At 34.6% G+C, this 72,089-nt stretch overlaps 1 protein-coding gene across 1 annotated transcript; it reads left to right on the forward strand.

Annotated features, from left to right (window-relative positions):
* The first annotated feature begins 2,739 nt into the window (after window positions 1–2,739).
* LOC148947214 (uncharacterized) lies at window positions 2,740–48,674 on the forward strand. The gene is made up of 6 exons (XM_089096932.1): window positions 2,740–2,839; window positions 18,241–18,438; window positions 28,658–29,732; window positions 32,728–32,831; window positions 37,578–37,733; window positions 48,317–48,674. The coding sequence occupies exons 1-6, from the start codon at window positions 2,807–2,809 to the stop codon at window positions 48,596–48,598; spliced, it is 1,848 nt and encodes a 615-aa protein (XP_088953058.1). The 5' UTR covers window positions 2,740–2,806; the 3' UTR covers window positions 48,599–48,674.
* Window positions 48,675–72,089: the final 23,415 nt, after the last annotated feature.

Below are 72,089 nucleotides of genomic sequence, written 5' to 3' on the forward strand. Positions count from 1 at the left end.
GTAAATCTGAATGTTGAGAGAATTTTTCAAACTGGAAAAGTGACTTTTGTGTATTTGATTGTGCTATCTCAAAGGTGTTGCCAGATAACCATAGTACCAGATCGTCAGGATATTGTAGATTCGTATGGGGTAGGTTCATGTCCCAGAGATATAGGGCACATAGGAGGCAACTGAGTACTGCTCCCGAAGGCAGGCCTTTGGTTATTGTCTTTTGGGGTGAAGAGGCTGAAGCGACACAAACAATGAAACTTCACACTTCTATGAAGGATTTAATAAAAGATACCAGCTTATTACACTTCTTCTTCTTCTTCTTAACAGCAGGCGGGCTTTTCAGTAACACTATTTAGCCCTTTTCCTTTTGCTTCACTCTGTGGGCTACAGAGCTACTGGCTTGATTGCCTCATATTTATTAGATATATTCAGATATCTTTCAGCAGATCTTTCGACTCTAGGAGTTCAAATATAAGATGATAGATGTCGATTTCTATACTCTGTGTGCAGGTATAGTTGGCTAGGCTCTTGGCTGATAGTGGGATTTTGTGGTGTTTGAAGTATTTTAACAGTTTAGAAAGCAAGGTATGTTGTGCAGACGTCAGCATATTACATTCAAATAGGCAATGGTCAATTGTTTCATTATTCATATTACAATGCCTGCAAAGAGGGGACAGGGGAATTGAACCACTTGAATTAGAAAGCTTATATGAGAATGAAAGGAAATTTAGTCCATTTGTTCCAGAACGAATTCTATGATAAATTTTAGAAAGATACTTATTGGGAAAGGGGGAAAGGATAGGATTAATCTTATTAAAATTCATATCTGATAGCCTCCATTGGTAAATATCTCTAATTGGGATTGGTCTCCCACTTGGCTGGTCAATATTTATAGCATTTTTTGCTATTTCATCAACCTGATGATTACCACTTATGCCAGAGTGGCTAGGAATGTACTGAAAATAAGTTTTTATGCCACTTGAAGCAAGATTATCAATAATACTGAGACAATGATAAGTGTCAATGTCCAACTTATATTGAGGAGCTGAGGCCAGCAACTCAAGGCTTGATAAAGAGTCAGAATAGATGATAATATTATTCGAATTTTCAATCAAAGGTTGGTTTTGCTTAAGGTGTTCTAATGCCATGATTATGGCATTTAACTCAGCAGACATTATAAGTAAATTATTAAATAATCTCTCGCCCATTGCAATTTTCAGGTGAGGAAGGAAAACACCACTTGCAACCTTCTCTTTCATTTTTGACCCATCAACAAATATTTGAAAGTGATTTTTATAGGTAATTGTATTAAGTTCTGCAAATTTTTTCTGAACAAAAGCAATGGGGGTTAAATCTTTATTCCATTTTGAAAATTCAGTATTTATTATGGGAAATGACTAATTCCATGGAGGGGATCGGGGGAAAGTAGGTGCAATAGACTTTGCTGGTACAGGGAACTTCTTTTGAATATTGGCATACTCATCTGCAATACCTCTATACATGGCTGGATTTCTTAACCAATTATGTAATGTGTGTGAGCTATTTGATTCAATTTTTGTAAGATGTTTTATCAAGAGAAAGCTACGTCTCTCCCTTATTGTTGTTAATCCACTCTCCATAAGCAGAAACTTGGTGCTTGTGGGTTTCCCAAAACCAAATATGAGACGTATTATATCATTTTGTGTTGTTTCAATTTTTTGCATCTGGGTCTTTGCACATGCACCATAGACGATGAGCCCATAGTCAATATGGGGTCTTATATGTGATTTATAAAACTGAGTAAGGTTTTCTCTTTACAACCCCAGGGTGTGGAAAGAAGTCTTTTAGTATATTTACTTTTCTATAGCATTTTTTTATTGTGTTTGAAATGTGAAGGTGGAAATTAAGTTTTGGTCAAGCATGAGACCTAGGTAATTAATATTATTATCTTCTGGAATAGTCATTTTATTTAGAGTTAGTTTTGCATTAACATGGTTTCGCTTCCGGTGAAATTGGATTATTTTTGACTTGTGTGCAATGGGTAAATCTGAATGTTTAGAGAATTTTTCAAACTGGAAAAGTGACTTTGCAGATTTGACTGTGCTATCTGAAAGGTGTTGCCAGATAACCATAGCACCAGATCATCAGCATATTGTAGATTTGTGTGGGGTAGGTTCATGTCCCAGAGATATAGGGCAAATAGGAGGCAACTGAGGACTGCTCTGAGGTAGGCCTTTGGATATTGTCTTTTGGGGTGAAGAGGCTGAACCAACACAAACAATGAAACTTCGCACTTCTATGAAGGATTTAATAAAAGATACCAGCTTGTTACACTTTTTGTTTCAAGAAAAATTTCTTCTGCTTCTTCCTACGAACCGATATACATGACGAGCCCAAGATGAAAGTATGTATATTTAAGAAACAGATTAGCCGGTATTGCGGTTGAAGGCCAGAAGTCGATATCAATAAGTAAAAAATAGGGGAATTAAACAAAATAACGGCGGCGTATTAGTGACGCCGCCGCCAATAGAATCAGCGGCGGCGTCAGCGCGCTGATGCTAGCTCGGCGGCGGGCCCCCGTTTTTTTTTTCGGCGGCGCGCCGCCTACTTTTCGGCGTGGCTACGGGGTCTACTGTGGACATTTTATCCACAAAATATGGACATAATTTGGCTAGAAATGACAAAGTTTTAGATGCTCCCGGGACATTTCATTCGTCAAAAGCTAGGCAACCCTGCTTGGTGATAAATTTCTTCTTGACCACTGGGATTAAAAATTAGTCAATAATAAATACTCTTTTTTTATATATTCTGGAACTCTTTTCTCAGAAGCTCAAGAATGGAAGGACTTTGGAATTGTTTACCAGAAGAGGTGAGTATAAGTCTAGAATTGTGGCACCTGATAAGGAGACATGTTAAGAAAACAATTCTTACTTTAAAATATCTATAGCCTAATGATCCTAGTTAACATATTATTTAAGGGGAGAACTTTTATCATCAAGTCTTTCCTCTAAAAATCCTTCTTTTTCCAGCTTAAAACAAAAAAAATACAATATTCTCCATTCTAAAATGGAATGCATAATTCTTTTGAATTATGCATTATAATTATGCATATGCATTATCATAATTCTTTTGAAAATGGAATATCATAATTCTTCTTAGGCCTATTCCATTTTTTTTTTAATGAGCAGTGGTGAAAATACAAAATATGAGCCTGTATCAGCCAGGATAGCTGTATCTATAAAACAATTTGTTCAGCAATTTCAAAAGACTAAAGCATTGAATCTCAGCATGGTGGATTATTTTAAACTTTTTTTTTTAAGCTGGAAAAAGGATTTATACAGGAAAGACTTGATGATAAAGGTTCTCCCCTTGGAAAATATGTTAACTAGGATCATTATACAAATTTTAAAGTAAGAATTGTTTTCTTAACATGTCTCCTTATCAGGGGCCACAATTCTAAATTTTTACTGAAGAGGCGAGGGGCAATGCATACAAGTTAGACATGGGTATTACCAGAGGCGTAATTTACTATAGAGCTGGAGGTTACCTGAATATGACAATATAGAAAAAAATTCCTTTATATCTGAGCAATAGAAAATTGTAATTTAGTCTTATAGGCCTATAGAATGCAGTATAAAGTCAAACAGAAGACAATATCTTGCTTTGTCCTATTATGTAGAATGATAAAAAGTCATACAGATGACTTTATGCCTCATTCTATTATAGAGCAAGCAAAAATAAAGCCATACAGATGACGTTTTTATGTATCTTACACTATTATAGAGCAAACATGAATAAAGTAATGCAGATGACATTTTATATCTTGTACTATTACATAACAAACATGAACAGAGTCCTACAGATAACTTGGTATTTTTTTGTTAAATGCACTGTTTTATATATGTCAAACTGGAGATACAACAGAAAACCCATTTTTTATGGGTTAATTCAAGACACTGCTATACAGTAATGAATGCTTAGCATGGTTTCCAATGTGTTGACAATATTTAAAATGTCATTTTTCAGGGTTTAGGAGGAGAAAAAGGTACCTAGGTTAGGTTACATATTTAAAATATGCTATGCTTTACAAATGACTTTTTATACCTTGTATGTTTGTAATTATATATTTCTATTTCTAGAGAAATGATGGAGAATGATATAGTCTTCTGTATGACTTTTTAGACATCAAATTATTGTTGAGAAGTACAAATAAAGTTATACAGAAGACATTTGTGTTTTCTTATTTAATATATGATCCACTAAAATGCCATACAGAAGAAATTAAATTACCCCACTGATACATAGAGAAAACAACAAGAAGTCATTTGTAAGAATTTATTCATGTTTGCTCTATACTAATATGAGGTATAAAAAGTCATCTGTAAGACTTTATTTATGTTTGCTCTATAATAGCAGGAGGTATAAAAGGTCATCTGTATGACTTTATTTAAGTTTGCTCTATAATAGTATGAGGTATATAAAGTCATCTGTATGACTATTTATGTCTGCTCTATAATAACAGGAGGCATAGAAAGTTATCTGTATGACTTTATTCATAATGCTTTATAGTAGAATGATATATTAAAAAGTCATCTATATGACATTATTTAGGCTACTCTATAAATGACATCATGTAGGCCTGGGCTATAAAAAGCCATCTCTATGTACTTGCAGGAGGTATAAAAAGTCATCTGTATGATTTTATTGAAGTCTGCTCTATAAAAGAAAGGCATAAAACATCATATGTAGGACTTCATTCATGTTTGCTCTATAATAGTATGAGGTATAAAAAGCCATCTGTATGACTTTATTTATGTTTGCTCTATAATAGCAGGAGGCATAAAAAGTCATCTGTATGACTTTATTTAGGCTATTCTATAAATGAAATCATGTAGGCCTATGCTATAAAAAGCCATCTGTATGACTTTTTGTTGTTTTCTCTATGTACTTGCAGGAGGTATAGAAAGTCATCTGTATGACTTTATTTAAGTTTGCTCTATAAAAGAAAGGTATAAAAAGTTATATGTAGGACTTCATTCATGTTTACTGTATAATAGTATGAGGTACAAAAAACCATCTGTATGACTTTATTTATGTTTGCTCTATAATAGCAGGAGACATAAAAAGTCATCTGTTTGACTTTATTCATAATGCTTTATAGTAGAATGATATATTAAAAAGTCATCTGTATGACTTTATTTAGGCTGCCCTATGTATGAAATCATGTAGGCCTAGGCTATAAAAAGCCATCTGTATGACTTTTTGTTGTTTTCTCTATGTATCAGTAGGGTAGGCTGATATAATTTTTTCTGTATGACATTTTAGTGGATCATATATGAAATAAGAAATTCAAAAAGTCTTCTGTATAACTTTATTCATACTTCTCTATAATAATTTGATGTTTAAAAAGTCATACAGAAGACTTTATATCATTCTCCATGTTTAAAGGAAACACAATATTGTCTTTTGTTTAACTTTATAGTACTTTCTATATAAAGGTAAATGACAATATTTGTTGCTTAGAGTATCAAGAACCAATATCTTTAATAGTCAAACATTGCTCACCCAGAGCTGGGGGGGGGCTACTCTCCCCTAGCTGAAATTTAGTGTCTTCAAAAATGGGATACCACCAGATGGCTAATTTGACAGTGTTTCTATATATATATGCAAATCTTTAAATTAGCCAACCAATATTTTAAGCCTAAGAGTCTAGCTGGACTAAGGAAACATTAAGAAAACAATTCTTACTCCATAATGTGCAGAATAATCCTAGTTAACACATTTTACAGGGGGAGAGCCTTTATCTTCACTTCTTTCCTTGTTTTACCAGTTTTTCTAAGAAATTCATGAATTTCTTAGGACCTATATATTCATAGAATATATACCCATACCCCCCTAATGTGCAAATATCTACTTAGAATTACATCCTCAATCTAAATATAACATCCATTTGCATCACAAATGAACTTTATTCCCATATTAGCCATGTGGTGGATGTCCTTCAAAAATCTTGTCAAAACTAAGATAGGCCAAAACTATGGGCCCCTTTAAGGGCTCAAAATGTAATTTGCGACAGAAGCAATTATTGTATTGTGAGAGAGCATAAAAAAAGGCATCAAATGAAATTTTCACTTTTATCCTAGCTAAAGTATTGTGCCACCTGCAAATTTACCAAAAATTTGGTATAAATTTACAACCAGTCCTGGTCATAAGGAGACATGTTAAGAAAACAGTTCTTACTTCTCAATATGCAAAATAATCCCAGTTAACATATTTACCAGGGGAAACACCTTTATCCTCACTATTTTCAATGTTGTACAATTTTAAACACTTATTTTAGGCTGTAAAGTTAGCCTAGTTCAATTGCAAAGCTTCAGGGTTTTTTTCTTTTTGGTAGCTAGCCTATAAAATGGTAAATTGTTAATAAATATGGGGAAAAATTGTAGCTTAGAAAACTTTTGCAGTCTTGAGAAGTAGGTGAGCTAGGTCAACAAAACTTTCAAGAATGTATTTAGGACTCTTGGCCAATGATTTTTGGATAAGGTTTATATTAATGTGAGGTGAATATTTTCAGCTTTGCGCATCAAAAATTTGCAGTTTGCACCTTTCAACTCCAAGTCAAATTTTATTTGCACAACAGATATTTGCAACACAAAATACAATAAACTTCTAAAAACAAGAAAATTGACAAAGAAAATGTGGATGTCTCCAATGACTTAAAGACAAATCAGTGACAATCCAGAAATCTTTTGTTTCTGTCTTTTAGAAATCATATTTGAAATTTTGTGTTTTATGAGGCATACCATGCAAATTTGCTGTCATGATGCAGACTCACAAATGTGTCTGCAAAAAAAATTTGCTTTCTGTAGGCATTGAGCTTAATGAGATAGGTTAACTAAATAATAAACTTAAATTTAGAATCAGAATTTTATTCTGATACTGAATATAACATTCATTTGTGTTGGAAGTTAGCTTTATTCTCACCCACTCCTTATAAAATGGAATTATATACCCTGATTTGCATATAGATCTGAATTCTGTATATGCCACTCTTTTATTCAAATTTATTTAATTATTTAACAGTTTGTCAAAATAATGAAAAATTTACTGCATTCAGGCAATCCAGGTTATATATTTGCACATTATGGGTGTGGGGGTAAAGTATATTTCTGATGCAAATGAGCACATATTTCAATTCAGTATAAAATTCCAATTCTAAAGATACCATAGCCTATGTCTATTTCTTAGCTATCTCATTAGTAAGCTAATCAGAAATTTGCCAAATTTTGAAGCACCTCATTCCACTCCTTCTCCCTCTAAAGGGCAATTTCTTATGATGAACTCTAATAATATTTTTTTTATAAAAGGTAAAATTCTACTTTAGCTACTTTTGGTTATCTTGGAAAGGGGTTAGGTTAGGAAAATGAAGCTTTCAGGGATGGGTCTACAGAATAAGATATGTCCTGGGAAGGTATTTTGAAGTACCTACCTCCACTCCTTCTCCCTCTAGAGGGTCCTGAAATTTGTCTACATGATTACATACCTGTTGAAGATATGGCAAAACAACATTTTACCTTAATTTACAGTTGTCAGTTTCTTTTTCTCTGGCTTTAGTTCTGAAAATGCAATTTCTGTTATTTGAGTAGAATTTTAAGCCATATCAGTGTTTTTGTTTTTTTTTTCAAAATTTAGGAAATGTATTTGCATATCAATAAAGCCTTATAAATTGGGATTGAGCAAAGTTGTGAAGCTGAAAACAATTTTGTTGTACTTTATTTAAGCTGAAGATATATTTTTCAAGCTTTGAATTTTATAAAACACATATTTTTAGTCAAAAGATTTATCAAAAAAGATTTTGTAAAAAGATTTATTTTGGATTTATCAGTAAAAATTCCCAGTTAGATTGGCTGAATATACAACAGGTTTTAGTGCTTGCAAGTCAAGATTTCCAATTTTTACTTGGAGACCTAATAAAATAATTCATAGTCTCTGGCCTGGAAGTAAGTATTGGGATTAACTATTATTATTTATTAAAAATCTTTTCCACAGATGTACTTCATATAGAAAATGTGATTGGTACTGTGTAAAAAGTGGGGTAGCATAGTAGCAATGCTGCTTGGCCGTTTTCATGGCCTAGGGAAATTTGTTGGCAGGTTTGGCAGCTTTTGGAATTCTGCTACTGACAGCTTTGAAACTATTTTCATACCTGGGTGGTTGTATAAACTTCAGAGAGGCTCATTTGATTGGAAATCAAAAGCTCTAGTCCCTTTTTTCAGAGAGAAAAGTGATCAGAGGGAAACCAGCCCCTCCCATGTCCTTTTCCCCCCAAATGTATTCAATATGAATTTAGAAATAGCAATTTTGTTCAAAATAGTCCAAAGATCAGATAACTATGCCTCTGGGATTGACAATATCCTCATAGCCGATGAGGCAAGAGCCGTAAGCCATGCAACCTCCCCATGGTCAGTTTATTGTTTGTTTTTTTTTGGGGGGGGGGGGGAAGAGGGCATGTTAGATGCTGGGTCTCCAAAAAGGCTTATGGTATTAAGAGGGAATTTTAGGTAAATTTTTACAGGAATACTATGCACAATCAAAAATTCACAATTGCCTTGCTGGTAGTCAAAAGAGAATATCAGCAATCAATATTTAAAAAATAGCTGATGTTATTAAGTTAAAAGTTTTAAGATATGTTGAGGGGAAGATGAAAAGGCATTGGAGGGTAACTAGCCCCCTTCTCTCTCTTCACCGATTTTAGGTGTCCCCTCTGTACAACACTGATAAAAGTTTTAAAATGTTATTTTGTTTAAACTAGTCAAAAGGTCTAGTAGATGTGCCTGTGGGGTTGCAATGCCCCCGCCCCTCAGCCCCTAGGGCAAGGCTTATAACGTATGTATATTATAATTTTCTTTTGGTTTCATTCAGAATTTATCATTAGGTATTTGGAAAATGTTTTTTTCTGTGTGTATCTGAAAAGGCCAAGGGTATTAAAGTTAAACTTAGAAGAATGTTGAGTGATATGTTGAACTAAATCAAAAGATACTATCTGTACCCAGATTATCAAAGATGCACATCTGGAATATCTCAAGAACAGTTTAGTTTAAAATGTTTAAACTTTCAGGGCAGGTTGAAGAGGATGTCAAAAAGTGGTCAAGGGACAATCATTTCTGTTGCAATTCCCTTTTTAGCTACCCTCCCTCCAAAGATAACTGATCAAAATTATGAAATAGCCATCTTGTTTAAAAAGTAAAATAACTTTGCCTCTGTAATGACTTAAACCCCAGAGCCCTGGGACAAATGTTGTAAGCTATATAAGTTGCTCATTGTTTAGCCTATATATAAGGTGGGTTTTTGGAAAAAGAGGGCATGTTTGATCCTGAGCCTCCAAAAAAGGCTAAGGCTATATAGGTATGAAAAATGTTGAGGGGGATGGCTAGCAAAATCAAAACATTATTAGCTGGTGGGTTGTCAAAAGGGCACAACAGTGATGTCTAAGGAAAAGCCAATTTGAACCTTTAAAGGTATGTTATAAAAGGAACAGAGTGCAACCAACCCCTTCCTCTTTCCCTTTTAGATGGGCTTCTTAACACTGATAGCAATCTTAAAATGTCATTTTATGTAGTTGCAACATTTAATAGCTATGCCTTGTGGGATGTCATGTTCCCACATCTTCCAGGGCAGGGAATGTAAATTATGTAATTTGTCCATTTTACATGCAGGATTTATCATTGGGAAAGGGGGGAATGTTTGATCCTGGGTATGTCCAAAAAGGCTAATAGCATTTAGGGGAAATTTCAGGGAATGTTGAGGGGTATATTGAGCTATGTTAAAAGAAATTTTCAGCCTCCAACTTATTAAAGAGGCATATCTGCATTATCTTAGGAATAGCTAAGGGTATTGATATGAAACTTTCAGGGCCGCTACAAATGCTATTAGTACTATTGCTGCAACTACAACTGTGACAACTTGCAATTGTAACTGCTTCTGACCATTGTTAAGGGGGTCCAAAAAGAACAGCATCTGCCCTTTGCCTGAGGTATTTCTGCTGGTCTTAAGTTAAGTATGGCCTTTTCATTTTCTTTAAGAAACTTTGTTTTGGAAAGTTTGTTTTTTTAATTATTTTTCATAATTATGAATATTTTAACTATTATTATTAATTTAATAATTATAAATATTTTAACTATTATTATTAATTAAATAATTATTAATATTAAAATCTAATAATTAGATAGATAGATAATTTTATTCACCCACTCGATACAAAACCACAAATGGCACGAATGGAGTATAAAGAAGAAGAAGAAAAAAAAAAAAAAAAAAAAAACACTTAACTGCAAAAACAAAAAAAAACGTTACGATACACCGCCAATAAATAAAAACATTATTACAAAAACTCACTACGGACGAATTGCATTGGCCAGACTACTAGGCCCAAGCGACCCCAAAAATTCAGAACGACGTTTCGTCACAGCAGCAATCGGATCAGTGATACCGAACCTTGCAGACATCCTGGAATTTTTAACCCACGGTGGGGTATTTAAAAGAAATTTTGCATATTTGTAAAAAAGTGATCGAAGGTTTCTTTTATCACTAACACTAAATATATGCCAAAACGGTGATAAAGCCAGAAAGTGTGGGATCACCAGTGCATTATATAGCCTAGCTCGAATTTGTCGATTATATTTCACTTTAGTTGAAGATAGCGCCCCGTAAGCCTTACGTGCCTTTTCTGCGAAATTACTTATTTGGCGAGCACGTGTAGATGCCATGTTATGACCTATAGGCATTCCTAAGTACATTATGGAGTCAGACAGTGGAACCTCTTGAGCACCAAATTTGACAGCAAGATCTATACAATCTGCATTTCTCCTATTGAAAGCAACAATCTCGCTTTTACTTGCATTAAAAGATAGGCCTATCTCTCTATAAGCATCATCTAGAATCTGAAAATTTTCTTCAATACAAGACAAACATCTACTTAAATTAAAAATATCATCTGCGTAATAAAGTAATGTTACATCCAAACCTCGGAAAATGCAGCTCATTTGCACTAACTTTTGGGCCTCGAGAACACTATTATTATACAACCGGGGTGACGAAATTGCACCCTGCCTAATGCCCTTTCTAACCGGAATAGCTTTTGGTAATACAATCGGCCCGTTAGGAGACGGGACTTTAACTTGGACTCGAAGCTTCTTATACATATCCCGAAAAGGCAAAATAACCGATCGGTCCACACCACGTTTATGAGCAGACACTAATAACTGGGGATGTATCCCAGAATCAAAAGCACGTCTAACATCGTGACTCGCTAGAATAAGGGATTCATTCAGTTCATCAGCTTCTATTAATATATTAGCAAGAATATAATGGACATGCTCGCGACCAACACCTTTTTTAAATCCGAACTGATTATCGGGGGTAGAACATTGAAAAGCAATATGATCTATAACTAGCAATTCCATAAGCTTACATAAAACCGGCGAAACAGTTATAGGGCGGTAAGATACGCATTCAGACGGACTTTTCCCTTTTTTCAAAATAGGTGTAATTACTCCAGTACCAAAAACGTCGGGAACGAGACCAGAATTAAAGATAATTTGGAATAGAAGCTCTAAATGACTCAGGAGACCAGCAGTACCATGTACAAGATGCAACCCACACAACTTGTCGACACCTTTCGATTGTTTCTTTTTTAATTTTGAAATTGCACGAATCAGATTAGGAACAGTTACTATGTAGCCAACACCAGAACTAGGCAATTCCATGAACTTATCAAGTTCGACTTCATATTTATCTTCAAGATCTTGTTCGGGTGGAGAGAACTCAGAAGTAAAGTGGGACACCCAATCTTGCTCAGAGATCACAGGTTCGACACTATTCTGATCACCATTACGTTTAAGAAATCTCCACACAGCATTTGGATCATTACTTATCAATTGACTATGTTGATCGATCACTTCACATTTATGCTTAGACAAAATCTTAGCAAATCTGCGTTTGCTGAACAGCCGAACTTCATTTACAACACCTGATTTCGGACGACCACACTCGTTCCAGAGCTTAAGCCAAAATTTTGCATGACCACATGCTTCACTTAGAGCAGGGTTTTCGGACCACTTTGGAATTTCCGTTCCCACTCGGACTTTACGAATGGGGACCGCAGCGGCCTCGGCAGATAACATTGCGTGAGATATTTCACTACAGTAGATGTTTAGTAGCAGCTGTTTCTCTTCATCTTGAATACATACACTCTGCTGTAGTAATTGGAACGGCACTTTAATCTTTGTGAGAGTCTCATCCAATACGTAATGATAAGTAGCCAGGTCAATTTTACTCCAATTAGTTTTGATTTTCCACTTCTTTTCATTAGTTGGGGGGTTAGGAGAGGCAGGAATTACTCGAAAAGTGTTTATAATTGGAAAGTGATCAGACGCGCTTACGCTCAGATCTACGTGCGAATTGCCGCAAGCTGGAGATTGGATGGAACTTAGCATGAAGTCGAGAGATGAAGTCGAGCCTGAGTTATGGATATAAGTAAAACACAGATCATTGTTAGCAAGACGAAGACCGTCACAGGAAGATAGGAGGATCTGTGCTCGAGCGTTAGACTCATCAGTCAAGTCACAGTTCACGTCACCAGCGACTATACATTCAAGGCCCTGGCTAGAACAGCTGCCCACCGAACTCGATAGCTTACTGCAGGCTTCACTAAAATTTTTTTCTGATTTACTGTCTCTGTAGTCTGTTGGCATGTACACAGAGTGGATAACAGTTTTGTGCACCTTAACAGTAACAAAAAAGTCTGAAGATTTATACAGAATGGGATTTAACCGGCTGCTAACAAGAATGGCGATTCCACCGGACGGCCTTCCCCTGCCCGATGACTTTGCAGGAGTAGCAAATACTTTGACGCCATCGTTTAGCTCAAGCAGACTAACAGCTTGATTCGAGAGGAAGTGTTCCTGCACACAGAGTACATCATTATAACATAACAATCCTTCTAACAGTGGCATTTTATCAACCACTCCACCATTTAAGTTCCATGAAACAACCCGTATAGAATCACCGATCATTGTTTAGAAATTAGCTTCTGAGCTACTGGACATTGGAAGCTGTAGCACGGGTGTCGCGAAGAACCACACAGAGCGCATTTGGGGGCATTTTGGCATGGATTGTCCCGAGAGCTGGAATGATCTCCACCGCACTTTGAACCTTTCGGGGGATCTACACAAGATTTTGCTGCATGTCCGTAGGACTGACAGTTGTAGCACTGCATCGGTAAGAATTTAAATTCTGTAATGGGTAGTCGCTCGTAACCAAAAATGGGCGGAGAGTTCATTGCGATAAAGAGATGAGCTTTGCTTTCAAACTGTAATTTGAATGACCGAGTACTACCAATTTGTACGGCCTTAACACAGTTCGGTACAACTGAGCGCAGTTCGTCATCTGAAGTTTCAGTGGGAACGTGGCGGATTATTCCGAAGAAAGCGGGAGTTTTTACTTTAACACTTATAGTTGAGTCACTTTTACCCACTGCCTCAGCCAGGGACTCGGCAGCATTCTTGTTGTTCAAGACTACTCTCCATTCAGATTTCCTAGGTTTCAGCTCCACAATGTTCGAACTAGTATCACCACATACTCTGTCCAAATAGGATTTCCGAGCGCTAGGGTTCGAAAGATCTTTCGGGGGATTCTTCAAAACAACCGCATATGACAGTTTCGACATGATCGTGTTGGTTTCTGCCGCAGGCATAGCAGAGACAGAAGGAGAGGGATTAGAATCCACGTAACTATCGAACTTAGCACACAATTCGTTTACTTTCCGGGTTAGGGTAGCAGTCACTTCTCCCGGGATTATCGGAACTTCATCAGGTTCGAAAATCACAAACCGCGGCAACGAGATATTTTTATCTTCACAAACCCGAAATACTTTTAATATGTCCAGGATATCATCGGTGTTCTTCGATCGCGCAGTAACACGTGTGGTAATTCCTGCTAGGGGCCACAATAACTCCTTCGCCATTGCAATTGCTTCCTCTGAGAAAAACTCGACTGCTTTTTTCGCTATATCCTCCGAGCGATTACCAGCTTTTATCGCACGGACAGCATAATTCAGTAACGCATTCCAAACCAATTTCTCATTACTCCCCATCGCAACAGCCACGTCACAATCCGTAATGCAAAATCAAAGTCCGAGGGGAGGAGCCAGTTCAATAAACTACGACGTAATACAGAGCTATTTAAGCTAATAAGCGAGGGAAGCGCAGTTTCTTGCTACCTGATCCCCGCAGTTTAAGGGAGTAACACTCCCGGCAGGTACAACGGCCCTTGCGACAAGAAACTCCCCTCTTCTGCTCGCTTATTAGTAAACTCTGCTCGTCTGAACGCACTGATGTTGAAATTGGCGATATAGATGGCGTGCCAGTCTACTTGAGAAAAAAGATGGCGTTGGCGAAAATACCCAGAGGGAAAGACCTGTTCTAGGAATTGGAGAAGATCTCTCAATTTAATTTAACTATAAATCTATCCATAGAGGGTAGAGATCAATAGGAAAACAAACTCCTCAAATTAATGCGATAGCTTTATCCCATTAACAGCAAACAAGCAAACTCAGGCACATTAACTATGGAAATAACAGATGGCGTCTTTGAAAAAAAAAAAAAAAAAAAAAAAAAAAAAAAAAAAAAAAGCTTAACATTGTACCAAAGCTTAACATTGCAAATCATAACTTTCAGACAACACACTTATGAAAGGCTGAGAAACAAAACTGAGGAAAGACCAAATCATCAGTTGCAGACAGGTCAAACCACAAAATACCAAAACTTAACAAAGAAAACCGCAAATTTCTGATAATACACTTATAAAAGGTTAAGAAACCTAGTCTAGGAAAGGCCAAATCATCATTTCCAGAGAAGTCAAATCACAAAATACCAAAACATAAAAAAGCAAACCATAACTTTTAGACAACACACCTACAAAAGGCTAAGAAACTAAACTCGGAATGGGGGCCAAATCATCAGTTCCAGACAAGTGAAACCCCAAAATACCAAAACGTAACTTAGCAAAACATAAGGTTAAGACAACACATCAGTTCTAGAGAAGTCAAACCACAAAAATAACAAAACTTGACATAGCAAACCATAACTTTCAGACAACACACCTAAAAAAGACTAAAAAACCAAATTCAGAAAAGTCCAAATCGATAGTATCAGACAAGTCAAACCACAAATTGCCAATATTTAAAATAACAAACCATAACTTTCAGTCATCACAGTTCTGGAAGATCACAAAATTATACTTAGATAAGGCAAAATCATCAGTTTCAGACAAGTCAATCTATAAGATACCCAGACTTAAAATAGTAAAACACGAATTTTTGACTGCAAAGTTATGAAAGACTAAGAAACCTGCCAAGACACGCTAAAACTGAGCATGTTAAACAATTGCTTTCAGACAATACACCTATGAAATTCTAGGAAATCAAACTTGAAAAAAGCCAAATCATTAGTTCGTGACAAGTCAAACCGCAAAAATACCAAGACAACATATCAGACCATAGCAAACCAATGCAAACGTAGCAAACGTGATAGTATAATATAGCAAACCATAAATTTCAGACAACAAACTGCTGAAAGGATAAGAAAGCAAACTTGGAAAAAGCCTAATCATCTGTTCCAGACAGAAGCCAAAACTTCAAAAAGCAAACCATAACTTTAAGACAACACGCTTATGAATGGCTAAGAAACCAAACTTGAAAAATGCCTAGTCATCAGTTCCACAAATTCCAAAAGTCAATCCACAAAATAGCCCTACCAAAAGCACAAAATACCAAAACTTACTTAGCAAATCATAACTTTTGGTCAACACACTTAGTAAAGGCTAAGAAACCAAACTTGGAAAGGCAAAATCATCAGTTCCAGAGAAGTCAAACCACAAAATACCAAAACTTAATGTAGCAAACCATAACTTGTACAATATACTTATGAAGGGCTAAAAAACCAAACTTGGAAAAGGCCAAATCATCAGTTCCAGAGAAGCCAGACCAGAAAATATCAAGACTTAATAAAGGAAACCTTAACTTTCAAACAACACACTTACGAATGTCTAATTCATTTGAGGGCCATTTATTTGCCGTCATCTCAAGGTCCTTCAAATCCCTAAAACCGTAATAATATAAAAACAGCGAATTCAATATTCATGCTACGTCATCTTCGTCGAAAAATAATCAATGATAGATTCGCAAACAATCAAAGTACATGTGTAAAAAAAAAAAAAAATGTGCCCTTGGGAAGCTCACATCAATTGATTTATAACGATACATCTAAATTTCTATATCCCTTCAACACCATTAGAAAGCTTAATATCAATGAACAATATATCTTCACCTGACATCCACATCGGCCAAAATCCCCACCCCCAAAAAAAAAATTAATTGCTCCCTCATGAATTCAAAACGACAAGAAATTACTATAAAAAAATAAATGAAACCCAAATGAATCGAAATTTAAATAAATAATCATATCAAACATAAAGATAACAGATATTGATGTAGATAAATATGTAAATCTTAAAACAAGTAAAAACTGAATTGAATATTCAAGTCAAACTAAAATTACTACAGAAAGAATTTTGGATATTGTCCTCTTTCCCTAATCGTAGAAGTTATAAAGCCAATTGTGTTATTTGTGTTCTATTGAAAACAATTGAAGACTGTGCTTTAATTTTTCAAAAAAAATCAGCGAAAAATAAAAATAAAATCTCTATGTAATCAAATTGACTGGAAGAAGCTAGTGAAAATCAACTGAATATTTACTATTTAATGCTATTATGTTCTGGAAACCTCAGCAATTCAATATTTTATTTAACCATTTTTTTCATTTTTAATTTTATAAATATAAAAAAATGTTAATAATATATGTAATTTTCAGTAAATCGCAATTTCAGTAAAGACATAAATATTCAATTGAATTTTTACTTGTTTTAAGAACAATTTAGTCATTTATACCAGTATATGCAATACCGATTTCAAATTTTTTATTCAGTCAAATGAGCCCTCCTCCAAGTTTCTTGGACCGTCTTTTTCGATTTGACGGGCATAAGAGAAAACATTAATAAATGAATAACATGGCCTATAAATGATATATAGCTCATTACTGAAAAGAGGGCTACTAAAAGTGAAATGATTGTACTGCAAGTTATAAGACTGATTGTTTTATTTTTGATAAATAATGTATATAAAACAATTCGTAGAAACTAATTATTGTTAAAGAACGACTCGACCCAATAGTAACCAAAACTCTAAACAAAGGAATTTTGATAACAATTGATACTTCAAAAGAATTGGTTTTTATGCTGATTCCAAATATGTATCATTCATTAAGTTTAATATACCCATCAAAACGTTTTTAGGTGAATCGGCTGTTAGCAGTTGTTGTAATGTGTTCGTGCCCCGGTGTTCTAAATAGTGGTCTTGTGGTCCCAAACTTGGCCGCAAGTTCTCTTCAGAAGGTGGCAAGGCCGAGGCAAGGTGAATATCCTGCCGAGTCCTTTATTAATTGTATTTATTGTCATAAAGAATACAAACTAAAAATGACTCATCTAACAATTTACAATACTTTCTACTTGGGGGGAGGGTATTTTCTAGGCAAAATTTTCCACAGAAGGGTGGGGGGGGGAGAGACGTTCGAAATGATTTAAAAGTAATCAAAAGACAAACATTTATTATTCAAATAAAAGGAACGACAGTGAGAAAAACCAAGTTTTTTCAAATGAGTAATGAGCACCGTCAAAGCATAAAACGAACAGAAATTATTCCATGTATGAGAGGGACTGTCTCCTTTTCAATTTATCGCTCTTTACGCTAAAGTTCGACTTTTGTGTCCCAATTCCTTAAGAACGAGTTCTGAAACACACAAGGGTAGTTTAATTGGAATCAAAGCTTTATGAAGGACAAAAAAAAACTTCAGCTTAACACATGAGGGGTTGCGGAGAGGGCAGCCCCCCTCATATATGGAATAATTTCAATTCGTTTTAAGTTTTAATAATGCTCCTTACTTATAGTTGAAACCAACCTTTTTTTAAATAATAATAAAAAAGAATACGTTTATATCACGTTTTCAAATAAGTCAACTAAGAGTGACGGGAGACATAGCCCATTCACCTTCCTCAGTGCTGAATGAGGTATAGGGCTTGTCATCAACATTAGTTCAATAAAAAATAGTAAATCACATATTGCATGTCTATCTTGTGGTTTCATATACACCATTTCAGGTTATATGCATATTGTACGGATACTTAAACTTCAGAGATGTAGAAGCCGCCAGTCAGACCTGTAAAAGTTGGTATGAAGCATTCATCTACAGCCATAAGATTCAAAACAATGTTGAATTTGTAATCCAGCGAAAACATAGTGAGGCTCTCATGGCTTTGTCCAGGCATCCTAGTCGCTGTAAAAGGATTACAATTGAGGTAATGAATTTCATTTCAAATTTTTACTTATAGGTTTCTGGCATATAATGAATGACTGATGGGGCAATCCTATCGAAGGATTGACCAAGGATCCCTGTCCCTTGCATTCTACAACAGCTTAGGGACAGAAACTTGATACAATGTGCTATTATTGGCTATATAAAATAGAAGTATATGGTTTTTTGGTATGGAAAGTAGATGGAATAAACAAGTTTGATATATTCATTTATTCAAAATTACACAGCAATGAATATAAGCAATAAAAAATAAATACTTCATCAGATTCCGCCACGAAGCTCTTTCTTATCGCACTCGCATAAGAGAATGTAGTAAGATGTATTTTTAAGTCAAAAAGTTTCATAGAAAGTTAAGGCAACACCTCAAGAGAAAAAAAGAAATAAAGAGGTTTGTCAGACCTTATCTATCAATATATCTTGACTGGTAGAAATGTATGATGTAGCTACATTAAAAACAATTTTTTTTTATTTTGGATGGCCGACTGTTGTGCATGAAGCCATGCTATATTGTTTTCTTTGAGTTAAAATTGTTTAGTTCAATTAAAAGAATCCCTAACCGCCAAAAATAGCTGAATTTGTAGCTAAAAAAAACAACTTACAGAGAATGTTGTCGGGGAATGATTATAGGAAAAAGTTAGTTTTTAAAAGCAAAGTTGGGCTGATGAAAATGAAGAGTGAAGTTGAAACTTCAAACAATATAATTTGCTGCAAAGCAGTTTCTGAAACATATTTTGATTGCAAATAAACCAGATCTTGATATTTTCCTGTTTGTAGAACTCTGAATTACTAGAACTTTCCTTGATTTCTTTAGAAAATTAAAATTTTATATTAATTTTTCTTGATTTCATGGCCAGTAAAAAACAATTGATAGCCTTATAAATTGGTATTTTGTTTTCTTATAAATTGAAACATTGAGCCATATAAATTGGTATTTTGTTGGTATTTACAAATAATCAATAGCTTTCAGCTTAGCCTATATGCTGCTCTATACGACGTTGCAGTTGCCTACTAGTCCCAGTGGCGTCAATAGTGGGGAAGGGGTGCCTATGGCATACCCTTGAATTCTCCCTCCCCCCCATCTTGATTTTCAACATACCTTTTTTAAAGCTGTAAAATTCTCTTTAATTGCACTCCTCTATTCTACCTATTCTACCATGCTACCTCTACCTCAAATTTGCCCCCTCTTGATATTAAAAATACATCTACTTCCTCCCCATTAGACATTTGTGAATTGACACCACTAGGCTAACTTAGAATATGCCTATATCCACTAGAACTGGCCATGATCTGTTTTGATGGCAGATAATTTATGAAAAATAACGAGGAGGTTGGAATAGGGAGTATGTACTGTTAACGCCAGACGTTTTTCTTTTGACCGTGATGATGACAGTGCCCGTTTTATTTCTTCTAGCCTTTCCACTTCAAGAAAGGTGCCCTAAGTACTATTTTTGGGGTGACATATTGCACTTACGGGTGGCGCTATCAAATCGAATTTTAATATGAATGTATCTATAAAAATTAGCTTTTAAATGAACCCTTAAACAGCTCTACATGATGTTTCAGTAAATGTTCCACGAAGAAAAAAAGAGGTCGCTCAGTGCTACCCAATTAGAATAGATTTTCTTGTTGTTCAAGGGGGGTGGGACTGTAATTTACCTGTATTTGGTTTTTGACCATGGTAATTGTAATGGTGTACTTTCATTTCAATCTGAGCCCATTTTTGAAGAATTTTAGGCTCTAAAATTTCATGTAAAGTTATTTTCTAAATAACATTTTACGAATAATATTAATCGAAATAATAGTTACCATTCTTGAATCAGCTAGAAGTGAAAATTTTTCTCGCTATGTATTTTTTACATATTTGGAATCAAAATTAATGGTTAATTCTATTGGTATGTTAATTGCTATCATAATATGGCTTCTTTAGATTTTCTTTTTCAGTTAGCCTGATCGGTGTTTAGGTACAGTTTGTGACAACGAACTGTTTGAAACCACTTTTATGTCTGTTGTCATATTAATTTCTGCTTCATAAAGACATATCATCAGTCAGCATAACATGTAGGTTTAAACTAGAAAAAGAAAATGCACAGTTTATTTAAGGGTAACATTGTACTCGGGCACGGAACTCAAGACAAACGTTCTTTAATGCTGTATATATTTGGCGTTGGTTTCAAACAGCATCGGAATTGTCATTGCGGCAACCCTGGGTGGTCATTTATGTGTAAAATACGATGGAAAGATATCATGTTGGTTATTTAAGCCATTTTTCCCAAAAGCCGTACTGAACATCAATCTTATTGCTCCATCGAAACTAAATCAAATTTAATTAGTAATTCAAAATGCAGAAGATCCGGACCGCGAGAAATAATAACAAGAGCACGTTTCTTAATCTTTCCAATTAGGCTTTCTTGTCCCTGAGTCAGACCGAAATGGCATACCTGGTTAACACACTCTAAATAAGGTTTAATAAAGGCCCAGTACAGTCAAGGTTTAAAAGTTGATGCGAAGAAAAACAACATTTTGTCATTATATTAATATTTGTACGTTCCGGTTGCCTTTTTCACCAACTGTATGGTGAGTGGTGAGAATGTAATGCTTGAGATCAGAAGTTATGTTTATTCATACTTAATGCCACTACTAGAACTCACCGCAGCACCAAGCCGCTTGAGGCCAACACAGCTACCTAAGCTCCTCCTCCATCCCAATCTATTCAAAGCGTCCCTTTTTACACCCGCCCACGAAGTTCTCATTTCCTTTAAATCTTTCTTTATGACGTCCTCCCACCCCAGATAAGGGCGACCTGCTTTCGGTTTAGCCCTAGACGGTTGGCCGAAAAGAACAATCTTCGGCAATCTGTCATCCTTCATCCGCACAACGTGCCCTAGCCACCTCAACCTTTCTTTCATTATAGCCCTAGAGAGCGGTATTGAACCACATTTTTGTATAGCCTATTGTTTGAAATACGGTCAGTCAGCCGGGTACCCAGAACAATCCTTAAACAATTTTTCTGGAAAACATCTAGCAAATCTTCTTCTGCTTTTCGGAGCGCCCATGCTTCAGAGCCATATTTAACCACTGTCATCACTGTAGCTTCTAATATTCTAATCTTGGATTGCAGACTTATCTTCTTATTCTTCCAAACTTTTTTTTAACTGTGACAAGACACCCTGAGCCTTGGCTATTCTAATTTTAACATCTTCCCTGTTCTCACCATCTTTACTAATAATACTACCAAGTTAAGTGAAGCTGTCCACCCGATCAATCTTTTCATTACCCAACGTAACCTTTTCATCCTTATTCCTTATTCCTAGCCTTAGTGACTTAGTCTTCTTAACATTAATTTTCAAACCTATTCTAGCACCCTGAACTCGCAAAACCTCTAAAACTTCATTCATTTTGCTCACACTTTCATCTAGGATGCTTAAATCATCAGCATAATCTAAGTCCAGGAGACGTTTTCTTCCCCATTTATTCCGTGGTCACCCATTGCCTTTCCTGTGCTCCTTAAGACAAAGTCCTTCAAAATAATCCATATAAAGAGGGATAGAACACAACCCTGCTTAACTCCTGATTTGATATAAAACCAGTTGCTAACCTCATGTCCCACCTTAAACGCAGCATTGACATTCTCATATAAAGCCCTAGTTACTTTAATGTATTTGTATGGATACAACTATGACTAAACTCTTTTGTCAATAGAATTGAACGCTTGCTCATAATATATAAAACTGAGAACCAAATGTGTTTGAAAACTCAGGCACTCTTCAATTATTAGCCTAAGAGTGAAAAATATCGTCGACACATCCTCTACTTTTTCCGAAACCGCATTGTTCTTCTCTTAAATCTTTGTTTACGGCATTTCTCATTCTAAAAAGTATTATATTACTAAGTATTTACTATCTTGACAGAACAGACTAATGCCTTGATAATTTCCACATTCACTTTTACCCCATTTCTTATAAAGTGGCTTAATTAAGGCTTTTCAAAAATCGTTAGGTACTTCCCCTTTTTCAACAATCCTATTCATAATCTTCTGTAACTTATTTCTAACATCAGAGCCACCATACTTAAGGAAGTCATTTACCATCCCATCAGCACCTGGGGCCTTATTATTTTTTAGTGCTTTTAGTAGTGTTGCTAATTCCTCCTCACAAAAAAAATCTTCCTTCACATCCAAGGTATCACAAACTTTTTCATTTTCCTCTCTATCTCTTACTTCAACTCTATCTGGGTTAGGCAAATTTTTAAAATGTTTCACCCTTCTCTCTTTATTTTTTTCCTTTTCGATAGTTGAGGCCCCATTCTTATCTTTAACTGGGCCAAGTCCGCATTGACTACTCCCTCCCAATTTGTTAACATGCCAGTACAATATTTTACGCCGTCTATATACGCCGTCTAGCTGCATCTTCCAGATCCTCGGCAATTTTATCCATAGCCTCCACTTCACATCTCCTTAGTTCATATTTTAATACTTTCTCCACTTTTCTTATATTCCTTTTGTTTTCATATTATATATAACTAAGATAATTCTTGTGCAAGCCCTTTGTCCTTTATATTAAACATATAGCTTTTTAACTAATATTCTAAGATGCATTTCTATCTCACTTCACTAAGACACCTTCTGCAACTTCACAAATTGTTTTTCTAAAGTTATTCCAACCATCTTCCACTTTGTCAAATTTTTAATTCTCAAACTTAGTATTCAACTGTTCCTGGAAGTTTCTCTCAAGTTCTCATCATAGAGTCTCCCAGCATCATAACTTTCCGCGAGGCATTTACCCTTCCGAAATTTCACCTTAAAATTAACCCTAGACACTACTAGATGGTGATCTTTACTTTTAACATCAATAACGGCACTCCTATATACCCTAGTATCTTGTATTGATCCTGCCAGTCTTCGGCTTACTATAACATAATCAATAAGGTTTGCTGTCTTACCATCACGTGAATACCATGTTAACTTATGACCAAACACCGTATTGGTTATGACTAGATTGTTATACCTACAAAATTGCAAAAGTCTGTATCCATTACTGTTTTCTTTTCCTACACCAAATTTACGTAGGCTAGAATACCATCTATCCCTATTTCTACCGACCTGGGTGTTAAAATCTCCCAGTAAAAACATCATATTTCTACCTGGGAACCTGTCTATTTGCTCCTGTAACTGTAAGTAAAATTCATCTGTCTCACTAGTATCTCCGTCAGTCGGTTCTACAGGGGCGTATACTGCTATAACTGATACCCTGAACTTTTTAGTCATAAAATCAGCAATTAGTTTTCTATTATTAATACCTTCCCAGCCTGAACAAGACTTAACAGCTTCCTTAGTGGTCATCAGCCCTACTCCATCGCCGAAGAGCTTAAACCGGCTTAGAGCCGGACAACAAGAATGCCCCCCTCCATGACTGGAGGCTTTGTGCAATCCTAGGCCCATCTTGGTCATAACATGGTTTTCAGCACTTGGCGATGCTCTTCTATCAACAAGAGTTGAAATCTTGCACAGACAATCTCAAGCCTATTACCTTCGACTCATTATATATTCATGCCTACAAATATTATCCTACCACGGGGAGGGAACCCATAATAGATAAATTAGCTAAGAAGAGGTTTTTCAGCCCGAAGACGCCCGTCAAAATATACCAAGCCCAGAAGAATTATCCATTAGTCAGAATCCCGTGCGAACTGTATCGTTTACTAGGTTATAATTTCCTCGAGGGGCGCCACTCCTCAAATGGGACTAGAGTTGAACGCAAGGTCCCAAGTCTTGCAGGTACCCCGAAAGGATCGAGGTAGCCCTTTGCCGAGGCCGTTGTCCATAGATCTGGATCTTACGCCGTGCTGCAGTTGTCCTCCTATAGAGGATCCTCCCACGCTGGTGTTATGCATCACCATGCAATTTAACCCATTATTGGGAGAAGGTTTGTAACTCATGGGACTTGTGAACAAACCATTGGGCCCTTTTGAATGTACATTTGAGGGGCTTTCTTCTTCCTCCGCCTGTATTTGTGACCCCGGGTGAGGGTACCCCAGGTTCTCTTAAGGACCCTCAGGGACAAGGTCCCCCCTTGGTGCGTGCCTCCTGTGGAGGTACCCTACATATCTTTTGGGTGTTCCCCTAAAGCCACCTGGGGAAACGCTGAATGGCCTGGGGGAGGCCAGAAAAATAAAAATGAAGTTAATTAATTGTGTTTCCTTAAACATGGAGAATGATATAGTTTTCCGTGTGAGTTTTAATATATGATATTATTATTGAGAAGTATGAATAAAGTCATGTCGAAGACTTTTTGATTTTCTTATGTAATATAACTCAACACTAGCTTGTAATACTAATGTAAAACCAAAACTGAATTTAAACAAAGGATCGAGATTTTGATTCAGAAATCTTCAGGAGGTCTTGATTATTATCATTTATATACACTGGTCTAAGTCCAAGGAACAAAACAATAGCTTATAAAATTCGAAATGAATCTCTTGCCACTTAAAAGGAGCAAATAACATGCGCCTATCTTATCTGCAGTGAATAAGGAAAACCTGAGCTGGAAGTTTCCATGATATGATCACGAAGAATATTTAGATAAGCTTCATTATTTACCTAGAAATAAATGTAATGATGCCCATAAAGAATTACCGGATTCTTAAATATTAAATAATTTCCTGAGGACGATCAGGCTAATGTTCATTTATCTTTTATTTCTCTTGGAAAAAAATTGCCTGATTAAAGGTATTACGTAAACTGTTATTCCTAACAGTTTAGTTTTATTTACAACTATCTGTTCACAGAGAAGGGGATTAAAAGTCGGGTTAATATTCTTAAAATAAATTAAATCGGCAAAATGTAATTCATATTTTCATTCAATCATTAGTAAAGACATCTGACTCTTTTCTCACTTTTTCAACTATTGCAACAGCTCTACTGGAGTCGCTTTATAAAAAATTTTAAGTATACTTCAGTAATCAACATACCTCCCTTTACTTTCCAATTCAGCGGCAGTATTATTGACCATGAGTAGAAAAAAACTGGGTATAAAATAGTCCCTTGAGGAAATTCGCCAAAAACGGGCTTAGACTCTGAAACAACTTTCTAACACTTTATTATTTGAAATCAATTTGAAAAAAAAAAGAAATTAACAACCAGAATCAAATTAGGTTTTATACCTTAAAGACCTTTCCCAAGGGGCAGTGGGGGAGGGGGTTCATGTTATCGACACAGGTATAGCTCTTGGGCCTTTCAACTATGCTGAAAAAATTGTTATCTCAACGTTGTGATAGGACAAGTATGGGGAAAAAGGGATGTGAGAGGGGAGCTAGGTACCCTCCCATCTTTTTGGCTACTTAAAAAGGGCACAATAACTTATTTTCCGTTTGAGTGGTCCCTCTCTTGGTGTTCTAGCACAATTGGTTCGATATTATCAGCCCTGGGAAAAAAAACATACATCCGTAAACTTTCTTTTGGCAAAAATGCGAAATTCGCTGTTGTTACATATGTGAACTTGAAAACTCTACAGCTAAGTTCTCTGACACACTGAATTCGATGGTTTAATTTTCACTTGGATTCTGTAACTTCTAGGGTGTGTTTCCTCTTTTTTTCAAAAGTCAGGAAAATTTTTTCAGACTCGTAACCTTTGATGTGTATCACTAATCTTAATGAATCTTGTATATTTAGAATCAGCTTAACAAGACAATTTATTTTGATATATCAATTGATATCAAAATTTAGTTTTTTTTAGAGGTTCGGTTGCTTTTGAGCCGTGTCGCTACCGCGACACGCGAACTGTTTGGCAAGGCAAACGTGTATAAATCTTGGACACTGCCAAATGATCCAGGCCCAATGAAAATATTTTTTTTCTTATTGATTGATCTATAGAACTATTTATCTACTAGAAACAGCTTGCCAAAAAAAAGAATCTTTCGAACGATAAAGTGATTGCTGTTGAGAATTGGAAATTAAATCAAAAATATTTTTGCTCTTCAGAAGGAATTTGGGGAATAATTCCAACTAATGTCTCCTATTATGATACCCCCTTCAAAATTAATTATTAAACCTATAACGAAGTTTGATGTGAAAGATTTCAATTCCTTGTTAAATTTGACAACTTTTTCTTACCATTAGCAATTGGCAATTTATGTCGCATAAAAAATCTCTCTCACAAACAAAAAAATACAAAACAAAAGATTTCAAGCCTTCCCCGTTAATTGCCCGTAAGCATGAGACATTGATACAGTAGGCTATAAGAAACGAAAAGTTTATATTCCTCCCTCACAAAACTTTACCCGAAAGTTTCAGACTGATAATTAACCGCGGGACAAAACAGGGGAGACTGACCGAAACTAAGACTTTAGGAATGCCCATTCTGAAAAACAAATTCTTTCCTCATCTTTATCTGAATTTTTTTATCCTTTATTGTATTTCTAACATTAATTCTACTTTTCTCCTATTACGTACGCAGATTGTCAGTCATTGATTTATTTTTAGCTTCATTATTTTTATTAATGTAGTCATTGTTGCTACAACACGCCATACAGTACATATTTTGACTGCATGCGGACAAGAAAAACAAAAAATTTTTTGAATACATGTAATTTTGATTCGTAGTACTGATACAACTCAGTTGTATTTTACTGGTTCTGTTTGAGGAAGTAGGGTCACCGTAGTGTTTGGTGACATTTTGATTAATGGATATATCCATAGTTTTACTTCCGATATTCGGTATATCGATATCGGTATATCGGATTAGTTTTTGCCATCTCATGGAATTTCTGAAGTTCAGTAGACGCAAATGGTAAATAATGGGTATTTTGTATAACTTTTTTTCAAAACTAAAATAACTTAAAAAAAAAAAATACAAATAAGCTTCGATAAAATAAATGAATATAATAAAAACCTATATTTGGAATTTTTTGGGCTCTGTAAAAAAGAAAAAAAAACTACTGGCTATTAAAAAACATCAGCATGTCCGTACTGGTCGCATCAGGTTTTAGTTTTTTGGTGCAAATATTGTAAATAGAGATTTGAACCTGGCGCATATTGTCAGTATCTAAAACAATACGTATTAAATAACTTAAAATATTTTAGCATTTTGGACGAATGGAAAAAATTTAGAATTATCAATAATAGCACCCCCCCCCATCAAATTTACATTATGTGTAAAGAACGAAATATGTGTCCATCATGTACCTACTTGGGATGCAGCATCCCTTACGTCCCAAACTATATTTGCTCCATTATCAGTTACTTTCGCAACAACCTTGTCCTTGATCCCCCACTCAGTGGCAATTTTCATAAGGTGAGCCTTCAATTTTTGACTCAGTTTTCGACTGATTTTACTGATTTTTACCTAGGTTTTACTAATTTTCGACTCAGTCAAAAATTTCGGGGGGGGGGGTTCAAACCGGGTAACCCCCCTCCCCCCCCTGGATACGGCCTCGTGACAGTTAACTCCTTTTCCTTGACAGAATTCTCCAGACTGAGAAAATTCACCATGTCTGATCGGTTAGTTTAGCTTTGATAACATTCAAAATTTCAACTTTTAATTATAATGTCATCTGTTATGAACTTTTCATACTCAGTTTGTAATAATACACATGTATCTGACTCGGGAGCCGGAAATGAATTCTTGCAAAAAATAAGCCAGGGTAAGATGTAAGATAAGGATAAATTAAATGAATTATAGAAGAAAGAATTCAAACCTGCATAGAATCTCGAAGATGTCTCCTGAAAATTTGCAGAATATTCATGTGGTGGATTTTCCGCGGGGAATATAGGGGGTTAGAGACCCCAGAAAAATATTGATTTCGATAATACGTTTCGATATTCGATATTTCGTCTAATGTATTGATATCAAATATCGCTCAACACTTTGTCAGAGTTACTTTATTAATGTGTATAATGAAACAGGTTTAGGTTTGACTCTATTTAATTATAAAACCTGATATGTGATAGAGCCATAAATATCCTTTGAAGAACCAAGGAAAATGAAAAATGAATCTTATTTTGAGACAGTTATTATATTGGTAGATTCTTTGTAACTAATCATGTAATTTAAACCTTTGTAATGCTTTGAATTCAGAAAAACGCCTCTGAAAATCGTGACGGTACGGGATAAAATAGAAAGCGTACTAAACAGCCTCAATTTTGACTCGTCAAAATCATATATAATTTAAACGTTTTACTTTGTCAAATTTGTGTTTTCTGTTTCTAGGACTTTGGTTTGGAGACTTCAGAGACCGAATGGGAACAAATATTGAAGTGTTGGAAGTTATTTTCGCCTCATGTAAATCATTTAAGTTTCCGAAAGTGTAATATAAACGAAAGAGAAATTGAGAGTTTCCTTTGCTGCTGTACTTCTTTAGTAACCCTCAGTTTGGATGACTGTAGATATTTAATAAACTGTAGTTATTTTCATCCGCCTGGAGCGGATTCAGTTTGTGATTTAAGAAATTTAGCAAGTGTCAGTCATTTTGAAATGAAACATAGTACCTATGTTGAAACTACACTTATGAAATTGACGAATTTCATGCCCAATCTAGTTCACCTTGGCCTGTCACCTTGTTACGACAGTAGTCTGTCATTAGTACGACATATAATTGAACCAAAATGTTCCAACATTATTTCACTTAATCTTGATTTTAGTTTAGAATATATAGACACTCAACAATTAGTTTGTTTATTAAAAGTACCAGATTTGAGGCTAAAATCGTTGAACCTAGTATATTTTGGAAAAGATACAGAAAGGATTGTTGAAGCTATTGCTACTCATCAAACTGAGATAACCCATCTACACATCGAGACCTATCTGATTTTTAGTGAAAATTTCAGTTTCCTTTGTCGCCACCTGGAAAAGTTGATAACATTCTCTTTCAATGGTTTAGAATCCAATTTATCCCTTGGGCTGAAGTCTTTAATGTATCTAAAGCAACTTAAAACTCTTGAAATAGCTTTGAACTGGCAGTATCTTGGTATTCGTCCTATGAAGATATGGTTTGATGAACCATTGGATATACAGTTGACTCATTTAGAAATAGACTTTCCATTTAGAAATAGCAGTGATATTGACAAGGAGTGCCTCCAATTTATCACCTCGTGGCTCCTAAATTTGACATTTCTTAGTTTAAAGTCATGCCCTTTGGATGACAAGTTGTTTAGAGAAATAGCTGCTAATTTAGTCAATTTGGCTACTCTTAAAGTGAAAGACTGTAATCTAACCGATGAGGCATTCACTGGCCTCCAAAATGTTGGAATCGTCGTTGCCAGACCCCCGCTTAGTAATTTGAAAAGTAAGTAAAATTATATTTACTGCAGTTTACCCAAGAGAAACATAAATCGAACGCACGTTGTCGGTTATCTTATCACTTAGGCCTACGATACGAAATTTCATTTTAATTTTTTTTAAAGTCCCGTTGGTAAAGTCTGGATATATAGATATTCCGGGGGGATTATCCGGGGGCTATCTTCCGCCTGTTTTGATGTCTGTGGACTAATTTCCACAGGAAAAGGGCTTTTCTGAGGTGATGGAGGAACCGATTAGGGATCAAGGTCTTGTTCAAAGGATAGAATGCTAAGGAGAACTTTTGCGCCTGAATCGTCCGCAATTTATTTTACGGGGAGTTATTCTGGTTTATTCTGACTGAAAGAAACTTTGTACCAAAGTTCAAACGCTCATTGGGCTATCATGAGTTTATCTGTCGCTCAGGTAATGAAATGGAACACAGTAACATTTGATGGATGCTGTCTATCTTGACTTCCAGACTTCAAGTAAAATTCAACGCCAAAAACTTGTTTTGAACTGTTCTGAAGCTCTAGTCCCCAAAAAAGTGCTGGTCAAATACTTAAATATTTATAAATAATGTCATATGTTTCATAGTTTACTACTATTCTAAGTTATTTTTTTGGTTATATTTTTGTACCCCCCCCCCACCTTTTATTGAAAAAAAATTGATCGTTTGGATGTACTAAAATAAGAGATCAAGTGGGAATGGTATTGAATTTTACTTGCATCTGCCCTGCGTACGAGTGTTACGTCAAATTAAGAAGACAGAGGCTGTCATATTTTAATGTCAAGTATTCATCTGAAAAATCAAGTAACTTGAATATATTTTCCCTTTAGAATACAATAACATATAAAAGAACGTTCCCCCCCCCCCCCGATAATGTTTGTTCGAGTCGTAAAAACATAGCAAAAATGAATATAAACAAATTTTTGTATGTTTTTTTTTGGAGTTTTGTTTTTGCAAAACCCTCCTTCGAAATAAAAGTCCATTTTTAAACACCCCCCCCCCTCTAAAAAAAAATTAGGATACGGCCCTGCTGACAATAGTATTTTTATAGGATGGCCAAAAAAATACTTAAAAGATATGTTTAAGTATTTTCTATTGTTATTGACGAACAGTTTTTTTTGTACAAACATGATTTTTATTTAGTCTTAATGATTAGAAAAATAAAATATTGATATTAAAAGTTTTTTGGACGACATTACCTAGTACACACGCCATGTCCTGGGGAGGGGATGATTATTACCGATGACGAATCTGTCTGGAGGGTATTTGACGAGAGGGGAGGGGGGAGACACTTTAAGTTGGAATAAATTTCCACGGGTGAGTTTTATGTGAAGGGGGGGGGGTATATTTTATAGAGGGTGAGCCAGATTCACTGGCACTATTTGAAAAATGATAAGAAATTCAATAAAAAAAAACAAGTTTTTTTTAAATGAAAGTAAAAATCTCGATGATTTTTTATGGCCCTATAGAAGGGCAGTCATAGAAATTTTTTGAATTTTAAAGTTTTGTACATATTTATTTACGAATTATCTTCCTAACTCTGATCAAGAGCCAGTGTCTCATCCATTGTTAATCACAAGTTCCCTCCCTTACTCTTTTTGCCCCAGCAGAGCCCTTGGTATCCGGCAGAAATTTAATGTAAAGCGGCAATGACTTAGTAGTTTTTAGACTTTTACATTGAAAGAAGGAGGCAAAACCCAAACTCTTTTGTAGGAATTTTGTTCCTTTCAAGCTTGATTTGCATATTCAATTTAAGTTTAGCTCGTTTTAAGATTTATTTATTCATTTATATTAGTACCTGTTTTATTTTTATTTTTGCTATGATTGTTTGTTTTGAGTTTCATTTATGCTTCATTATCACAACATTTCTGTTTGTTTTAAGCTTGATTTGCATATTTAATTCCAGCTTTACTCGTTTGAAGTTTATTTAGCATTTTATATTAGTGCCTGATGTATATTTTTTTGCTAAGACTGTTCATTTAATTTCTTTTCGTTTTTGGTTTAACTTGTTTTTTAGTAGTGATTTCTAGTCGTTTGTAAGTTTATTTATTGTATTTTTCTATTTTTTCTTATATTAGTTTTTTTATAGGCCTAGTATTTAATTTTCTTTAAACGACTTTTTTCTGAAATTTTTTTTAATCCATTAATAAAAAAGGACAGAAAATGTGATAAAATTAAGTGGCAAATCAAATCAATATAAAATTGGATTATAAACTCAACCCCTTAAAGGCTCAACTCAACTCAACCCTCTCAACAAAAACGTAACTCCCCTAAAGGCTAATGCCATTAACCATTTACTGGAAGCAGTATCTTTTACATATTCAATTTACATTCAGTGGATTCTAATTGTCTTAATTAAATTTTTTGGTGATTCTTATAATATTTGTAGTTTTTTTTTCTAATTTTTTCAGATTAATTTTACACTATATTTTAATGTAATAGTATAGATTAATTATATTTAAATACTTTTGTATTTATTAACTAATCTTCTACTGAAAAGATAAAAATTAAAAGTCCAGTTCATACTAGTTAAATACTTGTGGTGTTCCGTTGGACTGTCTGTTAACATGTTTTTTAGTGCAGTAGTTTTAAATATTTACAACACTTATTAGTAAGGGTAATTATTCAAGTATTTTCTGAACATTCGGTATGCCGTTGGTTTGGGGTCATTCTGGTCCTGGTTCTCTGGCTGCCCCTGACTTATTCCGTCTTTTTGTTATAAGGATCTTTTCATGCTCTGTTCTGTTCAGCAACTATTTTATATTGCAAAATAAGTTCTGACCCTTATCTGGTTGGAGAGGCTGGCTCTGCAAGAAACTATTTGTCGAAGAACATAGGACACAATGGGCAATATGATAAATCTTCCCCAATTTGTTGGCTGAATATTTTTATGAATCCATACAACACCCCTGTTTTTGAATATGCTATGTGGAATTATCGAAGGAACCCGACTTGTTCTGAATTATAGGTTGCTCTGAATATTTCATTTTTACAGGGTTGACAGAGTTGGACCTCAGTTGCAATAAAGTGACCGATTTGTCTTTGAAGTTTGCATTCAAATCCTGTTCTTTAAAGAAGCTTAGTTTACAATGTTTGAGAGTTTGTATTTCTCTTTCTTTTCACACATATATATATATATATATATATATATATGTATATATATATATATATATATATATATATATATATATATATTCATCACGTAGCGAGTGGATTTATCTAGTAAAAAAACGAACTAATTTTAAAATTTTCAGGTATTATTCTAATTTGAATTAAAATATTGCTCCTAAACCGTAAATATTTTTTTACAGTTTATATAATAACTTTTGTGATTCTGAACTGAACTTTAAAAAGTTCTGTAAACTTTTTTTACTATCTTAAAAAGACATTGCTTATACTTACTTATAAGAAAACAATCTCGGTAATGATGCTTTTCGAACACTAGTTACAATTAAGCTTTCAACTTTTGGTTTTCTTTTTTATCCCTTTTGTATCGCTGCAATCCTCTGCTAAAATGCATTAACGTGTTTTTGCAAGTACAAGTGTTTTGCTCTTTACGCATTATATATAATGCGTATTTATATATATCTATATATATATAATAACATACATATATATAAGTTATTATATATAAATATATATATATATATATATATATATATATATATATATATATATATATATATATATATATATATATATATATTTATATATAATAACTTATAAAAAGGGATTACAACAATTCAAAAACTTTAAAAAAGAAAACCAATATTTTGAAGCTTAGTAGATCTTAGTTGAAGTTGTTAGAAATTGGACGGGGTTTAATTATCAAATATCAAACAGTTCGTGGTAACGAACTGTAAGTAAGGAGCGACCCGGCCCAATGGTAAACGAAACTCTAGAAAACGGGATGTTGATACCAATAGATACATCAAAAATATCAGATTTTAATGCTCATTTCAAACAAGTTTCACCAACTTTAGTCATGTCCATCAAAAATTACGTGCCTGTGAAAATTTGGCTGATTTTTGAAAAAAGGGGGAAAGACCTCCTAACAGTTATAGAACCTTAAAGTTATAGAAAATCACACCATCATATTCAGCGTATCAGAGAACCCCATTGTAGAGGTTTCAAGCTCCTATCTGCAAAAATGTCGAATTTTGTATTTTTTGCCTGAAGTAGGATCACCAATGCGTGCTTTTTTTTCAGGGGTGATCGTATCGACCCAGTGGTCCTAGAATATCGTGAGAGGGCTCATTGGAATGGAAATTAAAAGTTCTATTGCCCTTTTTAAGTGACCAACCAGAGGGCAACTAGGCCCCCTCCCACGCTCATTTTTTTCCCAAAGTCACCCGGTCAAAATTTTGAGATAGCCATTTTGTTCAGCATGGTCGAAAATATGATAACTATGTCTCTTAGGATGACTTAATCCCCTGAAGTCTCCAGGGGGAGGACTGAAAATTATGAACTTTACCCACTGTTAACATGTGGTATTGGTTATTGGGAAGTATACAGACGCTTTCAGGGGGGATTTTTTCTGGTAGTGGGGGGGGGATCGGGGGTTATTTTGGAAGATCTTTCCATGAAGGAAGTTTTCATGGGGGAAGGGACATTGTTAAGAATGGGGCGCCGGATTTCGCAGCATTATTTTAAAAAAAGATCAGAAATTAACAAGTTTTTCAACTGAAAGTAAGGAACAACATCAAAACTTAAAACGAACAGAGATTAGTCCGTATATAATTGGGTTCGCCCCCTTGTCAATACCTCGCTCTTTAAGCCAAAGATTTTTTAGTACTTTCGTAAGAGCTATTTATTCTAATTAAAGGCCTTTGTGATTCAGGGGTCATTTTTAAAGAATTGGAACAAAATTGGAACTTTAGCTTTAAGAGCAAAGTATTGACTAGGGGAAGAACCCCCTAATATACGTATTAAAAATATATGAATATAGAAGTTCTTACGTTAGTTAAGTCGTTAGTTACGTATATTTATTACTAATAAAACCTTCGTAAATAAAATTAAACAAGTTTCAAGAAAGTCATTAATCCAAATAAAAGAAAAATTAATATGCAAATTTTGTTTTAATTATTCATGTACGGTGAGCCAAAATCAAAACCCGCATTAATTATAAAACGTTCAAAAATTAAATAAAAAAACAAGTTTTTTTTAACTGAAAGTAAGGAACGACGTTAAAACTTAAAACGAACAGAAATTATTCCGTATATGAAAGGGGCTGTCCCCTCCTCAACGCCTCGCTCTATACGCTAAAGTTTGACTTTCTCACAACTCTGTTTTTTTTTAAACAATAAAAAACTTTAGCGTAAACTTTGTTCTTTGCTTTATTTTTGAAATGTTCTGATGCTTAATTTCTTGATATCACTTATAGTTGTCGCTGTCGCGTATATTTTTTCCGGAAGGTTATTTTTTCTTAATATTTGGTTTTTATTTTTTTTAGTTACTGCTTCTGCGTATAATAGGCTCAGCTTTTCCCTTTCTCTTCAATTTTTTTTTTTACTGGCTGTAATTTTAACTGACAGTATTATGGCTGTATATTTTTTTTATTAGTTTTAGATTATCATTACTTTATATATTTTTAGATTGCCCTTTGCCTTAGCCTTTTGGGTTGATTTTGTCACGTTGGATGGTCCAGGTTGTTCATTTGTCCTCTTGGTATTATGAAAGTACCTAAAATGCCTTTGGTAAATAGACTAAGTACACTTGGTATTGTATGCTTAGCTATGCTCTTTTTGTAATATTGCATGCGTCATAGATACGAAAACGATACGTTCACTTCTAGGGGGGGGGGATGAAATGTTCTTATTTGTTTAAAAGAGAGTATAGTATAATGATTTAGAGGTTATTACTTGGCTTAAAAGAAAAAAAGAGAGAGAAAAAGAACAGGACGGTCATCCTGCTCTAGCAATTGAGATAAATGTGCACTTGAACGAGGCTTTAGCCTTACTCATCTTTCTAATTATCTTTGTACTTTTTACTTTCTAATTATCTTTGTATCTTTTTATATAATTATCTTTGTATCTTTGTAATCTTTGTACGAATAGGTGTTGATCAACCTCGGTTATAAGACCTGTTTTATTTCGCGATTTAAAGTTTTAGGTCCATCGCCAGGTGAGGTGTAGAAAAATAATACTCTAACTCCAACCCATATTTATCATAGATTTTATACGTATTTTTAAACAAAATATCCAAGAACGTCAATACATAGCTTTTTAAGTACAATTTACAATGTTCTCCCCCATTTTTACCTTCCCTTTACCCAAAGTTTTTCGCGAATTTAGATTAGGCAAGGGTACATTGTCGCTCGTGAAGTGAATAATAAAATTCTTCGGTAGGTGATTATTGTTATTCACCATATTTTGAGGCATGCTTGTAATATTCGTAAGTGAATGTTTCATTACACGTTAAAAAACCATCCATTTCATTTTCTGCAAAGTGCCACTTTAGGAGGGTAAAATTATTAAAATTGTCGCTTTTTTGCACTTGAATTAGTTAAATAAGGGATGTGGGTCAATAAAAATTTTCACTCCTGCTGACGAATATATTTACTGGTTAAACTTAAAACTAACAGTTTTTAAGACGATTTTGGTATAGTTTTATACAAAAAATTGATATCTACCCATGTGCCATCTACAACTTCATTTCTCAGCAATTGTCCCATTACTGTTAGTATAAATTTTAAGTCTTCGTTAATACTGTGCATGTAAGCAGATAGAATATTACCGTTTGTCCCTTCTGGTACCCGTCGACACCAGTATTAGCTCTCTAACGCCACCATCATATGGCACTATAGGCGGTGCCGCTAGAGTATTGTAACTTGATTGAATTGTCCCAAGGATTCCGAATGTTCTTTCCGCGCTGACATTACAACTAGAGCAGGCTTTACAAGTGTGCAATCTGTGGAGGGTGGGGGCCATAAGGGTCACACTATTTGACCTGAGGTGCCACGTCCTGTGTTTCCTCTAATAAATATTTCCTTAGAGGGGACGGTTCCTCTGGTACATACTGCAATGATGAAAGTTCTCATACCAACGATGAAAGTTCCCAATCAAGACACAGATTTCCCCGTTCATCACAGAGCATAAGCTGTGTAATGAACGGGAGGAGTAAAAACAGAAAATGATGAACCCTCCACTACTTAATCCAGAAAAATAAGCTTGGTGCTAGTCAAGAGAAATCCCTATATTGCTGGATCTAGGTTGTGTTATCCTAAGGTGTGAAACTAAGGGTGACAGTCAATTCCTTTGCCTTGTTACACATAGGAATCACAAAAATAACTATAGTTTCTATTTTGTTTGGCTTATAAAATATAATTAGACACGGTATATCCAAGATAAACCTAGATATTGGAAGTGATTTGTGCCTTTTGACGTGGCCTTTCGACTTTTTGACGTGTGCCTTTCGACAAAATTTTGACGTGGAGTTTTTTAATAGATACCTTGATTGTACTTCTTTGATCAGCTACAGTTATCAAAGAAAGCAATACTTATATCATCTTTGGCCCGATATCTGTTTAACTTTTTCTATTCTTTCAAGCTTACATATTAAACATTTAACTTGACGGAAGGGAAAGGTTATCATTTTCTATTAGCCTTAGGTCCTTTGGTCCTTTGGAATGGAATTCCAACCTTGTGAAAAAACAAAACCATAGATGGAAATATATTTGAAATGTTTTAAATGGGAATCTACTTTTATATTACTATGTAAATGATAAGAAGTTTTTTCTCATATATTCTTATAGTTGCTGCTTATTTTCTACAATTTAGTTTTTGCCAATTTTAATGTAAAGGCGTATCTGATGTTGTTCGAATTTTATGTTCGTTTTTATTTCAGATTACCGATTGTGGTCTTATGGACCTTGCAGCACAGCCTTTGCCATTGAAACGATTTATAGAAGAACTGGATTTAAGGGGTTGCAGTAAAATTACCGACTTGGGTTTATCTAAACTCCTTCCAGAATTAACAAGATTACGTTTCCTCGGTGTGGAGGTAATTTAAGTATATCATTATTCTTTTTTTTAAGTAGATAGTATCCTTGAAATTGCAGGATTATGAACAGAAGGAGAATACTTTCAATGCATTTTTTTTAAAATCTTTTCTTTCTTATTAATTAGTTTCATCTTTGGTGTTATTGACTTTTTTGTAAAAGGTAAAAATACTAATAGGGGATTCCAGAGTTCTCTGTTCTTTTGAACTGTCTTCAGGATTGCTGACACTGAACTAGTAAGGGAGAAATATTAAAGCTGCCTGTACTATTAAAGGAGTGCCAGTCCTGGACTAAATATTGCAGAATGGATGCTCTGCTGGGTTATATATAGGAGAGAGGCGATAAGAACCCGAGGTGGCAGGCCCGGGAGTATGACAAAACAAGCTAAAGAACAAATTACGAAGAAAATGTTCCCGAAAGAAGAATTAATTCAACATTTGAAATTATCTAAGTTGTAATACGCTGAAGTTTTTTAAGCTGAATACATGTTTTTAGTAGCCTCTGGCCTATCCCTCCAATTTCGCTTGAAGGTCTCGTTTGTGCAATGAAACATACTTATGTTGTTACTGCTCCATGTTGAAACAGTTTTGAAATGAAAGTGGTAAGCTTTAAGCTACAGAAACTAAAATTATATGCTCCCTGTTAACGATAGTATAAGCAACGATTTGCCTACATTTTTATAAAATTAAATACTTATAACACTTAAGCGACTCGGTGCCAGTGAAAGAGGCGAATAAAAGTTCTTTAAAAGCTGAAATCTTGCTGTAATTGGTATTATTGCTTGTCTTAACTGACGGACAGTGCCACTAAGGATCTTCGATGTTTGGGTTAACCTTATTTTTGTTTAGCACAGTCTGAAAATTCCATTTACCATTTTTTTCGGGATGACACGCCCTCTCCCCACAGCCTCTGGGGAAAGGGTTGTAAGTTAAGAAATTTGCCCATTGTGTAGATATAATGTTTGCTATTCAGAAGTATGGACATTGAATTGGGAGGAAAATTTCATAGGGTGTATTTTACGTTGAGAGTTCGTCAAAATTCCTGTGCAAGATCATTATTTCTTACTTTCTCTTTGGTGGCTCAGTTTTAAGTTTTTCCGAGGAAATTTTAAGCAGGGTGGGAAATGTCTGAATATTTTTCCATAGGGGGGGGGGGAGTATTCTTGCAGAAGAAACTTTCCATTTGGAGAGGGAGGGGTTCATGAAAAAAAATTACACAGTATTTTCCGGCGAGAGTTTTCAGCGAGGATGGAATTTCCTGGTGGAATTTTACCCAATAGAAACTTTATGTGGAGGAATTTGTTGTTTTTGTGTAACTTTCCATGTAGTGGAAGAAGACGTCCCGTTTGAAAAGCGAAAAAAAAATCTTTTTTTTTAAAAAATTTTTTTAAACGGAAAGTAAGTAAAAGCATTAAAACTTAAAACTATCAAAGATAATTCCAAATATGAGGAGGGATACATCCTCCTTACATACCTCGGTCTTTACATTAAAGTCTGGCTTTTGTCTCAATTCTTTACGAACGACTCCTGGTTTATAAGGGCCGTTTAATTAGAATGAGAAGTTTTCTTTAAAGTACTATAAGGAGCGGGGTTCTGAGGATGGGGTATTACATCTCATATACTTAATAACTTCTATTCAATCTAAATTCTATTCAATATCTCAAACGATCTCCTACTGTTAAAAACTATATCTCAAGTAAGTGTAATCGGGAAACTAGTTAACTCACAGCTCAAAATTAAACCAATTAAGAATATTTCGATCAGGTTGGTCAGTTTGAACCAATTGGAATCTTTGGTTCTAATTGATGTGAATTTTTTTGCGCCTTCAAAAAAGCGGATGTCAGAAAATCGCAAAAATGTTCTCACGGAAACAATTCACTGCAGCCGTTGAAGTTCAGAAGATAGCACGAGGCATTTAAACAGCAGATGCATAGGAACAGGCCAAATGATTTTCTAGAAGCCAAGAACAATATTTAAAGGGCTAACCTGTATAAGCAGATGGGTTATACCTAATTAAAGCTAGCTATACCTAATTAAAAATATAATACTTATCTTGTATGTTCTTTTCCCTGAAAATATTCCCTCAGGCACTAAGGATTCAATTCTGGGATTAAAACGACATGACCCTCATTTTTTTAAAATAATATTATTGGAAAACGTCTGATAAAAAATGATTTATTTCTCAGTTACTACCCGCCCCCTCCCACCGTGCCCTTTTTATGTGCCTCCTCTCACCAACAATGGTCGAAATTTTTTAACTATCATTTAGCTCCTATTGGTCAAAAGATTTAATAGCTAGGCCTCCCTGGTTTCCATACTCCCCACATTGGCTTTGGAAGGATTATAAATTACGCAATTTATATACTGTTGAACTGCAGAATTTATCATTAGAAAAGGGAAAGTTTTGGTTCTGTGTGTATCTGAAAAAGCTAAGGGCGGTGAAATTTTCAGAATGTTGAGGGGTATCAAAAGGCATTATATACGTCTAGTTTATCAAAGAGAGGATCTGTAATAACTTTATAATAGCTGTTGGTGTGACGTTAAAAATCACATGAAATTTTGAGGAGAATGTTTAAAGGGGTTGGAGGATGGCAGACCCTTCCCATGCCCTCTTTAGCTGCCCTCTCCAAAACAAATTGATCAAAATTTTGAAATAGCCTTTTTATTCAAAATATTCAAGGTAAAATAATAATGCATTTGGGGAAAGGGCGTACATGTCAAACGGGCGTATCAGCAATATCTAAGGGATGGCTTAGGGCATTAAGTTGAAACTTACAGGGTATGTTGAAAAGGGATCTGTGAACTGCAAGTACCCCTGTCCTTTTTAAATGCCCCTCCCTTGAACACTGATCAAAATTTAGTTTATCTATGATCAAAAGGCTAGTTTATCCAAAATATCTTCTGCATTTACTGGAACTCACCTGTGTGTGGATAATAAGGCAAATCCATTTAGCCGTTCCTGACCCAAAGCACTCCTAGTATAAGATTTCACTCTTCTTAGGACAGATAAAGCAGATTCACACGAAGCCATAGTGACGGGAATCGTTGCACCAATCTTCAAAAATTGATGTAGAGTGCAGAAAATGTTCTTATCACATTCTTTTGAGCACGTTATGAAATATTTTGGTGCTACGTTTTCTGACTGTATCCAGGTTCTCCTCCACAGAGGTAACTCAGCTTACAAGCTTCCCCTATAGCTTTCTGCATCAAGATACAAAAATTAGTCAGATTATCTGATATATCCTTTGTTTTTTCTTCGTCTATCGAAATACAGTGCTGAGGGAGTAGGTATTGCAGTGACTCCAGCAACCTTCTGTGGGTAAGGATTCGGTGATGCAGCTGCGGCAGAGAGTTGTTGATAAATGGGATGAACACAGAAAATCGGTAATACATTTGTAACACTGGTAACAGCGGCCCTGAACGTCTCAAGTTAATACCTTTACCTGTTCCTAAAATGTTGCAGGTATATTCTTTTGTTAACTCGAATGAAGATAATGTTTTTTGATTTAGGTCAACATTATCCTTTCCCCTAATGGTAAATCCTATATTTTGAATCCTAAAAGGGCCCCATAGGCCCCTTGTCCCAGGGCCTATGGGGCATGGGGTGAATAGACCTTGCGACTATTTTGAAGAAAATCCCCTTTTAATATATTTATTTGATTCTTAAGACATGAGAATTGATTTGCCACTAGGCTTGGAAGCATAATATTTATATTGTACAAGCGCCAAAGGCAGAAGGGATCATGACAATAAATGAAAGTATTAATTACGACAAACATTCAAAAGAAATTAAGACAAAAGACGTTTACTGAACTTTCTCTTAAAAACATTAATGCCCGTGCCACATTATAGTCACACTTGTCGATAAATCAAAATTACGCACGACTACAGCGCCAATTATGTTTGCCGTTCGTAATTTCTCGAGTTCAATATAGTTCAAATTTCAAGCATAAATTTCTTGACTGACCAATCAGAGTCAAGGTTTAAAGCATAATTTTTTAAACTAGAATAGATGAAAACTTAGAACAGCGGGATTCCTATCTGGGAGAGGAATCTGACAAAATTTAAGAAGACTTGCCATTAGTAGAGACGAGTGGGACACAAATTACTGTTGGTGCAAACTCTTTAAAGTAATTTCTTGCAATTATAATTTTTTGCTTTTTAAATACAAGTGTGATGCTAAAATCAAGAAAATTGCTACGTCATTCATAATATTTTGCTTTCTTCATCGATAGATGTGACTATGATGTGGTACAGCCACTGTGCACTGTTCACTGTGCAAGTCACCCCTTAAACTTAAATCCTAAACTTCACCCCTTTAACTCCTAAATTAGTCTGTGTGACAGACTAAAAACTTTACTGACAGTACCCATAGCTGCAGCAAAACTGTATTTCTCAGTAACAGATAGCAAAGAATAAGCCTTGCTTGACGATTCAGAAGCTGAATCAGAATGTTCTTGAATTTCCCTGATAGCTTTACAGATAATAATGAACATCTCTTTAAACAAATTGGTTGCTTTTAAGTGCTCGATCCATCTAGTCTCATAACATGTGTTCAATCTTATTCTTTTTGTCCCTGTGATAGGATTACTTTTTTTAATAGTTTGTTTAAAGGTTGCAGAGCGTTTAGGTGAAATTCTAAAGAAATTAATTACTTCTTTGAAAGTTCCTAGACAATGTCTCATAACAGGTATGTTGCACAAATGACACAGGGTTAAGTTTAAGGGGTGACTTGCACAGTGAACATAGACTGCATGGGAAAATGTTTCACGGACTATAGAAGCACAGCCTTGAAACTGGCCACTCCTAAATGAAGCTCCATCATAAAGTTTTCCCGTTAAGTATTTTAAATTGCTTCCTATTTCAACTAAGATTTATATCAACCAACTAAGGTCTGCTATCAACCTACTATTTCTTTTTGAGAAAGTCTATAATTCTTTTTGAGATTCTTTTTGTGATGTCCGTTTTGAAATGATGGACGACTAATTAACAAAGAGGGGCGGAAACTTCTATATAAACACTGAAAAAACACAGGCGTGATTTAAATGAAGCTTGTTTACGATCTTGGGAGACCGAGGTTATAACAGCACGTGGCTTACTGGGCATTGTTCCCAACTGCATTTTCACAAAACAAATATTTTCGTTTAGAGATCGTCACACATTACCTACTAGTTGTGCATACATTACTCTATATCAATTGGATTAAAACCGATAATCAATTTGGTTTAGCTTTTAAGACTGATTATTTTAAAATTTATTTTATAAAATAAATATGTCATTCATTTTCTTTTATCCTCGTCACAATAAGATTTATGGCGTATATTATCCTTTGGTATATGTAAGGAATGGCTAAGAGTATTAAGTTAGAACTTCAAAATGATGTTGAGAGGGAAGTTGAAAAAGCAACGGGGAGTGACTAGCCCCCCTCCTCTTGTCCTTTTAGATGCTCCTCTTTAAAATCATAGAATATTTAAAGGGGATTTTCTTCAAAATAGTCGCAAGGTCTGTTCACCCCATGTCCCATAGACCCTGGGACAAGGGGCCTATGGGGCCCCTTTTAGGATTCTATATGTAGGATTTATCATTAGGGAAAAGGGTTATGTTGAACTAAATAAAAAACATTATCTTTATTCAAGTTATCAAAAGAGCATACCTGCAATATTTTAGGAACAGGTAAGGGTATTAAATTGAGACGTTCAGGGCTACTATTACCAGTATTTTGGCTGCAAATGCGACTGGTTGCAACTACAACAGTGACTACTTCCAACTACAACAACTTGAAACTGTAACTTCTTACGATTGCTTTTACATTTCAATGAATGTTGAACAAAATCAAAACACGCTTTATGCATGCTAACTGCCAATAGAGGACATCAGTAATAATTCAGTAAAAACTGAGGACATTAAGTTGAAACTTACAGGTCATGTTAAACACTACTTGAACCTTCGAGGAATGCTTAGGGAGATTTTAAACTAAATTAAAGGACACTATGTACATCCAGATTATCATTAGAGTCTTTCTACAATGTCTTAGGATCGGCTAAGAGTCGAAATATTCAACGAAATAGATAATATGTTCATCTCGGATATCAAAAGGGCGTATCTGAAATATCCCAGAAACAACTAATGACATTTAGTTGAAACTTTCAGGGAATATTAAGGGGATGTTGAAATAATTCAAAAATCACTATATAGAACCATTGAATTATACTTAGATATGTATGTTGTTACAATAGAGACATAAAAAAATGGGGAAATCAACCTTGTATTAACAAAATCTATAACATTGACAATCAAAAACGAACAGAAATTTATTTAAAAAAAAATTCCCCAAAAAAAAGTTTTTCAAACAAAAGTAGTAATATTGAACATATTAAAATTATGTTGAATATTCAGTTAAAACCACAGTTTATAGAATTATCCAGTAAGTTTATCGCAGATCATTTCTGGTCTTCGTTCTCGGTGCGAACAAAAAGCTCCTCCCACTTATTTCTGCATTAGCGGGAATGCGGGTTGGTCTGTTTCCGACTGTTTCCAACAAGGTGCATTATTCGTAATAGCGGGTTTTCACTTGTTTCCGATTAGATCGCAGTCTGACTTGTCTAACCGTGAAAATATCTGGCTTCAATTATATTTATATTTGGATAAATGTTCTCCGGAACACTTGCACTCTAGCCTAATTATTTGTAATGTGTGAGATAGAGAATGATCATACTGGATAATTATATAAACTGTGGTTAAAACTTAAAAGGAGCAAAATTACTACAGACAGGAGTTTGTGTACTGCCCTTTCCTAACTGTAAAAGTCAAAAATTTGTTGGATTATTTGCGCTTTATATGTACAAAATATAAAAATAAAAATAGAAATTGTTGTTAAATGAAATTTATAGCTACCGAGTTTCCAAGAAATAATAGTATTATGCATCAAATATTTAGTTAATTTTTATTAGTTCCTTCTAGTCTTTTAGATACATAAAAGGATTTTTTTCTATGTTATTACCAGCTATCCCTATTTTTTTTATGATCGTATATTTTATTTACTATTTTTTTTGATTGCCATTGATTTTTTTAAAGTAATTTTTGATTGTTTTGAGTTTTAATTGTTGTATAAATCTGTTTGTTCTGGTATTGTTTTTAATATGACTACTTTTTTTTTAATATTTTATTTTTTGGAATTTTTTTTTTTCAACTTTCAATGCTACGATCAGGTCATAATTGTGAAGGTACTTCATCCTCAATAATTATTGGCTGCTCTTGAGACTTTAGCCAGAGAGGATCAAACAGTTTGGGGTAACGAACTGTAAGTAAGGACCGACACTGCCCAATAGTAACTGAAGCTCTAAAAAACGGAAATTTGATATCCATAGATATATCAAAAGAATTGGCTTGTTACTGATTCCAAATGTATGAAATTCATTAAGATAAGTGTTACCCATCAAAAACTACGCACCTAAGAACATGTGCCTGACTTTCAAAAAAGGAGAATACCCCCTAAAAGTCAAGGGGTCTTAATGAAGATTTAGATTCATCAAATTATGTGTATCCGAGAACCATATCGTAGAAGTTTCAAGCTCCCATCTGCAAAATGTGGAATTTTGTAATTTTTTTCCAGAAGAAAGGTCACGGATGTATGTTTATTTGTTTTTATTTTAGTTTTTTTTCAGAGATGATCTAATTGAGCCCACAGTCCTAGAATATCGAGATTGGGCTTATTCGAACAGAAATAAAAGTTCTAGAACCCTTTTTAAATGACAAAAAAACTAAAGGGCAACTAGACCCCCTCCCATATTTCTTTTTTCCTCAAAGTCTTCCGATCAAAATTTTGTGATAGCCATTTTGTTCAGCATAGCTGAAAGGCTCAATAACTATGCCTTTGGAGACAACATGACCCTCCACAGCCCCTGGGAAAAGGTCTTTAAGTGATCAAATGTGTCCATTGTTTACGTATAGTATTTGTTATTGGGAAGTACGTATACATTTTTCGTGTGGAGGGGGGATGAATTTTCTGCTGGGGGGAATTTCCATGGGGAAATAAGTTTGCGGGGGTGCCCTTTACAGGGAAAATTTTACACTGGCGGAATTTGCCAGAATTCTCATATGAATTTCTCTTTATTAGTCTTACTTTCCCTTTGTCGACTCAATTTTAAATGTGGAGATATTAAGGGGAATTGTCTCAGAGGACGTTTTTACCGAGTTGGAGTTGTCTAGCGTGTCTTTCCGCTGGAGGGGGGGATTTTTTCACGGGAGAAATTTTTCATGGGGGGAGTTTTCCACGGGATAAATTCCCCAGAGGGAATTTTCTGCGGGAGCAACTCCGAGTTTCCAAGAAATAATATTATTATATATTAAATATTTAGTTAATTTTCTTTAGTTCTTTCTAGTCTTTTAGAAAATTACAGGGATTTTTTTGTATATTAGTTTGAAATGTATATATATAGAGTTTGAATTGTTATAGAAATTTGTTTGTGCTGGTTTTGAGTTTAATATGACTCTTTACTCTTTTTTGAAAAACTTCTTTTTCTGAAAGTTTTTTAATAAATGTTCAGAAAAGACAACAAACAAGAAGTTTTTCTTTTTAAAACTTTCAATGCTACGGTCAAGACATATGAAGATACTTCATCCTCAATAATTATTGCTACTCTCGAGACTTTAGCCTGAGAGGATCAAACAGTTCGGGGTAATGAACTGTAAGCAAGGAGTGACACGGCCCAATAGTATCCGAAACTCTAAAAAACGAAATTTTGATATCAATAGATATATCAAAAATTTGGCTTGTTATACTGATTCCAAATGTATAAAATTCTATAAGTGTAGTGTTACCCATCAAAACTACGCACATGAGAAAATGTGCCTGATTTTCAAAACAGGGGAGAATACCCCCTAAAAGTTAGCGGATATTAATGAAGATTTAGATTCATTCAGATTCATCTGATTCTGTGTATCTGAGTATCCTATGATTGGAGTTTCAAGCTCCCATCTGCAAAATTTTGAATTTTATATTTTTTCCAAATGAAAGATCACAGATGCGTGTTTATTTGTTTTTTTTTCAGGGTTTATCTCATTGAGCCCTTAGTCCTGGAATATCGATAAAGGGCTCATTCGAACGGAAATTAAAAGTTCTAGTGCCCTTTTTAAATGACAAAAAAAAATGGAGGGTTCGAATTTCTTTTTATTAGTCTTACCTTCTCTTTGTCGACTTAATTTTACAAGTGGAGATGTTAAAGGGAATCGTCTGAGAGGACATTTTTACCGAGTTGAAGTTGTTTAGATTATCTTTCCGTTGGAGGGGGGATTTGTTGCGGAAGAAATTTTTCATGTGGGATCTTTCAACGGTATGATTTTTCCAGACGAAATTTATTATGGGAGCAACTTTCTACTAGTGTGTGGTGTATTTGCGGGAAATCTCCTCTGCGGAGGTAAGGATCTCTGGAATGATTTAAAACAATTTTTGCAAATGAAATTCTTTTCCAAATGAAAGTGTGTTAAGAAAATTTTTTCACGTGTAATCGTCCGTAAGAAATTTTACGGGGGTACTTTTCAACTTGTTTGTAATTTCGTGGGTAGGACATTGCGGGTAGAGGGGGTTATTTTACACGGGAATAACTTCCATCGAGTGATTGTCCGTGTAGAGAAGGGAATTTTTCATAGAGGGGGAGCCGGATTTCTCAGCATTATTTAAAAACGATCAGAAATTAAATTTTAAAAAACACATTTTTTAACTAAAAGTAAGGAGCAATATTAAAACCTTAAACGAAAAGAAATTATTGATTATATGAAGAGACTGCCCTTTTCTCAATACATCGCTCTTTAAGCTAAATTTTTACTTTTATGCCTATTCTTTAAGAACGACTCTTGAAACACCCGGGGCGTTTAATTATAATAACAAGTTTTTATTAAATTCAGAATAAGTTTAGTGTAAAGAGTGAGGGTTTGAGAAAGTGGCAGCCTCATATAAATATTTTCTTTTCGTTTTAAGTTTTGATTTTGCTCCTTCCTTTCAGTTGAAGAACTTGTGTTTTGTTTGTTTTATGAAGAGCCAGTCTTCAAATGAGGCTGAATCAGCCAAACCTCTATTTGTTTGATTGTATTGTGCTCCCGGAGACCTTCCTTTACATATTCCGAGGCATCTATATGTTGCTTATGGTGGTGGGTATATTTCATTATCTGTAATAGCAAACAATGCTGTATATGCTGATTTTGCGAAAGTTCTAATTCCCTCGGGTCTTTTGTCTTTGCTTTGAAAGTCATCTTCTTTCGTTTGGCATCATTAGTTAAATTCATTTCATCGCAGTTCAGTATGTTCCTGTCTGGAATTCCATCCATACATTGATTCTGTTAAGTTTGTAAAATTCTCTTGAAAAAGTCTTTAGGCGTCAGTGCTCTCTTTTGTTCAGTGTTCAGACAGGCTATTTGCTGGATCAAATATTTTTTTGACGCTTCAAAAATGTTAAATATTTTTGCTAGATTGTCTTTAACGATGATGGTGTAGAATTATCGTGACATTGTTTTAATTCAGCATGTAGCATCAGTCTATAAGTGCTAAGTTCGTGGCTTCTTTTTTAAATCTTTTCTCTCTTTCTTTTCAGGATGGCTTAGGAGTCACTGACAAGACTCTCGAAACTGTGAAGAAATATTGTCCAAAGCTTCGCTACTTATATGTTAATTACAAATTATTCTCCCCGGCACATAAATTCAGCTTATCGGACGCTCTACCCTTGCTAAGATTCTCCTGTGAACGGCCATTTTCCTTCTCCTGTAAACGGCCATTTTCCTTTGAATCTGATGATTCTGATGATGGACCTTATGATGGTTATTACGATTACAATCGTGATAGCTCTGACAGTGATTATCCTTACTTTGCTCAATAAAGCTGAATTTTATAACCAGTCTCTCAAGCTGAGAGTGCCTCATTCAATTTTGATTTAACAATAAATTATAGGTAATTGTTTTAAATAACTAGATTCTAAAACAATATTTGTTGTACTGATTTGCCTGTATTTCAAATGGTTTTAGATAATGAACTGTAAGCAAGGGGTAATACTGCTCAATAGTAGCCAAAATTGTAATAAATAGAATCTTAATAATAATGGATACATCAAAAGAATCATATTTTTATGTTTATTCAAAATGTTTACAAATCATGAAGTTTATACGGATGTCTGTTTTTTTGGATTTTTTTTTCATGGGTGACCGTATCGAACAAGCAATCCTAGAAGATCAGGAGATCAGTTATTTTATCGGAAATCAAAGGTTATAATGCCGTATTTGAGTGACGAAAAACATCGGTGAGTACCTAGCCCCTCTCCTTTTTTTACCCAAAACTGTCTGGTAAAAATTTTGAAATAGCCATTTTTTCATCATGGTCGAAAGATCTAATATGTCCTTGAGGATGACCTGAACCCCCCAGAGCCCCCAGGGCAAGGAATGAAATTCATAAACTTTGCCCATTGACTACAAATAGTATTGGCTATTGGTAAGCATAAAGATATTTTCGTGGGGGGGGGACAATTTTCTGGTGGGGGTGTTTTGTCGGAGGATCTTTCCATGGAGGAGTTGCTTGGGGGGGGGGGAGGAAATTTTCCATGGGAGGGAGACCTGGATTTCCCAGCATTAATTAAAAAACTCAGAAACTAAATATCAAAAATAATATTGGCTCGAGATGTAATGGCAAACAATGCTGTATATGCTGATTTTGCAAAAGTTTTAAGTCCCTCGGGTCTTTTGTCTTTACTTTGAAAGTCATTTTCTTACGTTTGTGATCATTAGTTAAATTTATTTCATGGCACTTCAATAAGTTCCTGTCTGGAATTCCATTCAGACATTGATTCTGTTAAGTTTGTAGACCCTTGCTGCTCGTTATCTGGACAGCTGCATTGAGACGTCTATTTGATCGGACAAAGTTTGGATGATCTGCACTTAGAATTGTTTGTGACAAGTTATGTCGGAGAAGTTAGTGCTTAACCCGTTGCTGAACTTTCTTACTCGAGTACTTACGGATGGTATTAAGTTGGACTTGATAACATGCAATGTGACCGTTGTTGGTGGCCGAGATTGTATTATCAAAGCGAAGGAAATTGTGTTAGAAGAGCTGGAAATTTCTTCAAGAATGATGAATCATACAAAAAAAGAGGACAATGTAGTGGATATGTACAAAATTTTTTTCGCAGCTGCAAAAAAGGCTAAGCCTATACCAAAATTTGTTATTCTTTCGCCATGTCAAACCCCCTCTATAGGTGATGCAGTATTTTCGATTTTGATATTTGAAGTTAACGAAATGGCTTAGTGGTTTAGTGGAAAACATATAGATGGTTTATTGGTTTAGTGGCTTCGATGGTTTAATGGAAAACGTAAATCAGAGTCAGGTGACCATAAATGATATCTTTTGGCCGCAGTTTGAACAACCTGCCGCTACTACGTCATATGCCGTTGTTCTTAGAAATTGTCCCAAAAACATGGTCTTGCCAAGTGACCGTCAAACATTTGTCGACTACTTATTTCTTGAGAAATCAGGCGAAGTATCTGAACTAAAACAATCAACTTCTGAATAGCGCATTGTGGCGAAATCAAAGACTGAAGCTAAGCAGATTTCTGAAAATGCTAATAAATTTAAACCCTCGATTGAAGTGAATTCGAAGCTGACTTTTTTGATGATTGTAGTGAAGGGACCCTAAAAATTTGACAGAAGACAGCTGAAAAGATTTTTATTTCAAAGTGCTGCAAAACATTATCTCGCACTTTTCAAAACGTCATCTGCGGCTCATCTAGCACTTTTAAAGTGTATTTTGATTCTCGTGAATACCTTGACGAATTCTTAAGGAAATCAGTGAAAATCGGTTATGGTGTGAACGTCTTGGTACTCAAGAATTCATTTTTATTCCGAAACGTTGTTATTCTTGTCATATCAGTTCTCACGTAGCGGGTGATTGCCGTGATACACTCATCTGTTCGAGATGTGGATCCTCCAATCACCAGTCCAACCGAAGTACACCATGCACGGCAAGGATTTTCACCGTATCTTCATAGATTTTTCGTTGGAAGTATATTAATGAAAAAAAAGAACACATAAAGCTGATTTCTAGCAATCTCAAATAACTGGCGGCGGCCTTGCATATAAATCAAATTACAAATTCAGTGTCATCAGTGCTTCCCATGCATTATTTGTTGGGCTGAGCAATATACAGCAAATTCTCTGTTTGGTGACGAATCTGACAAAAATGTCAAAACGCAGTATTGGTAGATAATACAAATGGGAAAATGACTGTATAGGTTTTTAATGTAAATTTTTGGCTAGTTAAATCTTCTTCCTCCATTGTACCTATCTCACATCACTGGAAACACAGTCACTTTTTTATAAATCTTGTTTGTTTTTTTTGTCAGCTGGTGTCGTCATTGTGTGTAAAGTATGGGTATCAAAATTTCGAGTAAAAACACCCGAAGTAGGGGTTGTAAGTAAACGCTCACCACAGTGCCACACCACACTCCAACGCGCCGTGGAATGTACGAGTTCTTCTCGCTCTGATATTCGTGTTTTGGGCTTGTCGGATATATAATAAGTTTGGGTACGGCAAGTGTACCTTCCATGGGGCGTATTCGCCACACTTTTTGGTCCTCGGTGCCACAATCTGTGCTACCAATAATGTATATGTAAGAATATCTCTGGGATAGACGGGAGCTCCATTGGATATTAAGAATAACAGTAACTCAATTCCTCCAGGTTTTGAAGAAATAATCAATAAACAACAGTAGAAACCTAACTCGCTTCTATTTACTGATGTCAAGTCCAATGTTATTTCGTTGAACTCTAAACAGGAACTAACTACAAAATGTATATACAGAAAACAGGTCAGTACCTCTCTTTTGTCAGCACGTGGCAACGAGGGCCAATGGAACTGCAAAAATGAAGTAACTTTATCCATTAATTATGATTCAATGGCAAAATTTAGTATGTCCATAAGAAGACTAAAACATAAGTTTAGTACAAACTAATTTATTCCCTCTTGCGGAATTCTCGCCTTTCAGCCGTTATTGAAAACGGGCTAGCCTCTGTGAGAGTTTATCGTGCCAATAGAAACTACATTGTATGCAAATCTATGTATTAGAGAAAAAGGACGTTTATCTGTCAATAAGGGGGGCCCCAACACCTTCTTCGGAAGATAAATGGCCACCCACACGCCACGCTGGTCAGTCTTTAACTACACAGAACCCGAAATATCCACTTAAAAATCTCTATTGATCTTCTGTCTCTGATAAATGCCTTTTCAAGACCAGAGCATAATCTGCACTTTACTGAAAAAAAAAATGACCATGGGTTGTCAGTTTAATATACGAATACTGATATTTATTCCCTAAAGTTTTAATAATTACTTGTATAGTAAAATAAAAAAAGGAAAAAACATTTAAAATGAATTTTGTTTTGAGCAAAGTGTAAAATATCTTTTAGTCTTGAGAAGGCCTGGAGGTTCTCTGCCTACTCATGTTAATTTTTGCTCCTTTTGTGCTTGACTTGGTTATTTATTGTAATTTCTGTTTATTTTGGGTCTCATTTATTTATTAATTGTAATTTGTGGTAGTTTTACGCTTGGAAGATCATTTGACTTTATTTCTGCTAATTTTTGGCTTAATGGAGATCTTTACTTGTCTCTGAAAAACTAGGTTTGTCGAAAATAGTTTTTCAATTAGTTTCTGTCCATTTTCTCTTGACATTGTCATTTTCATGGGAATTTTTTTTGTATCTTCGTTTTTTCCCATAAGAATCCAGACTTTGGCTTGCTGTTTGTATGTTAGAGAAACTTTTTCAACAACTTTTAATCCTGACACAAATAATAGTGTTTAGTTCAATTTTATATCTCCTGAAGTTGACCTGAAAAATTAAACTTCTCATCATTCCCAAAAATTCTATCTATGCTTTTTGACAACCTGGATACACTTACACTTTTTAGGTTTATTTCAATTGTAAGAGCAGAAGTAATAATAGCAGTAGCACCGGAAGTTTTCACTTAATATCCTTAGTCGTTCTTGATATTTTTCTGAGGTATCTTAATGGCAACTAGCCACAGAGCGCTTTTTGATTTAGTTTTCAAGGCATAATTGGCCAATTGCATAATTGTGGGGGGTTGACATACACAATATCCATAGAGCAATAGTTACTCTACCATTCTGCTTTTCTGAACAAAATAGTTGTCTCAAAATCTAATTAGATGTGTTTGGAAAATTAATGGGCTTTTGACGAGGCCTGCTAGCCCTTTTATATCTTTTGACTCTTAAAAAGGGCACTAAAACTTTTAATTTACAATTGAATTAGCTAGTTTAAAAGTTTCAGTGATATTTCTAACTATTATAGAGCGGCACTGCCTGTGATATTGCCTACATGCCCTTTTAAAAACTTGCATGCACATTGTTTTTTTTATTTAATTGAAACTCCTTATGTTCAATGTTCAACCTAAATGTTCCTTAAAAGTTTCACCTTGCTACCCTTAGCATCATTTATTACAGTAACTGTAAAGGCAGCATTAACAGTATAAGATTAGTGTCTTCTGGCTATTTCAAAATCCGCTACAACCTACCCTTGAAGGTCTAAGTTAATAATGTAAGCCATTCTTGAGATATTTCTTTGTCACCTATCTGAACACTTACATGCTCATAGTTCGTTTTGATTTAGTTCAACATCTGCCTAAATATTTCTTGAAAGTTTCACCTTAATAATTTTAGCTTGCGTAGTAGAAAAAGCTATAGTAGCAGTATACTAATAGGAGCTTCGGTTTCTTCAGCATTCACTTAGACCCGCACTAAAACTTTTAATTTAAAACCATCAGTAGTTCCTGAAATATTTCTGATGCGTCCTTTTGGCAACCTATTTGCGCATAGTGTTTTTCAATTTACTTCCATGCAGTTCCACTATTTTTACAATAAAAAGCCTTACTACCCTTAGTTTTAGTAGCAGTAGTAGTAGTAGTAGTAGTAGAATCAACAGTAGTAGCCTTAGCTTTAGTGGCACGAGTAGTACTAGAAGTAGCAATACCAGTAAGCAGTAGTAAGGGTATGACTAGAATCAGAAGCAATAAGATGGAAATAATTTCTTTCTGTTAGTTCGACATCCTCCAAAACAAGCCCTGTTAGTTGCAACTTCAAACACCTAACTATTCCTATTGTTGGGCTCTTATGGCAATAGATGTATGCAAATTCCTTTTCTTACATCTCCGATGTTTTAATAGACATTCTAAGCGTTTGATATGCTATCTTACTCCAAAAATAATGAACACATAACAAGGTAATGCATAAAATATTTTTAATGAGATAATACTATTTGGAATATTAATACAAAAATATGTTATAAAACATTATTAATATCAATGGTTAACTTTGAAAATTTCGAATCTGTTTCATAAAATCGTTCACCATGTTTTCTTTTGATATTCTAGCTTTTATCTTCTCTTAGTTCGTAACCAGTAGAATAATCACTATTCCAATTAGAGTCATACACAGTTTTTACTGGTGTCTCATCAACAGCCTGAATATTCTTTTCGTCTTTGATATTATTTGGTTCATTGACTGTTTGATCAGTGGCAGCAACGTTTACTGGTGCTTTGTTTTTAATCGATTCATCTTTATATTCCATAGTGATATTTTCTGACAATGCCCTTTTTATTTTACTGGCAGTTTCACTGTCTATTATCACATTATTTTTACACAGGTAACAGTTTCAGCACGTAGACAAGATTTGGCTTACGAAATTGGTAGAAGAGTAGGTCTTTCTTTTATTGACCTTCCGTTGAATGCTAATATCCGAAAGCTGACGATTGGATGTATCAGTAGGTAATGTGTTACATGCAACAGTAGCAAAGAGTGATCCTCTATCATCAAAGATTATCTCTATGTTGGTATTCTCTTTGAGTGCAATCATCTCTGCAAATCTCAATCTCGCATAACCACCAACATAAGAGTTGAATTTTTTCGCTATTCCAAAGAAATTGAATTCCTTACTGTCATGACAATGCATTTATACATTTCCAATAGTGGTACAACTTGTACTTGTTTCATAGTTTAAATACTTCTCCTTGTCGGCATTCAATGCTACAATAACCTTTTTATGTGAATACACTTTATTAAAATGCTCCATCTTCACTTTTTTAAGATATGACTTATGTGTTTATCGTTCCACTGCGCAAAAAATACTGATTTAATGCATGCAATAGACTAGGTAGTGTCAACAACCGGACATAGAATACCAATGGGAAAGCCACATCATATCTCTGACCAATCATAGAGTAGAATTGTTAGAGCCGTAGACATATTTTATCATTTTAAGATACATACAAAAAAAAGATAAAAATAAATAAAGCTGAAGAATTTCGAATTTTAAAAAAAATTATATGTTTTTATAGAAAAAACGTTGAATTAAATTCATCAGTCCTCATCAATATAAATATCCAAAACTGGACTTAAGTTTCACATTTTAGCTAGATAATTATATTTTCCATAATTTTCAAATGAACTTTGAAAAATCGAGAAAATATAGCTGTGATAAGGTAAACTGCAACAAAACACTACTGAAATATTCCAACTCTTGCATTTCAAAGAAAGAAATTCAAAAATGAACTTGGAAAAATTAAGAAAATGAAACTGTGACAAGGCAAAATCATGACAAAACACTACTGAAAATATTGCAAATCTTGCATTTCATCGAAAGAAATCCAAAATAAACTTTTAAATATCAAGAGAATGTAACTTTGACAAGGTAAACTATGACAAAACACTACTGGAATATTCCAACTCTTGCATTTCAATGAAAGAAATTCAAATTGAACTTTGAAAAATCAAGAGAATGTAACTGTGACAAGGTAAACCATGACAAAACACTACTGAAATATTCCAACTCTTGCATTTCAACGAAAGAAATTCAAAATGAACTTGGAAAAATCAAAAAAATGTAACTGTGATAAGGTAAACTGCACCAAAACCCTACTGAAATATTCCAACTGTTACATTTCAAATAAATAAATACAAAATAAAAATTTAAAAATTTAGATAATGTGACTGTGACTATGTAAACCACTAAGTGATGCATTTCAACTACAGAGATTTGAGATTGACTGTTAAAAATTCAGATAATGTGACCGGTGCAAGGTAAACCACTACAAAGAACTACTGTAATAGTTCAGTTTTTTCAATTCAATTAATTGTAAACAAGAGGACCAAATAACGATCCAGAGAAGTTAGCTGCGACAAGGTACTTCACTACAAAAAGCTTCTTGAGTATTTCCAGTCGGGTACTTCATTGAAAGAAATTTGAAATAAACGTTGGAAAATCCAAAAAATGCATGAGTGACATAATAAACAAATAGAAAAAACTACCGAAATATTCCAACTCTTGCATTTAAATCATAGAAAATCAAAGTGAATTTTGAAAAATCAAGAGAATGTAACTGTGACAAGGTAAACCACAACAAAACACTACCGAAATATTCCAGCTTTTGAATTTCAATGAAAGAAATTCTAAATGATCTTTGAAAAATCAAGAGAATGTATCTGTGACAAGGTAAACCACGATAGAACACTACTGAAATATTCCAACTCTTGCATTTCAATGAAATAAAACCAAAGTGAACTTTGAAATATCAAGAGAATGTAACTTTGACAAGGTAAACCACGACATAACGCTACTGAAATATTCCAACTCTTGCATTTCAATGAAAGAAATTCGAAATGAACTTTGAAAAAATCAAGAAAATGTAACTCTGACAAGGTAAACCATAACAAAACACTACTGAAATATTCCAACTCTTGCATTTCAATGAAAGAAATTCAAAATGAACTTTGAAAAATCAAGAAAATGTAACTGTGACAAGGTAAACAACGACAAAAAACTATTGAATATTACAACTCTTGCATTTCCAGTAAATAAATTCAAAACTAACTTAAGAGAATGTGGCTGTGACACGGTAAACCACAACAAAACACTACTACAATATTCCAACTCTTGCATTTCAAAGAAAGAAATTCAAAATGAACTTTGAAAAATTAAGAGAATGTAACTGTGCCATGGTAAACTACGACAAAACACTACTGGAATATTCCAAGTCTTGCATTTCAATGAAAGAAATTCAAAATGAACTTTGAAAAATCAAGAGAATGTAGCTGTGATAAGATAAACCGCAATAAAATTCTACTTAAATATTCCAACTCTTGCATTTCAACGAAAGAAATTCAAAATGAACTATTAAAAATCAAGAAAATGTAACTGTGATAAGGTAAACTGCAACAAAACACTACTGAAATATTCCAACTCTTGTATTTCAACGAAATAAATCCAAAATGAACTTTGAAAAATTAAGAGAATGTAACTGTGATTAGGTAAACCACGACCTCTTGCATTTCAATGAAAGAAATTCGAAATGAACTTTGAAAAATCAAGAGAATGTAACTCTGACAAGGTAAATCATGACAAAACACTACCGAAATATTCCAACTCTTGCATTTCAATGATAGAAAATCAAATTGAACTTTGAAAAATCAAGAAAATGTAACTGTGACAAGGTAAAGCACAACAAAACACTACTGAAATATTCCAGCTCTTGCATTTCAATTAAATAAATTCTAAATGAACTTTGAAAAATCAAGAGTATGTATCTGTGACAAGGTAAACCACGATATAACACTACTGAAATATTCCAACTCTTGCATTTCAATGAAATAAATACAAAGTGAACTTTGAAAGATCAAGAGAATGTAACTGTGACAAGGTAAACAACGACAGAACACTACTGAAATATTTCAACTCTTGAATTTAAATGAAATAAATTCGAAATTAAAATTGAAAAAATCATTAAAATGTAACTCTGAAAAGTTAAACCATAAAAAAATACTACTAAGATATTCAAACTCTTGTATACCAAGTAAAAAAATTGAAAATGAACTATGAAAAATCAAGAAAATGTAACAGTGACAAGGTAAACCATGACCAAACACTATTGAAATATTACAACTCTTGCATTTCCAGAAAAGAAATTCAAAATGAACTTTGAAAAAATTAAGAGAATGTAACTGTGACAAGGTAAACCACGACAAAACACTACTGAAATATTCCAACTCTTGCATTTCAATGATAGAAATTCAGAATGATCTTTGAAAAATGAAGAGAATCTAACTGTGACACGGTAAACCGCTACAAAACACTACTGAAATATTCCAACTCTTGCATTTCAACGAAAGAAATTCAAAATGAACTTTGAAAAATTAAGAGAATGTAACTGTGACAAGGTAAATCATGACAAAACACTACTGAAAATATTGCAACTCTTGCATTTCATCGAAAGAAATCCAAAATGAACTTTGAAAAATCAAGAGAATGTAACTGTGACATGGTAAACTACGACAAAACACTACTGGAATATTCCACCTCTTTCATTAAAGCTATATAAATTCAAAATAAACTTTGAAAAACTAAGATAACGGAACTGTGACATGGAAAACCGCGACGGAATACTTATGAAATTTTCCAACTCTCGTATTTCAGCGATAAAAATTCAAAATTGAACATGGAAAATCAATAGAATGTAACTGTGAAAAGGTAAACTGCAACAAAACACTACTAAAATATTCCAACTCTTGCATTTCAATGATAGAAATTAAAAATAAAATTTGAAAAATCAAGAGAATGTAAATGTGACACGGTAAACCACAACAATAAACTATTTAAACATTCCAATTCTTACATTTCAACGAAAGAAAACCAAAATGAACTTTGAAAAATCAAGAAAATGTAACTGTGACATGGTAAACCATTCTGTGACAAGGTAAACCACGACAGAACACTACTGAAATATTCCAACTCTTGCATTTCAATGAAATAAAACCAAAGTGAACTTTGAAAGATCAAGAGAATGTAACTGTGACAAGGTAAAGCACAACAAAACAGTACTGAAATATTCAAACTCTTGTATTTCAATGAAAAAAATTCGAAATGAACTTTGAAAAATCAAGAGAATGTATCTATGGCAAGGTAAACCACGACAGAACACTACTGAAATATTCCAACTCTTGCATTTTAATAAATAAAACCAAAGTGAACTATGAAAGATCATGAGAATTTAACTTCGACAAGCTAAACCACGACAAAACACTACTGAAATATTCCAACTCTTGCATTTCAATGAAAGAAAATCGAAATGAACTTTGAAAAATCGAGAGAATGTAACTGTGACATATTAAACCAAGAAAAAACACTATTGAAATATTCTAACTCTTACAATTCAATGAAAGAAGCTCAAAGTGAACTTTGAAAAATTAAGAGAATGTAACTTTGACATGAGGCAGAACCCATTTATTTTCGATTCTGAGTATTTTTGGTTTTCCCTCCAAAATTGGCTCCATTCCCCTCCCCTCCCCTCAGAAATGGAGGAAGGAGGGGCCTCTGAGCCTTGCCCTTGAGGTAGATCCCAATTTTTTTTGGTTCTTTTGTTTTTTGTTTTTCCCTCGAAAATTGACCCCCCCTCCCCTGTCCTCAGAATTGGGGGAACGAAGGGACTCTGAACCTTGCCCTTGAGGTAGATCCCGTTTTTTTTTGATTCTAAGTATTTTTGGTTTTCCCTCAAAAATTGACTCCCCCTCTCCGGACCTCAGACATGGAGGAAGGAGGGGACTCTGAGCCTTGTCCTTTAGGCAGATCACTTTTATTTTCGATTCTGAGTATTTTTGGTTTTCCCTCGAAAATTGACCCCCTCCCACCCCGTCCCTCAGAAATGGGGAAACGAAGGGCTTCTGAGCCTTCCTCTTGAGGCAGATCCCATTTATTTTCGATTTTGATTATTTTTGGTTTTCCCTCCAAAATTTACCAAAACTAGCGGGGAATCCCCGTTCGTAATTGCTAATCACCTTAACCCTTTTTCTCCATCGTCATGTACAAGCTCCAAAAATATTTTATTCAGAGATTTCATGTTAAAAAATTATCCTATTACTAATTACCCCTTTTCCTATAGGACCGGTAGAAATGTCTTCCTATAGGACCGGTAGAAATATCTTCCTATAAACGTTAGACCCTATTTTAAATTGACAATACTCTTCAAACATCACTTGTCTATTATACAGACCACATCGGAGAGGTAAAGATAGGTCAACTCACAATGTCATTCTATCGTCGTTAGCCATTTTCATAGACTGATGTTGTTTCAAATTTATAACAAATTACCTGAGTTAACAACCCCTTCGGGGTTACCTTAACTGTTATCAGTTTAATTCTTTTTTTTTCTCCACCTTCATACAATCCAATCACTAATTAGAATCAATCACACTCCTATTATTCAAAACATTAATTAATATCGTTCATAGTGTCCAATTTGCGAATTCCTTATCCCTTTTTGCAAAAATGTCAATCAAAACATTTCCTAAATACGCAATTTGACAATCTCTAGTTTTCAATTTAAAAAAACAAAAAAAAAACAAAAAAAAAAGTAAAGTGTAATACTCACTCTCTTTGAAAAACCAAACCAGACTATACCCACCAAACCAGACTAGAATCAATCACACTCCTATTATTCAAAACATTAATATTCCACTCACTCTCTTTGAAAAACAAAACCAGAATATACCTAACCAACAATATTAGCACCACCAAACGAGGCTCTACCTACCAACACAGACAACACCCACCGAATCCGAATACACCCCCCAGAAACCTGTTTGGTCCAGGGGCGCAGGCAAATACATTTTGCACAATCTACTTGTATTAGAGAAAAAGGACGTTTATAAGACAATAAAGGGGGGGGGCGCAACACCTTCCCCGTAAGATAAATGGCCACCCACGCGCCACGGTGGTCAGTCTTTAACTACATAAAACCCGAAATATCCACTTAAAAATCTCTATTGATCTTCCGTCTCTGATCAATGCCTTTTCAAGACCAGAACATAGTCTGCACCTTACTGAAAAAAAAAACAACTGACCGTGGATTGTCAGTTTATTATATGAATACTGATATTTATTCCTTAAAGTTTTAATAATTTTTAATTTATTAAAGTAAAAAAGGAAAAAAATTTAAAATAAATTTTGTTTCTAGCAAAGTGCAAAATATATTCTAGTCTTGAGAAGGCCCTGAGGTTGGCTGCCTACTCATGTTAATTTTGAGCTTGACTTGGTTATTTATTGTAATTTCTGTTTATTTTGAGTTTCATTTATTTATTAATGGGGATTTGTGGTAGTTTTACGCTTGGAAGATTATTTCTGCTAATTTTTGGCTTAATGGAGCTCTTTAATTTTCTCTGAAAAACTAGTTTTGTGGAAAGTGTTTTAAATTAGCTTTTGTTCATTTTCTATAAACCCAGAAATAAATCAATAGGCAGCAACAAGTATACCATCATCAGTCAACATCTCTATGGCTATGAGATTGTCTACAGCATTCACAGATGTCATCAAGAAAAATTTTCTACTGTATTTGTTCTGCTTGGTGGATTCCAAAAACTCATGAACTATGTTAAGGATGGCTCATGATTTGAGGAAATGATGTGTCAGTTGGATTTCTTTTGGGAGGCATCAGAAAACAAACTCGTCTCCGGTAAGGATTTTATACCGTATTTCTGGGAGTCGCTTGCTCTTTCTCGAGGATAACTATCTGCAAATACTCTTGAAACTCTTTGCAAATTTGTATTCTTTCATCTATAAACGTTTTTATTTCTACTTGTTTTTAGGTTAAACTTAAGATAATAGACAAGCAGGTGCCTTTTTTGTTAACACTTACTTTCGGCTTCGAATAGTCAGGTAAAAATAACCCTCTATTTATCAAGTATTGCCAACTGAAATAGAAAAGTTTTGAAAATTTTTCAAACAGTTCGAGGCAACGAACTGTAAGTATGGAGCGACGTGGTTTAATACTACCGAACGGAAATAAAAATTTCTAGTGCCCTTATAAAGTGATCAAAAACATTGGATAGTAACTAGCCCCTCTCTCAAGCCCTGTTTCCTAAAAGTCATCTGATCAAAGTTTCGGGATAGTCATTTCGTTCAGTATAGCTGAAATGCACAATAGATATGTCTTCGGAGATGTCACGAACCACCAGAAGAAGGACCGTAAGTTATGACATTTGCCCATTGCTTAAACATAGTATTTGTTATAGGGAAGTATTGACATTTTTCAAGGGGAGGGGGGGAGATCTGCTGGAGATCAAAGTTCTAAGGGGAGAATTTTAATTGGGATGAAAGTTTCCGGTGGGGACCTTTAAAGGAAAAATTTTGCAATGGGAATTGCCGGAATTTGTATACCAATTCATGTTATTTGTCTTACTTTATTATTAGTCGTCCAATTGTACAGGTGGAGATGCTTTAGGGGGAGTGTCCAAAAAAATTTTTCAGTAAAGTTCGAATTCTCTGGGGTTTTCTTACATGGGGGTGACATTTCCAATGGGAGAAATGCTCCATTCGAAATTTTCTGCGTGAGAAACTTTCCATCTGGGGGGTTGGAATTCAGGAAAATATTTTCCGCACAGGAAGGATTTCTCCATAACCTTAAAAAGGATTAGAAATAAAATAAACTAAGTATTTCTTCATGAGAAAGCAGGCTAAGAAGTATTTTTATGGTACAATCGTAAGCAAAAAAAATTCTGGGGAGAATTCGCAACGAGGATTGAGTTGTCGGGGGTCAATTTCCCAGCAGAAGATTATAAATTCTCCATAGAATTTGATCTTTCTGTGGAGGAATTTTTCGTGAGGGGATTTTCCGCGGAGGAGGTCATGTTTTCTGGGATTATCGGTAAAACAATTAGAAATTAAATAAAAAAGTTTTTTTCTGCTTAAAGTAAGGAGCAGTATTAAGACTTGAAACGAACATAAATTATTTCGTATATGAGGGGGCTGCCCCTTCTTCAATAAGTAAAAAAAAAGTTTTTTAAACTGAAAGTAAGGAGCGACATTAAAACTTAAAACGAGCAGAAATTATTCCGTATATGAAAGGGGCTGTCCCCTCCTCAACACCGCGGTCTTTACGCTAAAGTTTTTTATTGTTTTAAAAAATAAAGTTGTGAGACAGAGTAAAACTTTAGCGTAAAGAGCGAGGTGTTGAGGAGGGGGCAGCCCGTTTCAGGTAGGGACTAATTTCTGTTCGTTTTAATGTCGCTCCTTACTCTTAGTTATAAAAACTTGTTTTTTTTTATTTAATTTCTGATCGTTTTTTAGTGAATGCAGCTTTTATTTTGGCTCACCGTCATTGAATAAGTAAACAAAATTTGCATAACAATTTTACTTTTGTTTTGCTAAATGGATGTCTTTACAAATTAACTTACGTAACTAACTTCTATATTCGTATATTTTTCTTCTGGCGAAAAATACAAAGTTGCAGATTTTTGCAGATATGAGCTTGAAACCTATGTAATAGGGTTTTCTGATACGCTGAATCTGACGGTGTGATTTTCATTAAAATTCTTTCACTTGTAAGAGTAGAGATGCCATAATATCTCCTACGAGAACACCATATATGGGCATAGCCTCCCAAGGGAGAATGATTGCGTAATCGGTCAATGACCTCTTTCTTCAGGTGTGTTTTTGGCACGCCCTCAGCGAATGTTGTTGTTATTGTTTTGAACAGAGTCATTAGAGAGAACACGTGGTTAATGGGGTCAATGTTGTTGTTGTAAGTGCACGCTCGAGGCAGATGTTACGATCCAGAAATAGTATACATAGAGTCATTAGGGAGAATCGGTCAATGACCTCTTTCTCCAGGTGTGATTTTGGCACGCCCTCAGCGAATGTTGTTGTTATTGTTTTGAACAGAGTAATTAGAGAGAACACGTGGTTAATGGGGTCAATGTTGTTGTCGTTCGAAGCAAAGTTAATGACACTTCCTTCCTGTTCGAGGCAGATGTTATGATCCAGAAATAGTATTTGTTATTGTTTCCGAGCCAAATGATGTTGTCGTTCGAAGCAAAGTTAATGACATTTCCTTCCTGTTCGAGGCAGATGTTATGATCCGGAAATAGTATTTGTTATTGTTGTTTCCAAGCCAGATGTTACGAGTTCCCGGAAACAGTTAATTAATGTCTGACAGATGACGTCAAGTTAATTAATGTCTTTGCATTTCGAACAGAAATGTTTCTGAGAAACAGTTAGATCACACATGATGTCATGTTTGTTTGAATTGTCTCCGGCGCGAAGTTTATTAATGTCTGGAGTTCTAACAAGAGAATCGTTTCCGAGCAGATGTTTTGATCTTAGCGCGCTAAAAGGTTTCCAAATAATTTGAAATGCATTTGCGCAGAGATGCCAAACAAAAGGAACATGCCGAAATTCCGTTTAGGGATAATTTTAGCGAAACCGTTTTAGCTATTTTATGGAACTATTTCGGCGAAACAGCTAGAGACATTTTAAAAGGTGATTTTTGAAGAGATTTTGGAAGAGAATTTGAGTGTGGTCGTTTTAATACACAAGTTTCAATTGAACAGTGTTGTGAGGTCCTCTACCCCAACCCCCAAGGTTCCGATCCCCCGCCTCCAACCCCCACGGCAGCCCGTGATCCGCAAAGGTTCTCTGGGCTTCCAAAGGACCCCCCCCGCCCCCCCAAGCCCCACACCCAGTCCCCAAAAGTGCCCAGGCACCCAAAGGGCCCCAGACCCTAAAAAGATCCGACCCGAGCCCCACCGGCCCTCACCCGGCACCAAAGGCCCCCCCGACCTCCCCCAGCCCTCCTCCGGCCCCCCCTGGCCCCCCGACCCCCAAACGACTTTCCCCCGGCTCCCCCGGCCCACCCCCGGGCCCCCTGACCCTCACCGGGCTCCCAGGGCTCCCAAAGGGCCCCGGGTCCTCTCCCGCTACCCCCAACGCACCCTCCCGTTTTCCAAGATACCCCCCGCACCTCAAGGCCCGCCCCCAGTCCCCACCGGGCCAGCGGGCACCCCCCGGGCCCCAGCGCTACCCCACGCCCCCCCACGCACGAAAGGGCCACCTCAGTGCTACAGGGCCCCCCCCGGACCCCCCCCGGTCCGAACCCCCGCCCCCACGGGCCTCTCCCGGGCCCCCCGGGCCCCCCCGCCCACCAAGGCCCCAAGATCCGTGCTAAAAAGGCCATACCCGAGCCCCCAAAGGTCCTCCACCAGTCCCCAAAGGCCCTCACCCGGTCCCCAGGGTCCACCCGGCCCCCAAAGGGCCCCAGACCCTAAAAAGAGCATACCAGAGCCCCCCAGAGGCCCTCACCGGTCCCCACAGGTCCCACAGACCCCCAACCGCCCTCCACTGGGCCCCACCGGCACACCCCGGGCTCCCAGGGCTCCCAACGTGCACCGCGAGCGCTACCCCACCCCCGCCGGAAACCTCGGGTCCTCACCGGTCCCACGCGCACACGCAGGACCCCCTGGACCCTCACAGCCCAGCCCCTGGCCCCCCCCGATCCAGCGGGCTCCAAACGTTCCCAACAGCTCAACACAGCGTCCCCATTACACCCCCGGTCTGCCGTCCCTCCTCAAGGTACGACCCGACCCCCAACGCCACGACCGAGCCCCCACGGGCCCTCGTTGGGGTATATGTCGCACCGGACCCCCACAGGCAATCACCCGGTTCCCACCGGTTCACTGGGCTCCCAAAGAACCCGTCGGTCCTCCACGACCCTCTCAGACGTGCACAGACCCTCCCAAAACCCCCCCCGGCTCCTCTCGGTCCCCCCAGGTACCATCGGACTTCCCACGGAACCCTCCACCCCTACCGGGCCCCTGGCTCCCCCCACGCCCTCCCCGGACCCCTCCCAAATCCCATCTCTACCATTTTAAAACTTTTTATTGCGTTATTGGATCCTTTATTAAAAGGTACGTTAATAATTGACCTACTAAAAACCAGTTCCAAAGTGAAGTAATTATATTTTTCACCCACTTTCTCAATGAAAAAGAAATTAGTTTTTAATCAATTATAATTTTCAAAATAATATAAAAATTTTCAAATATAGTTCAGATCTGTCTCGAAGAGATGAAAAATTTAAAATAATACTCCATATTTTTCGCAGAAGATAAAAAAAGTTCAAGTTTTCTTCTGAATTTTACCAAAGAACGTGCTCCAATTCTAATTTCTCCAGAGAAAACAAAATCTTCCACTTCAGTTCTATATTTCACAAAGATATAAAGAAATTTAAAGTACAATTCTAAATTTTTCGGAGGAAGATAGAAAAAGTAATACCAAACCTGTGAATATTTTCACGTAAGATAAAAAGTTCTAGTTCAATTTAAACTTTCCTCAACGACGTGAAGAAAGGCTCAATTTCTCTTCTGAATTTTAGTATAGAACACTATTCATTTCTAATTTTTCAGAGAAAACAAAAATCTCCCACTTCATTTCCCTATTTCAAAAATACATAAATAAATTTAAATTTCAATTCTAAATTTTTCGGTGGAAGATAGAAAAAGAAATACAATGCTTGTGAATAATTCCACTGAAGATAGAAAGTTCTAGTTCAATTGACATTGTAATCCAAGAAGTCCTGGACAGTTCAAGTTATATTCTGAAATTTACAAATTAACAAAATTCAATTCTAATATATAAAGATAAAATAAACATATTCAACTTAAGGTCTCTATTTAAAAAATAAATAAGGAACTTCAAAGTTCAATTCTAAATTTTTAGGTGGAAGATAGAAACAGCATTAACCTACTTGTGAATATTTTCAAGGACGATAAAAAGTTCTAGTTAAATGGACAGTTACCTCAAGGAAGTCAATGAAATTTAATTGTATCTTATTAATTTTGAATAATAACACTAGTCAATTATAATTTTTTCAGTTAAAACATAAATATTCAACTTCAGTTAACTATTTATCACAGAAATAGAGACATATACATTTCAAATCTAAATTTTTCTATTATAGATAGAAAAAGCAATACCATACGTGTGAATATTTTCCCGGAAAATAAAAAGTTCTAGTTCAATTTGTAATTTTCTCTACGAAGCGAAGTAATGTTCAAGATCTCGTCTGAATTTTACCAAGGAACATTCTTCAATTCTAATTTTTTCAGTTAAAACAAAAATCTTCCACTTCAGTTCTCTATTTAACAAAGAAATAAAGAAATTTAAATTTAAATTCTAAATTTTTCTAAGAACGATATAAAAATAAATACAGTATTTGTTAATATTTTCCCGGAAAATAAAAAGTTATACTTCACGTTGAACTTAAATAAACGAAGTGAGGAAATGTTCAAGTTTTCTTCTGAATTTTACTAAAGAACAAAATTCAATTCTAATTTCATCAGATCCTACAAAATTCTTACAATTAAGCTCGTTATTTCAAAAGGAAATAAAGAAATTTAAAGTACATTTCTAAATTTATCGGTTGAAGATAAAAAAAGTAATACCAGACCTTTGTATATTTCAACTAACGATAAATATTTCTAGGTCAATTTACATAGTACAAAATGAATTCAAGTACAGTTCAACTTCTCTTCTGAATTTTACCAAAGAACAAAATTCAATTCCAATTTCTCCTGAGAAAACAAAAGTCTTCCAATTTAGTTCTCTATTTACCAAAGACTCAAATAAATTGAAAGTTCAATTCTAAATTTTTTGGAGGAAGAGAGAAAAACCAACACCATACTTGAGTAACTGTTCGAGGACGATAAGAAGTTCTATCTCATTTTTCAATTTTCTAGACTTAGTGAATAAAATTTAAAGTTATCATCTCTATTTTACAAAATACTTCTCTTCAAGTATAAGTTAACAAGAGTAAAATTAAATCTAACGATTCATTTATCTATTTCAAATATAAAAATACACCTATTTGACTAGTCAAATTATTCTTAGGAAGATAGAAAAAGAAATACAAGAATGGTGACTATTTTCCCCGGACAAGAAAAAGTTATAGTGCCATTTGCAATTTGCTAAACGAAGTGAGGAAATGTTCAAGTTCTCTTCTAACTTTTAATACAGAACAAAATTCAATTCTAATTTCAACAGATAAAATAAAAATCTCCCCCTTCAGGTATATATTTCACAATGATATAAATAAATTCAAAGTAAAATTCTAAATGTTTACGTGTAAGATAGAAAAAGTAAGACAAGACCACTGAATATTTTCCCGTACGATAAAATTTTCTCGTACACTTTTAAATTTTATAAACGACGTCAATTAATGTTAAAGTTCTCTTCTTAAATTTAACAAATAGCACAATTCAATTCTAATATTATCAGAGACCAAAAAAATCTTAAACTGCAGTTCATTATTTCTCAAAGGCCTAAGGAAATTAAAAGTTCAATTCTCAATTTTTATGTGGAATATAGAAAAAGTAATTCAATACACGTTAATATTTTCCCAAACGATAAAAAGTTCTATTTCAAGTTAAAATTTTCTCAATGAATTCAAGGAAAGTTCTAGTTCTCTTCTTAATTTTACCAAAGAACAAAATTCAATTCTAATTTATACTGACAAAACAAAAATATACCATTTCAGTTATTTATTTCCCAAAGCCATAAATAAATTTAAAATTCAATTATAAATCTGTTGGATGAAGAGGGAACAATTAATACCAAACATGTGTATTTTTCAACTGAAAATAAAAAGTTATAGTTCAATTTTAAATTTTCTCGACGAATTCAAGTACAATTAAACTTCTGTTCTGAATTTTACACAAGAATTAAATTCTATTCTACTTTAACAATATACCAAACAATTCTTACGCTTCATCTACATATTTCACAAATATATAAATAAATTTAAATTACAGTTCTAAAATTGTCTCTGTTGGATAGAAAAAGTAATACAAGACGTGTGATTACTTTCCCTTACTATAGAAAGTTATATTTCACTGTCCAATGTCAGAAACGAATTGATTGACAGTTCTATTTCTCGGCTGAATTTGTACAAATAACTATATTATAGTCTAATTTTTTCAGGGACAACAAAAATATTCAAATTTAGTTCTCTATTTACCTAAGCCATAAAGAAATTTACAGTTAAATTCTAAATTTTTTGGAGGAATATATAAAATGCACTAACATGCATGTGTATTTATTCCCGGACGATCAGAATTTCTAGTTATATTTTAATATTACTCGAATAAGACATGAAAGATTAATCTTCTGTTCATAATTTTACAAAATAATTAAATTCAATTCTAAGTTACAAATAGACAATAAAAATCTAACCATTCAGTTACTTATTTAATACATACATACAGAAATTTCAAGTAAAATTATACATTTTTCGGTTGTAGATACAAAAAGTAATAACATACGATTGAATATTGTCAGAGAATATAAACAGTTATAGTTCACTGTACAGTGTACTCCAAGAATTGATGGTCATTTAGGGTTCTCTAAGTAATTTTAAAAAAGAACAAATTAATTTATAATTACTCAATATAAAATAAAAATATTCAACTACTTTTATGTATGTAACAAATAAATATATAAATTTGAAGTTCAATTCTAAATTTTTCGACTGAATATAGAAAAAGAAATAACAGACTTGTGAATATTTTCCCGTAAAATAAAAACTTCTAGCTCAACGTACATTGTAATCACTGAAGTCATGTTATGTTCAAGTTCTCTTCTTAATTTTGCCAAGTAATACTAGACAATTATATTTTACTCAGAGAAAACAAAAATCTTCCTCTTCATTTAATTATTTAAAAAATATATGAATAAATTCAAATTTAATAACTTATTTTTCAGTGGAAGATATTAAAAGCAATGCAATATGTTTGAATATTATACCTGAACTTAATACTTTATACTTAAATATGAAATGTACTCAATTAATATAAGAAATGTTCTAGTTTTAGTCTGACTTTTACTCATGAACAAAATACAATTCTACTTTAAAAAGAGACTATAATAAACTTAAAATACATTTCTATATTTCAAACCTTAATAAATAAAAATTAAGTAATTGTATTTATTTTTAGTTTGTTGATAGAACAAGTAAGACAATCCAAGAGACTATTTTCCCGTACGATAAACTGTTATAGTTAAATTTTAAATTTTCTCAAAGACGTCAAGGAAAGTTCAAGTTTTCTTCTTAAATTTAACTTTGAACACACAACAATTCTAATGTCTAAATATAATATAAAAATATAACACTTCAGTGCAATATGCAGCAAAAACATAGAGAAATTAAAATTTAAAGTCTAAATTTTTCGATTTAAGATAGAAAAGTCACACAAGACTCTTTAATATTTTCACGAAAGATAAAAAAGTTCTATTTCAATATTAAATTTTCTCAACAAAGTCAAGAAAAGTTCAATTTATGTTCTGAGCTCTACCAAATAACCCAATTCAATTCTAATTTTTTCAGAGAAATCAAAAATCTAACACTACAATTCTTTATTTCAAAGAAACATAGATAAATTTTATTTTCAATACTAATTTTTCTGTGGGTTATAGAAAATTAATAACATGCGTATGATTATTTTCACTTAATTTATAAAGTTATACTTAATTTTCAAATTTCAACTGAAGATAAAAAGTTCTAGGTCAACCAGCTATTATCTTTGTGAAAAAAAGCAAAATCAGAAAAATGTTATATGTTACTTTAGTACATAAGCAATTAGACTAAAAGTGAAGATATTTATGCAGAGTTTCAACTCACTGTGGCTAAGTTTGCTAAAAACAAGCTATATTCTTGCGAAAACACACAAAATAAGATAAAATTTTGAATATTCCTTTAGAACCTTCTAAATTATACTAAAATGAAGATATTTATGCAGAGTTTGAACTCGTTATGTCTAAGTCTTCTAAGAACTATGTATTTTCTTGTGAAAACAAGTGAACTCAGAAAAAATATTTTTAGGTTAGGTTAGGTGAGGTGAGGTTAGGTGAGCATCCATCCGCGTGAATCGATGTACATTTAGGTTAGATTACGTTAGTGTCTTTGAAGTTAGGTTAGGTGAGGTTAGATGAAGTTCGTTTCGTATAGGTGCGCCTACAACCGCGCGCGTTTGATTGCTAACCTAGCCTAACCTAACTTAAACTAACCTTCCCTAACCTAACCAAATCTAACCTAACTTAACCTATATGCGCGCGTACGTAGGCTAACCTACCCTAATCTCACCTAACTTAACCGAGCAATATTTTTTCTGATTTCGCTTGTTTTCGCAAGAATATAGCTTGTTCTTAGCAAACTTAGAAATATCGAGTTGAAACTACGCTTAAATATCTTAATTTAATACAAATTTAGTAGGTGCTATTGCGTAGGTGCTAATTGGGTATTGCTTTTTCTCTCTTCCACCGAAAAATTAGAATTTAACTTCAAATTTCTTTGTGTCTTTGGGAAATTAAGAACTGAAGTGGAAGATTTTTGTTGTCTCAGCTGAAATTAGAATTGAATTTTGTTATTTAGTAAAATTATGAAGAGAGCTCGAACTTTCCTTGACTTCATTGTGGAAACTTTAAATTGAACTAGAACTTTTTATCTTCCGGGAAAATATTCACAAGTATGGTATTTCTTTTTCTATCTTACAACGAAAATTTTAGAATTGTACTTTATATTTGTTTATGTCATTGTTAAATAGAGAACTGAAGTGGAAGATTTTTATTTTCTCTGGTGAAATTAGAATTGAATTTTGTTCTTTGGTAAAATTCAGAAGAGAACTTGAACTTTCCTTGACTTCATTGAGGAAACTTTAAATTGAACTAGAACTATTTATCTTTCGGTAATATAAACACAAGTATGGTATTACTTTTTCTATCTTCCTCCGAAAAATTTAGAATTGAACTATAAATTTCTTTATGTCTTTGTGAAATAGAGACCTGAAGTGGAATATTTTTTTTTTATCTGTTGAAATTATAATTGAATATTTTTCTGTAGTACAATTCTTAAGAGAACTTTAACCTGTCCTAGACTACATTGATTAAATTTCAAATTGAACTATAACTTTTTATTGTCCGTGGACATAATCCCAAGTATGGAATTGCTTTTTCTATCATCCTCCGAAAAATTTAGAATTGAACTTTAAATTTCTTTATGTATTTGATAAATATAGCAGTGAAGATTAAGATCTTTTTTGTCACTGTAAAAATTATTTTTGTCGAGTGTTACTTGTTAAAATTCAGAAATGAACTTGAAAATTACTTGACTTCGTTGTGGAAACTGTAAATTGAAATAGAACTTTTTATTTTCCGTTAAAATATTCACATGTTTTGTATTGATGTTTCAATCATACACATAGAAATTTAGACTTGAACAATAAATTTAATTATGTCATTTTGAAATAAAGATCAAAAGTTGTAGATTTTTGTTTTCTATGTATATATTATAATTTTCTCTTGTTCTTATTCAAAATTCATGCGAGACATTGATCTGAACTAGACTTCTGTGTGTTAAATGTAAATTGAACTAGAACTTTTTATCTTAACGGACACTATTCAAAAGTATGATATGACTATTTATATCTCCCAGCGAAAAAATTATAATT

This window comes from Artemia sp. Qi Xiang Cuo, chromosome 11, assembly GCF_049724085.1.
Source record: "Artemia sp. Qi Xiang Cuo chromosome 11, ASM4972408v1, whole genome shotgun sequence".
Classification (NCBI taxonomy): domain Eukaryota; kingdom Metazoa; phylum Arthropoda; class Branchiopoda; order Anostraca; family Artemiidae; genus Artemia; species Artemia sp. Qi Xiang Cuo.

Excerpts from the sequence above, each read along its gene's own strand:
- LOC148947214 (XM_089096932.1), top strand. The coding sequence starts at position 2,807 with ATGGAAGGACTTTGGAATTGTTTACCAGAAGAG. Across the intron at positions 18,439-28,657 it reads GTAAAAGGATTACAATTGAG|GACTTTGGTTTGGAGACTTC; the intron begins GTAATGAATTTC and ends TTCTGTTTCTAG. Across the intron at positions 29,733-32,727 it reads CCCGCTTAGTAATTTGAAAA|GGTTGACAGAGTTGGACCTC; the intron begins GTAAGTAAAATT and ends TCATTTTTACAG.